The sequence below is a fragment of the Malus sylvestris genome, chromosome 10 (genome assembly GCF_916048215.2).
Source record: "Malus sylvestris chromosome 10, drMalSylv7.2, whole genome shotgun sequence".
NCBI lineage: Eukaryota > Viridiplantae > Streptophyta > Magnoliopsida > Rosales > Rosaceae > Malus > Malus sylvestris.
Genome location: NC_062269.1, coordinates 23,465,173 through 23,537,261, shown reverse-complemented (window position 1 = coordinate 23,537,261; position 72,089 = coordinate 23,465,173). Strand labels below are relative to the sequence as shown.

Here is a 72,089-nt window from a genome sequence, read left to right as displayed (position 1 = left end):
AGAATTATGGACGTTACCCATAACTGGGCTCCTCCTTCTCGCCCGAGCGCTGAGAGCTCGGACAACTCTGGTCCCATGATTCAATTAGAATATAACTCTGCGACTTTCAAGAGTTATGGGACTTCCTTCCCGAGTTTTATCCCATTCGCCAAAAAGGAATTTGACCTCTCTTCCTCCAACCTCAACAAAGATCAGGAGCATATGTATTTTCTCCTCTACTGGCTTAACAAACACGTCTTCCCCAATAAATTTAAAGAGTGAAAGTAGAATAGATTCCTCTAGTACAAGTTTTTCACAATTTTGATGATGTAGCCACATGCCCCTTCCTCTTTGCTTATCTTTATCATCTCATGTATGAGATTATAAAGGGTGAACCATTTGAAACCAACCTCAATGGTCCAACTTGGATGATCTAGCTTTGGATTTAATGGTATTTCCCCGAGCTTTGGGCTCCTAACCTAGAATTCCTAGAAGGAGAGCCCATGCCCAAATCCTTGTTGAAGCATCTTCCACCAATCACTCCATATTTGCTTGTCTCTATTTCTTCAAAGTTTGTAAGACTCAGGCAGATCTCGAATGGCGGGCCTCTGTCTTTAGGAGATACGCTTGGTTCTCTGATCAAGCTTTTCAAGATGCTTAAGGGGATGATGCCAGCCCCTTCTGTAGAGAGGGATTTATTAATTGTATTTAACCGAGAGACCTAGCTTAGGGAGTAAGGAGTGACTGCTATGAGTGCGAGATGATGGTTTACCACCCCAACTTATATGCTAGACAGTTGAGGTTCAGGCAAGCCATTCCAATCCCATTCTTTGACTCTGTTCAATGTGGCACCTCTTACCGTCTCCACTCTCCTCCAGAAGTCACTTTCCGAGCTGCCCGACGTAATCTTGAGGTCATGAGCAAGGTTTCCAGAAAACCTATGGCTCTCAATTTTGAATGTACTTCAAACTTCGCTTCTTGGTGGGAAGCAAGGTGGACTGAGAAGTATGGAGGAGACCTGAACGAAGCTCATAACTGCATCTTCCAGCAACTATCCATCAAGTCTTATCTAAAGCCAACTGAGCTTGAAGATTGGAAGGAAATGATTCATCAGAAGAATCAACTCCTTCTATTAGGTATTTCTTACTCCTTTAACTTGAAATTTTTATGAATTTTCCATCTCTAATCCTTTCCTTGGTTTCTTTGTATTTGCAGTCCAAGATAACCCTGCAGAGATTGATGTCGGGCAAGATAAAGAGGCTGGGGATGCCTTTGTACTTCAAGAAGCTACGGCTAAAGTAGAAAGACAAAGTGTTGGAGCAGGTGGGGATGTTTTCAAGTTACTTGGAAACTCTGAGGGCGTGGCAGAACCTGTAGTGGACCCTCGAGCAATGTATCAGACTCAAGCAACAGTAGTAAAGACTTCTGAGTCTAAGCTCGAAGAATGGCCGGTTTCAACAAAGAAAATGACAAGGGTAAAAACTTACAAAGCCTCTAAGTCTTTTACATCAGTAGTTCAGGCAGGCGTGCTTAAGAAGAAACAAAAAGCCTCCAATAAGTGAATTTTGTTTCAACCTTTCTTTCTCACTTTGTGCCTAAAAGCTAACAACTTCATCTCCCTCAAATATAGAGCCTCAAACAACCAAGAAGCTCACCATTGTTTCAGGGGATGATCCCCTGGGGGCCAAGATGTATCAAAAGGCCAAGGATCTACAAGATTTCACTCTTGTAGCTCCGAAGGTATATTGTGCATCTTAATTTTCACTCTTTTGAGTTTTTCCCTTTCTCTTTTCTACTCTCTTTTTGACCCTCTGCCCGATTTCTGAAACATGCCATAAGGAAATAAAGGATTTCTCCACCCGATGCCTATTCACTTTCAACCGGAATTGTACAAACTTCCCCTCCATAAGCTAAGTCTTCAAAGGTATATCTCTTTTTCATTCTTTTGACTTGTATCTTTACCAATCTTAGAGCTTAAACACTAGTCTTTTACTTTTATAGGTTAAGGTTAGGGGACTTGCCTCTCAAGTTGGGCACGGTTTTTCTTCTGTTCCTTCAACCTCTCATCTCTTGGTGGTGGCTCCTACCTCTCAAATTGATCCAAGCACCAGAGAGATACTCCACTTTGTAGAAGACGACAGTAACCCAGTGAGTACTTATCTTGCTCTTCTTATGTTCAGAGTTCTTTTCTTCTACTATACTTATATTCTTTTGTCATTTTTTTTCTTTTTTAGCCTTCCCCAGCACATAAATCCCATCAACCAGCATCATCTACCTTTGGGGAGCTCGTTGTCCCTGAGATCCCTATGGTCTCAGTGGCGACTAGCATGCGGGCTTTTCAAGCTGTAGATTGAGCTAGCTCGCCCACTTTCTTTCAGAATCCTGCTAAGGTATTGGGGTTTTCCCTCTTTTGTTTTTCTTTTCTGCACAAGTTAATCTGCTGACACTTTTCTTTCTTGATTTCATAGGCCTCTAATGAAGGCCTGAGCACCATATGTCCTCATTTAGTAAGCAAATGTGATCTTTCTCAGCAACCTAACGTCACAACTCTTCCTCCAACTTCTTCCAAGGCTTCAGGTCATTCTCAGGTAAAACAACCTTTCTAATTTCACCTCATTTTAAATTACATTCTTTCTTTCTTAACCTGTTTTCCTTGGTTTATACAGGGTCTTGAAGAAGGTTCAAGCCAATCTCATAGTTGCTGATGCCTCTATGCCTGCTCCCCTTTCTCCTATTACTGAAGAGATGCCTCCAACCCCATCAACAACATCATTGCCCGAACTTGTTAAGAAATTCGAGCAAATAAAAACCAATTTGCAATCTCCTCCACCTTCAACCAAGTCTCCCATTCTCCAAAATGCTCGTCAAATTTTCAAGGATTGGATGAAGAGGGATCTCACAGCTTTCTTCAGCCTTAAAGTTCTTCATAATGCTGAGAAGGCCTTTATTGAGCTCTTCAAAGCTCAATTATTATCAAAGGCTCAAGATGAGTACTTTGTCAGTTTCTTTGAGAATATGTGGCACTGAGGGACCAGCATAAAAAAGCGGAGCGGGCATCTAACATGGTGAAGTGCTTTCAAAGAAAATATGTGAAGACCTCAACTATTCTCCAACAGTTGGTGGAGGAAGGCTCAATTATTGAAGATAGGATTAGAGTGGTTAATGCCGAGATTCAAAGACTGGAAAAGAAACTTTCTTCTTTGTAGGTTGAGAATATGACCTTTGGTACTCACCTCTTCCAGAAAGTAGAAGAAATAGAGAAGATTTCTCGAGAAGTGGAGAATTCAAAGGCCTAACTCACCAATAGCAATATGTATCTATGAGAACTAGGCTGAATTTTCACTATCATGCAAACTTATTATTCCAGAATAGTTGCTTTAGCCGAGGATGCAAAGTTGTTAAGCTAGGATCTCTTGTAAACCTTTTTTCATGAAATGAAATATATTTTCTTCTTCACCTTTGCTTATCTTAATTCTTACCAATAACAATTTAACTTCAACCCCTCTCAACTTGCTTAAGCTTCCTCAATATCACAATCTCTCATATCTCATAAAGTTGGATGGTATTTCTTTTAAAAACTTCGCATTAACTGTATGCGTTTTGCAAGTTTCCCTCAAGATCTTTCAAGTAATATCCTCCTTTATCCAGTGCTTGGTGAATAATAAAAGGACCTTCCCAAGTAGGACTCCATTTCCCAAAGCCTCTTACTTGAGCCCCTAAGGGTAAAACTTTTGCCAAATTAATTCTCCTTCCTTGAAGTTTTTCATCCTCACCTTCTTATTGTATGCTCGGGCAATGTCTCTCTTCCTTTCTTGAATTTCTCCCTCTTCCATACACCAACAATCTTTTGATTAAGGACCTGGCTGCAACTACTTGGTCATTTCTTCTTTGTTATGACATTACTGGTGTTGGGGAGTTGGGACAATATGGGGCCTATCACATTCTTCCCTTGTGAGGAAGAATCCTTACTCCAAAAGCTTTTAGGTCGTCACCTTAGTCGGGCAGCCGTTTTTATCAGCTCCTAAACATTAGAGAATCCTAATACTATGATTATAAAGGCTGGCTTCTGCAACATTAGCTGTAGGGAGAAATAGTCGTGACTCAACCTCCACCATTTCCCAAAATCTTGGTCCTATGACTCTTTCCTCATGGTAAACCGTTACCTGTTGGTGTAGGGTGGAAGGCACAGAGAGAATCTGATGAATCTAATCTTGGCCTAGTAAAGCTCCATAAGTGGAAGTGTTGTCCACCACAAAAAAGGCTAGCATGATTTGCTTGAAACTCAAGTCAACCTCTAATAGCAGTATACTATGAGTTCTAGTGATGGCTCCTGAGAAACTGGAAACTGTTAAATCCGTGGGGATGAGATTATCCTCATTTCTGCACACCATTTTCATTTACTTATACGGCAACACATTAACTGCAGCTCCTCCATCAATCAAAACCTTTTTGCATGGTACTCCCTCCAGATGAACAGTTACATAAATAGGCTTGAGATAATTGGCTAGGGTCAAACTCAAGCAGCTAAAGACCATTTTGTTAGAATACACTCTCTCGGGGCTCTTTCTTTATGAGTTCGGGCAAACCTATTCTGCCCGACTCCTTTTTTCCCGCTTCTTCAACACTAACATGTGCCACCATAGGTTATATTGCCAAGTAATCACCCTCCATTATGGTAGGTTGATCATGTTTGGGACAAAACATAAAACAAATGTCATGTTTACGTGGAAATTGCTAGCTTTAGGTACATCATTTTTTTTGCCCCTAATGTGGTCCATGAATTCATCCAACCAAGCCCCTGCTTCTTTTGGCAACATTAGCTCGAGCAACCTTTCTTCTTGAGTTATGCCAGTTTGATATTTGTTCAGGGACATCGTAGAGAGTATCAACCAGCAAAGATGCAGGCAACCTTCTCTCAAGCAAGACAGTTCCAAAACAAATTGGCTCCGGGCTCCACCTTGGTGTTAGCATCATTACCATGTCTTCCTGAGCTCTCTTCAAGATTCTATACTTCCCTGGATATGGGTTTTATGGCATATGATCTCCCTCGCCTTCAGTTTTGCTATTAGCCTTCTCTACCTCTTTTTTGGTTTTCCAACAAAGTTGATTTCTTCCCCCATGAGGTACTTTATCAAACTTTACATTTTCAGAGGCTTCATAGGCCTCCCATCCTTTCCAACCATATACCATTTCCACCCGAGTCGAGTAGGATTCTTCTTCATGATTAGAAGACACTATCCTCTTCTTTATTTTGACATCTCCACTGACATAGCTAGGCTGGGGAGGCCTTACATTCACCCATTTTGGTATTTTAGCTTCTCTGTCTTCCCCCTCTTCAAAGGCTTCATAATTTTTGAATACCTCTGACAAGCCATTTGGTTGAGAATCTCTTCCCAACCTTTGGAAAACATTTCTGAATGTCTCTTTCTCTGTTGCCCACATGATGTTGTGCGGGCTTCTTGTTTTTTTTTTCTTTTCTTTTGATCAACTCCTGATCAATAATGGCTCATGTTACTAGCACTTACTACACAACACCAACCCTTTAACTATGGTTGCTTTAGGTTTATTGGGCAACTTGATAGTTCATTTTGTCAGTCTATCAACTTGCCTTCTTTCTACTTTCACTTCCCAGGTGGCTTTTCCTTTACCTTTCTCAGCCCAAGTTAAGCTGATCATGTTAATTGGGGCCTTAGGGAAAGAATCTGTGTCAATCATCATATTGGCTTGTGGTTTCTTCAACAATTTTCCCTTCATTATGAAGTATTGTAACCAATCCCTAAACTGGACACTGTTGGTTATTGAAGGTATAATGCAGCTTGCAAAACATTTTTCCTCTTAGCTCTTCTGGCTTAGACATATTTTTAGTACTGTCAAACACGATCATTATTGCTCGCACCAACTCTTCATAGATCTCTGAGGCCTTGGTTAGATCAAAAGAATAACTCTGGTATTTAAGGGGCTTCATAGGACAAATCTACCATAATTCATCACCACCTTTTGATCCTTGACTGGTTAGACTAACCCTTTCACTATTAAAGGTTTAAAGGGGGTAGTTATTTCTGCTGCACACATGTTCATCCCTTCTCTTCCATGACCATTATTTTGTTCTAGCTCAGCTCTTTCAAACTTCACTTGGTAAATTGCAACTTTACTTTTGTAGAAATTAGGCACCTTAGATGAGTGATTCACTTGTTGTTCTTCAAGCAACAACTTCTCATACTTTGTGGCAGCAATCACCAACTCTTGTAACTCATTAAACTGTACATCATAAAACTTCTTCCTCAAAGGTAGCCTCAAGGCATTTTGAGTAATGGATATGAGTGGGGCATGATTGATAGGGAATTGGCACCTCATTCTTGTCCTTCTAAACCTCATCATAAAGTCTTCTGTAAACTCATGTTCATATTGCTTCACCTCCACTAAATCATTAATAGATATCTCGGGCTCTATCCTATAGAACTACTTATGGAAAGCCATCTCTATTTGCCCCCAGTTAGCAATAAAATTGGAGGGCAACAGAGAATACCATTGAGATGCTAGGCCAACTAACGAGTTCCCAAACAATCTCAACTCATAGTTTGGATTATCCTCAAATGCCACACAATGGTTAGAAAACTTGAAGATGTGATCTCTAAAGGATACACTGTCATCCTCCTTACTAAAAGTGGAAAGCGCGAGTATCTTGAAGTTGAGTGGAAAAGGATTCTACTCATCAATATACTCCGAGTATGGCTTCTGGTAGATGATTCTACACAATGGGCAAGCTTGGGGTTAAGCATTATGAGCCACCATCATTCTTAACTCAGCTAACTTATCTTTGAGTTGCTGGTTAGCTATATTGTTGTATGGGATCTGTGGGATTCCCCATTTCGGGCTACGATCATTGCCCAAGAAGGTTTCCTTCTTTGAGTTGGGCTGTCTCCATTTAGCATCTCCTTCCTTACTGGCTAATGGTGGGGGCTTATAAGGAGAGGCTTGTCTGCCTTGGTAGGCTCGCCTTTTCTATTGGATTCTCCGGTTAACTGGGGCATCCCATACTTATTTCTTTCTTGTCCGTTCTGCCCCCTACTATCTAGTGAAAATAATAGGGGCTTGGACAACTCCGCTTCTAGGATCTCCTCTAACATTGGCTGACTATCTCCAGATCCTCCCTTGTTTTTTCCTTTATCCCTATTTTCCTCAAGCAAAGGAAATAGGAGGATAACTGGTTCTTTCTCAAGACTAGCCTCTCTCATCACTTCCCTGTCATAACCATTTTTTGGAATAGAATACTCCAGATCTAATCTTCTTTGCAAACTCCCTGTTAAAGAACAAAGTCTGCTTACTTCTCCTCTGGTTTCCAGAGTGATATTCTCTATACTTTTCAGCAATTGTACCATGGTGGCTTGCAAATCTTCATTGGTTACTTTTCCTCATGACTTCTTTAACGAAGTCAGGCTAGTCCTTGGAGGGAAGGAAAATCTTCTAGATGATTTGTCATGCTTGATCCTAGTAGACACTGGGGTTGCCCGTATTATGTGTTCCACCTAAAAGTTTTCTCCTTCCTTCTTCTTCTTGGCATACAAGACTAAATAGATCCCACCAGGCGTGCCAAAACTATATTCATGGTGAAGATTTCTCCGGAAAGGGATCCTCGAACCTCTCCAGAGCTCCCCAAGGGATTTGTACTTTGGATGTATAGTCGGGCTCTTGCTTGTCGATGTGCTGCAAGAAAAGGACAAAGTTAGTTCTGAAATGTGCCTTTGTAGGGCCTTAGGTGTAGGTCTTAAGGCTCGCAATCAAAACTAAGTGCTAGGCGTGCCACTACTATCTCAATATAGCAGATGTAGAACAAAAGTGTTTTTAGTTGATTACTTGCGCCCCAAGTTATTCGAACTTCTTGTTATCAAAGGATTGTCATGGATGGGTTAAGTCTGCTTAAGTTCTTTTTCTTGCTTTGTGACCAAGGACTTTTAGTTCATAGTCTTGTATGTTCGTATGAAGGGAGTTTAAAACGCTTTAAGCCATTTACTTGGTTCTTGGTTGGCTTTAACGATGACCTATCCATTAAACTAACCAGATCCAACTACAAATTGCATTCTCAAAGTAGGAAAACCGATGGAAATAACTTGAATACATACTGGAGAATGCATTAAGTAATAGATCTACAAATGTAAGTACAAACACAAGGAAGTCAAGCAAGATTTCACCTTGTCTATCAAGGTTAAACCTCGTGCAGCCATTTCTCTTTGAGTTAACAAGGGTTTATATGCTAAAAATGGATGGATGGTAAACAAGTTTACGCGAGGGAATCGATACTACACCACTGAGGGAGGTAGCAGAGCTTTTAAACTAGAGAAAGATAGGTTTTCTAAGGAGATCTAAACAAGAGATAGCTTGTTGCTAAAAAGATCTGAGATCTGGGCTGATTACAGCTTTTGGATGTAAATCTGGCTTGAAAGCAGAGTTTGTATGTTTGTTTGTTTGATTGGTTGAGTGTCCTTGTCTCTACGGCATCTTCTTCCTTTTATAGGCCAATTAGCCCAACTGCTGTGACTTTGCTCTTTCCCGAAAGCATCTGAAGGGTAGTAAGTCATCATCATTTTATTTGGAATGCCATTAGAAAGTGTTTTTTGGCTGGTATTAGGTTCATCTCCATCACTTGCTACTTCAATGGTAAGCACGTGGCTTTTATCTTGGCTGAGAAGCCTCCACTTTGCTCCTGGGCTTGGTGCTGGGTTTCGGGCAAGTCTCCTTTAATTAGGCACCCTTGGGTTTTTCTTCATCTAAGTCTAATGTTCAAATATTAACCCAAATAATATATATAGGCCCCTTATTCAAAGGATTTCTATTTTTTGAAAAAAAAAATAAGGGATTAGGTGTGGGCAGGGGCGGATATATTGAGGGACCCAGGTGGTCCCAAGACCACCCGGAAGTTTGAATAAGTGGTTGTGAGGGCCTATGAGGACCACCCAAGTCTAGGCATTTAGTGGAGGAGAATGAGCGTGGTTGCACAACGTTCTGGTATTCTACATTCTGGAAACCAGGAGGAAGAAGAAGACTAATTCTATTTCAAATGACTTGGCCAAAATGACGTCGTTTTAAGCCAAGTCATCTAAGTAAAATGGTGCGTTCGATTAAATGGTTTGAAAATACACCCTCCTTTGAGCCTATACTAAATCTCGTTTTTTGATAGGGTTAATTACACATACAACTCCTAAGGTTTTTGTGTTTTCACAAAACCCCCTCAGGTTCTCAACATATCACAAACACCCCCTAACGTTTTAAAATCATCTCACAAAATCCCTTGCGTTAGGTTATGTTAGTTTTATGCTGACATCAGCATAAAATAATTTTAATATGACAAAATTAACCTTGTATAGCTATTCCAGTTTGGAATATAATATATCACTTGTATCCAAACACTCAGAATTCACCAATCTCCTACGTTGAACAAACTATGCCTTCTCCGTTCGGTGTTCTCTTCTTCGACCTGTCTTTGGAGTCAGCCACCCATTATTGAATTTGAATGGTAAGCAAGCTTTAAGCATTAAAGCAAAATCGTCGTCAACCAACTCGCGTCCTCATCATCAGTAAATGGGAACACCTATTTTCTCCAACACCAACATCTACATTAGCTTCAATAATAATATCACCATTTCCACTCTCGTTCTCATCCTCATTAGCTTCAACCTTTTCACCATAAATGTTATCGTTAACCAAAAAAAGCACTATAAATGTTAGCGCATTAGAAGAATACAAATCAACCACAAACTTCCTGTGCAATTCCAAATACTGAAACATGCTTCTGTTATCATCATTTGATTTCATAGCTTCCAGCAAACTAGTATTTGGGTCCCTAATGAACTCAACGAAAACTTCCATAGGTTATTTGACATTAGCTTCAAATTTTTTGCAATTATCTGTGATGGTTTCAATTACAACACTATCATCAGGGGATTTTTTATTTTTTATTTTTTTATGATAGTCATCGTCTAACCAAAACTTGTAGGCAAACACAATTTTTTACTCCATAAGGATATTTTTGTATTTTCACAACTTATATCATGACTGTTAGGGCTTTTTTGGTCATGGAGAAAGGCTTGTGAAATAATTTTAAAACGTTTGGGGGTGTTTGTGATATGTTGAAAACCTAAGACGGTTTTGTGAAAACACAAAAAATCTCAGGGGTGTACATGTAATAAAAATGGTAAAAAAAGATTCAAACTTTCAAAGAGATCTGACTTTTCCAAGTCCAATACTAACAACCCTAATTGGCTATCCCATTCCCCAATTCCACCCCCTTCCTCCACGACCAGGTCCACGGACAACCAGTCAGCTGTTTTTTCTCCACCACCATTCAATCTCTTCATTTTTAAATTTAAGTAATTTTTTCATCTTAGTCTCAATTAATCACGTAGAATGTTAAATTATAGTTATTGTTAGTTTGTTATGATTTTTTGATACTGTTTGGATCATGTGTTGGTTAGTTCATTTATATTTTTTACTTCATCAATTGATATGGTTTTTTGTTTTGCTTAATTGATATGTGTTGAAATTAGGAGTATAAAACGATATTACAAGCGAAAATCATTAGAGTATAAAACCTCATCATAGACAAATTTAGTCTTTATAACTTGTAATGTGTGTGTGTGTGTGTTTTTTTTTTTGAGTGAAAAGATAGCGTCAGTAAGTTAAATGTTAGATTAGCCACTGACGGGGTTCGAACCCATGTTGTCATGCAAAGGCACAACACCTTTCCACCACTATGGTAAAGGGCCACTTGCAAATGAATGAACAATTGTAATTTATCGTTTAATTTTTCAAAGTTATATTTCGTCTAATATTTTTTGAAGCTTTTTTATGGAAAAGGGGATCGTAGGGATCTTGTGATCGTGACCGTTCATCGTATATTGTGCAATCAGAAATCATTTCAAATTTTAAAATTTAAAATTTAAATTAAATATAAATAGTACCTAACGAAAACTGATCGCATGATGTACGATAAACAATCACGATCACAGGATCCCAATGATCTCTAGGGAAAGGATCGCCGGATCTTTTTCCCATTTATATTAGGACCACTGAGTATTAAAATCCTGAATCCGCCACTGGGTGTGGGGTCCACTCCACATCGAATTTCAACTATCTAAACCGTATATTTTATAAGTCTTGATTCATAGATCATCCTTACAAAAATTTAATTCAATCCGAAACCATTTGTCCATTTAATTATAAAGATCAAATTTCATTGTTTCTTATATAACAAAGTATTCGTTCATTTCTTTGAACCCAATTAGATGTCTTAAATATTTTCGATTTGACTAATATTTTGCAAAGATGATTTATGAGATATAACTTAAAAAATAGACAGTTCGGATTGTTAAATTTTGATATGGTGTGGACCCCACAACTAATCCCCAGTTTTATAAAAAAAAATTGGAGATTCCTTCCCTTAAATGCTTCCACATGTGTATATATATAGTGAATAGGATACTCAATGTGGACCTTTTTGACATTACACGGTTTAGAGAGCACATGTATATATGGAAGTGAACATGTATGAAATAGTTGTCTTACTAATTCATTGCTTGGTTGAAATTCCAAATTATTGTATGTGAAATTTGGGTTCTTCCATGCTCAAATATTGAATAATATAAGAGTGTTTGAAATAAATTGGATTAAGAATTTGATTATTGTAAGTTGAAAACATGCGTATAAACTTTTGGGTATGTCCTGAATTGAGAAAAGAAAAGAAAAAATATGGAGAATTGGCCTTGGATGCACGATTTCTGCACTAATTACCAATATGCAATGAGATTTTATTTTATACGACATATGTTATGTGCATGCACGGTTTCGTTCCATAATTCATAATATATATATATATATATATATATATATATATTTGGCATTCGTGTTGTGTTTTTCGTATTCGTGTCGTTTTCATGACATACTCGATATCTTAACTGGTTGTGTTGTGTAATACCCGTTAAAGTAAACGGGTAATCCGTTAAAGTAAATGGGTAATCCGTTAATATTATCAGGTAACATGACCCGGCCCGTTATCCAGTAAAGAAAATATATTTTAAATTAATATATAATAAAAATGAAAAACATAATTTGACCCAAAAAAAAAAAAAAAAAAACATAAGACTAAATCGGGTGTGCTATCCACACACTCATTTTTACTTCTCACATACCCCCTGTTAATTTCTATCTTTTGATCTTCTTCAATTCATCCGATCCGACGGCCGTAAATTAAAAGGGTGCGTGAGAAGTAAAAAACGGTGTGTGGATAACACACCCCTACTAAATTAGTATTTGCATACGATATTATCACATAAATATTACTTCAAAACATAAACTAAATAAAATTAGAAAAAATATGTCTTTCAAGTTTATATACTCCAAATGCTTAAATTTTAAAATTGTCCCTGTATTTTAGTCATTGGCTTGATTTAGTCCCTGTCATTTTTAGTTTGGCGAATTTGGTCCTAGTGTTTATCTTCGTTAACCAATTATGGACATTTCCATCTAGTTTCTATAAAAAAAAATCATAAATTATTATAAACTTCTTTATTTAATTTAAAATATTTAAAATGAAATAAAAATTAAAAGAAAAATTATTCTCCTCCCATCTCTCCGACCTCCTCCTAACATTACCCCATCTATTTTCTATGTCACAACCTTAATATTTTTCAAATTGGAAGTTTTATTTCTTATATGTGTTATTTCTCAATGATTTGCATTTTTCTGTAAAGAGAAAGGGTAATTATTTCTCATATGATTTTTCTTATTAAAAGAGATTGAATGAAATGTCCTTACTTGGCTAACATAGACAAACATAAGGACTAAATTAGCCAAATCGAAAACATGTGGACTAAATTGGCTATAACAAAGGGACCATTTTGACATTTAAGCCTATTCCAAAATAAGAGCCTAATGAAAAAACATTAGTACATTACTACAAAAACTATGAAGGGAGTTGCGTTTCAAGGTTGAGGAACCTTGCACGTTTATATATGTGTTCACATTTTATAGACTTGTATAGTAATGATTATGAATTTTATTTATTTTGAACTCCGTTAAAAATACTATTCATGATTGTTGTATGGTTTTAAAAATTCAGACGGGATGTACCAATACTGAAAGCGTATAAAGAATGCGATCACTAGTGTTTACATTTTTTTTCACATTTTTTGCACTTGTAAATTAATTATTATAATTTTTAATGTGTTTGGTATTTTTAAATTACTTGATCTTTTTTATTTTTAATGTGTTCTATAATTTTTTTAGTCTCACTCTTTGCTTATAGTATACTATAAAAATAAATAAATAAATTTTTAATTTTTAATTTTATATAGAATAATAATACAATAATACATATTTAATATATAATATATACATATACACTGTGGCTATTGTATTTTATAATAAGTTTTTTTTAGTAGTTAAAAAATTAAAATCATCAAAATACCTCTTTTCTTAATGTGTTGAAAAGGGTTACCCGCATGTCACGTACCTTCGTGTAAACCTGTTAAGGACTTGTTATTAACGGGTTCTTACCGTATGATCAGATAACGACCTGATTAGTTATCATGTTGACTCGAAACCCGTTATTTTTGGGTCGTTTACATGTCATGTTAAGAGATCGTGTAAGAAATTGCCAGATCTACATGTATATATATGGGAGTGAACATGTATGGAACAATTGTCCTAATAATTCATTGCTCGGTGAAAATTTCAAATTATTGTATGTGGAATTTGGGTTCTTCCATGCTCCAATATTGAATTATATATGAATGTTCGAAATAAATTGTATTAAGAATTTGATTATTGTAAGTTGAAAACATGTGCATAAACTTTTGGTTATGTCTTGAATTGAGAAAAGAAAGGAAAAAAATATGGAGAATTGGCCTTGGATGCACGATTTCTGCACCAATAACCAATATGCAATGAGATTTTATTTTATACATATGTTATTGCATGCACGATTTCGTTCCATCATTTGTAAACTAGATGAAGCTTAATTACACACTATTTGTATGCAAATATAAAAGATTTAAAAAGAAAAAAAATATTTAGAAGAGAGAATTTGGAGAGAAATGTGAAAGAGAGAAGAAGAGAGGGAACGTGCAAGAATTTTTGTTTATATTTATTCGAAAAAAAAAATTATGCATGAATGATGCAATAGTATTTTTATTGATTTTTTGTTGTCAAATCCTGGTCAGTTGGTTGTTAAAAATAAATAAATAAATCATAGTCAATTGTCCATATGGTTTTTCTTTGAGTCAAAATGAGGATTTCACTAATTGACATTTAATCACTCTGTTAATTGGGCATAGCTATGAGTGTGGAGCAAAAAATAATCATAAAAATTATGGAGCTGACACGTGAATTATTTTCCAAAAAAGACAAGATTGTCCCTATTAAATGAGCAGGGAGTAGTCTCCTTCACCATGCGCAGCTAAGGTAGAGCAAGCAGAGATTAACGACTGCTCAAGGTATCCCTGCCCGTAGGAAAAGTCAAAGGTATTTATAATAGAATAATCCCTTTTTCTTATCATAAATACATTCCTAATCAGAGAAGATCTATTTCAAGTAAGTTATCCTAATTCCATTTATTTATGATATTTACTAAATTACTCCAAGATATTTATTTACACAAATATCTTGAAATATTCCCACTTAAGCACAAGCCTAAGGCCGGCCACCCCTAAACCCAGAAGGTTGGCCCATCTCCTCATTTTCTCCTATAAATACTTCATTTATCTCTAAAATTTAGAAAGCTTTAGCTACCTCTAAAGAGGCTTTTTGCTTCCTACAAACACTTAAACACATTCTTTACAGAATTCTAACTTTGGCATCAGAGATTCTTCGGCCAAAGCCCCCCATTCATTATGGACACGTGAGGCTTTTGGCCTTAATCTTAGGTGAATATTTTGTAGGTACAAATTTGTCAATCAAGAAAATGCGGAAATTTGCATCCACAATAAGCATTCTCTTATTCGCTAAACCCCCTAATTGATCAATGGATGTTGCTCATGGACATTTTTAATTGCACATATTGAAGCTGCCATCTCTAGAAAGGAAAGTGATTTACACTCTTATTCTCTGTCTACACGCCTTTATTGATTTTTTTTATAGGTGAAACGATAGCAGTTTTATTGATAACTAAGAAGTACAATCTTCAAAGAGAGCATCCTGGATAATATCCGGAGGATGATTGAACCAAACAAAATTAACTTCATGAATTAAAGACAACTTGGCTAGTCTGTGGGCCACAACATTAGCATTTCGACAAACATGAGTAATGCGAGAGCAAGGCAAAGAACTCAGAACACTTTTGATATCTTCAATCACTAGATTGCATGGAGAATTATGTACTGGAGGTTACCAATTGATTGGGATTTGGAGGGAAACACAATCCCAAATGATGTTGTGGAAAAGGTTAGCAGGTGCTAACCTGGCTCCCTCCTTAGCAACCATGATCTCTGCCAATAAAAGAGTGAATGTTGGGAAGTTTACAAATAAAAGCACCGACAAATCCCCAAAATGGTTGTGGAAAGCACCACCAATACCTCCCTCACAACCTGCTGCATTGAAAGCATCGTCGGTATTAAGTTTTAACCATGAGGTTTAGACCAAATTGCAGGAGAGGAGAGAGGCTTGGGCAAGGATTTTGGCTATGTATGCAAGAACTCCTAGAGGCAGGGTGAAGCCATTTGAGCAACTTGGCTCGGGTCAGTCCACTTACCCTCCCAAAGTAGACTACTACGAGCACGCCAAATACCCCCAAAAAGCATCATTAGGAGATCAAACTTCGCTTAGGACCAATCAGCCACCATACAACCAAGCCATTCACACAAGGATGTCGAAGACCTAGTAGACAACCTGAGTTTAAGAGTAGAGGAAAACAACACAGCTCTGGCAAATGAGGAGAAAATGATAAGCTAAAAGCATGGAGGTCTCAAGCCGCTTTATAAGCACTTTTTACTGAGAACACACCTTTGGAATCGAGGTGCCAAATGAGATGATCTAGTGGCAATCGAAAACTCAAAGGGATTGACAGAGTAAGTGCTACATCCTCCAACGGCCCAAACAAGGAGTGGATCAACTCGTAATTCCACCTTGCAGAGTCATGGTCAGTCAGGGAGGATACTATATTAGACTGAGCGAACTCTGGATGAGGGAGATATGGTCGGAAAGGTGAAGGTGAGGAAGCATCTGCTAGACCAAATTTGAATGGATGAACCATTACCGACAATCCATCAAATCCCTCGTCCAAGAATTGGGTGGGCAATAACTATACCTCTACAGCACGCTAAAAGCAATGATCCAAGTGGGGCATCCTAGAAGGAATTATGTGGAAAGTATTTCTCTTTTAAGAGCATGGACGATAGCGAGACAATATTTTGCCAAGACAATAATAGGGGAACATGATCTAAATGAAAACACAGAGACAAGCCAAAGAGAGCCTTCCATGCAAGAGTAGCAACACATTGGTCAAGACGACACTTAATGGTAGAATTGGTCCATGTAAAAGGTTCCCCTACAAAGCCTAAGTCCATATGATTGTAGACTGCCAGAGCATCATGGAATCCCTGCATTTAGGAAGTACCCAGTATTAGCCCTCCCTCTTTCTCATAAGACAATAGGATTTCATTAAAATCACCAATGACTGACCAAGGAAGGTCAATAGTTTGGGAAAGGTTTCTTAGTAATGACCAAGATTAATGCCTTTCAAATATAGCAGGGGCACCGTAGAAGCCCATAAATCACTAGTGGTCATCCATTACACCAATTTCCATATCAATATGAGAGTTAGAATAATTGAGAATGTGGACAGTAAAATCCTCTTGCCATAAGACGAATAAACCACCAGAAACCCCTTGACTTGGAACCAAGAAGGAGTTATCAAACCCCAATTGTTGCCTAACATGATCAACTCGCTCACAATTACATTTTGTTTCACAAAAGAACACCGGATTGAGAACTTGTTGAGACATTAAAATTCTCAGAGCTTGAACTTTCCGGAGGTTCCCATGCCCCAGTGTAAGATCAATATAAATAAAGTCAGCATAATAGAATAATCACAGTACCAAAGTAACCACTAACCTGAAGAAGACATCTTTTGGAAACCAGGGATCTTTTATCATTCACATTAAGTGTTTCAACACTATCGTGATTGTTTTAGCTGAAACCCCTATTATACAAATTCCTTATCAGCTTACAACCTTAGTCAATTCCAATTTCTTGTATCCTCACATCTCCAAACTAAAGATGATCAAGTGTTCAACTCTCATTAGAACTTACATTCTCCTACTAGAGCTAGCACTTGATTCAATAGTAGTTGGCCTTATGTGAAGCTATTCTTAAATGGCCACGAGATCAGCACCAACTTGAATCATGAATACAAGTTCAGGTCATTAATTAGTATTCATGAAGAACTAAAAGGTACCATGTTCAATTCGTCGAACAATATCCCCATAATTACATTCACAAAACTAACAAACACATTGAACTCCCACAAGATGCAAAATCTTTGTGTAAAATGTGTCTGTATATGTTTAGTTTCTCACATCCTGCACTTGGTCCCCTTAAGAATCGATAGATCAATTCATCTTAATGTTTCATATTGAAACACTTGGTTGTTGTCCTACTAACTATCATAATATTGTCAAAACCATTATGCATAATAAATATACACATACTGTCATAACTAAAGTTGTGCATCTAGAGGGAAAACTTTGAAGAAAACTGTTCAATGAAGAAAACTTTATTAATACTTATTCATAAACACCAGTCATGTGAACTAGTGACTGATAACAAAACACATTCGAAGATTTACTTGCTCCCATTAATTAACATCATCAAAAACTAGCTAACAGACCCATCTTTGCAACATGCTTCTTGAAAACCACAACTGAAACTTCTTTGTTTAAAGGATCTGCAACCATAGAATCAGTCTCCAAGTAATCAATCTTCACCAAACTAGCCATCACTTTCTCTCGAGCAATCAAATATTTGATATCTAAATTCATTGTTGCAGATGATCTTTTGTTGTTCTTGCTGAAGAAAATAGCTGCATTATTATCACAATAAATTTGAATTGGTCTCGAAATAGAGTCCACTACACTAAGTCCTGCAATGAAAAATTTCAACCATATAGCTTGATTGACAGTTCACAACATGAGAGATATTCAGCCACCATGGTAAAGGCTACCATTGTTGCCTGCTTCACACTTCTCCATGAAACTGCACCACATGCCATAGTGAAAATATAACCTGAAGTAAATTTAAGGTCATCTGGACATCCAGCAAAATCTGAATCACTATACCCTTCTAACACAAGCTCATCAGTTTTCCTGTAAATAAGCATATTTTCCTTGGTTCTTTGAATGTACCTTAATACCCTATTGGCTGCATTCCAGTGAACCTCCCCTACATCAGATTGAAACCTCCCAAGAACACCAATAGTGAAAGCAAAATCATGTATTGTGCATACATCAAGCTTCCAACAAGAAAGGCATATGTTTTGCCTTTCATGTTTCTTCTTTCCAACTCACTCTTGGGACACTGCTCTTTGCTTAATTTGTCACCCTTTGAAATTGGCATTTCAGTGGTGCCACAAGAAGCCATGTTGAATCTTTTTAAAACCTTGTCGATGTAACCCTTTTGCGATAACCCCAGCAATCCATTCTTCCTATCTCTTTTAATTTCAATACCAAGAACATACGAAACTTCTCAAAGGTCTTTCATTTCAAAGTTTTCTTGCAGTAATTTCTTGGTTTCATCCAATAAGCTAGCTGTGTTCGTTGCAAGTAGTATATCATCCGCATAAAGGACCAATATTATGAAGCTACTCCTACTGATCCTCAAGTATATGCAGTTATCATAAGGATTCTCAACAAAACCATTCTTTTTAACAACTCTATGAAACTTGAGATATCGTTGTCTCGATGCTTGTTTTAACCCATATATTGACTTTTTCAATCTACAAACTTAATTTTCATTCTCTTATTCTATAAATCCCTCTGGTTGCTTCATGTAGATGCATTCTTCCAAGTCACCATTTAAGAATGTCGTCTTGACGTCCATTTGCTGCAAGATTAGATCAAAATGTGCAACGATAGCCATAATAACTCTAAATGCATCTTTTGTTGAAACAGGATTGAAGGTCTCTTTATAATCCACTCCCTCTCTCTAAGTAAACCTATTTGCTAAAAGTCTCGCTTTGTGCCTCTCTATGTTTCCCTTCGAATCTCTTTTGGTCTTGAGTACCCATTTGCATCCTATTGGCTTCAAATGTGGCTCCCACATTATTTCCTTGCTCATAATTCACGTTCCCTTCAACTTCATTTGTGTCATCATGCATTTGCCTTGGAAATTCAATTACCACTGTTGGTGCCTTGAGAGAAGAAATCTTTGCATGTTCTATGGCAGTGCCAATGTCTCTTTCCTCTTCAAACACAAAATCATTATCATTTGTCCCAAACTCATCGTCTAGACTGTGCTCCATAAATATTGCTTTCTTTGTCTCAACAATTTTAGGACCTTGATTGCTAGAACAATAAAATCTAAACCCTTTTGATCTCTCGGCATAACCATAAAGTAACAGCTAATTGTCTTTGGATCAAGTTTAACACTACGGGGATTGTAAATTTTGTCTTCTGCTTTACATCCCCAGCCATGTAAATGATTGAAGCTTGGTCTCCTTCCAGTCCATAATACAAATGGAGTGTTTTCTACTGCTTTTGAAGGAACTCTATTCAACAAATAATTTGCAATTTTTACTGCTTCTCCCCATAAATATTTAGGCAAGTGAACCCTACAAATCATGCTTCTTACCATATCCATTAGGGTTCTATTCCTTCTCTCTGCGACCCCATTTTGCTTGGGTGTGCCTGGGGTTGTGTATTGAGCCACTATTCCATTGTCTTGTAAAAACAAGGCAAATGGTCCTAGATGCTTGCCATTTTGTGTATATCTGCCATAATATTCTCCACCTCTTTCAGACCTTACGATTCTAATTTTCTTTTCCAATTGATTTTCAACTTCATTTTTATAATTTTTAAACACTTCCAAGGCTTTTGATTTTTCTGGGATCAAATATATGTTGCAATATCTAGAATAATCGTCAATGAAGGTAATAAAATATGTATTTCCTTCGTTTGTTTGTGTAGGGAATGGACCACAAAAGTCTATATGGATTATTTCAAGGAGCTGCTTACTCCTAGTTGAACCCTTTTTACGTTTATTAACCATTTTCCCCTTAACACATTCAATGCAAAACTCAAAATTATTGAAATTCAATGGAGACAAGTTGTCATTTTTAACCAAAAGTTCCACTCTTTGTTTTCATATGTGGCCGAGTGTCCTATGCCAAAGATTTCAAGAATTTTTCAAATTTTTGACTTCTTTTCTAACATTAAAGACACTTTCAATCAAATTGGTTTTTGAATTTAAACATCCCATCACATAGAAATCTAGTGCCAATATGAGAAGATTTATAAAATAAAGCATTGAAGTCAATATTATTTAAAGTAAAATAAAATCCCAATAATACTAACCTAGAAACGGAAACCAATTTCCTTCTCACAAAAGGTACATAGACCACATTTTCTAGCTCCAAGCAAAAACCAAATCTAATTTTAATCTAACAGTCCCTAGTGCCTTGACTTCAACTCTTCTTCCATTGCCAATTGAAACCTTGACTTCATCCTTATTTGGTGTTCTCTTTGTTATGAAGTCTTGCAATGAATTTGTAACGCGAATAGAAGAGCCAGAGTCAAGCCACCAAGCATTGCTAGGTATATCAATCAAATTGGACTCAAAACAAGCAAAAACTTTGAAAAATTATTTTTACCTTTCTTTGCCTTTTGTTTGGCAAGCCATGACTTGTATTTAGGACATTTTCTCTTCATACGACCTATCTTTTTGCAAAAATAACACTTACAAATTGATGAGTTATTAACTTTGAAGGCCTTTTTAGAGGGAGGAATGTTTCTGGCAGAATTCCTTTTGGCAGTATCTGAGTTGTTATTGGCATTCTTTGCATAACCCTGAAAAATAATTCACCAACTCACCCTTCTCTTTTTCAACCCTTTCCTTCTTAATCCTCACTTCTTCACCCACACATATAGATATTAATTCATTAACATCCCACTTTACTTGCAATGCATTATAAGATACTTTCAACTGAGTATAAGAATTAGGCAAGGATTTCATGATGACATGGACCAAAAATGTTTCAGAAATGGGTACCTCAAGTGTTCTAAGCTTCCTAGCAATGTTGATAACCTTGAGAATGTATTCACAAACACTCCCTTCACCATCGTATCTAATGGTTGTTAGTGAGTTCATCCCAATTTTTGTCTTTTCAGATTCCTTGTACTTCTCTTCGATCGGTTTCATGAACTCTTTTGCATTAGTTGCTTATGGGAAGCCTAAACGAACTACATCAGTCATGGACCTTTTAATTACCATGAGGGATATTCTGTTTGATTTCTCTCATTTTTCATGCTTGGATCTTTGGCTAGAAGTGCTTCCTTCATTTGGCATTGGTGGTTCTTCAGTTCTTAGCGCCAAATCCATACCCATAACACCCAAAACTATCTCCAAATCCTGTTTCCACTTCTTATAGTTGACACCTGGGAGATGTTCAACTGTGTTGAGGTTCATGGAACTCGGGTTCATGGCTGTATTCATTTAGAATGAAAATATTAATCTTTAATCCCCATCTTTATTTCACAGACTCAACAATTTTATATTGACGAGTATGCAAGTAATTCTCTTAATCATACCACCTTCATATCCAATGCATGAGTTGTCTGTAGTCATGAAAAGAAACCTTTATGATTTATAAACTGACTTGATTCACATGTTGATATAGGAAGTGTTATGCCACTTCGAATCCAAGGCATAAAAAACTGAACTTCTTTAGATTATCAACGTCTATGTTTCAAACCCTAGTGCCACTACTGATGTATATATATTGGTATTGACAACACTTTTGTCAACACAAACAACCTCAGCTGTCATGTGTTCACAGACATCCTTCTATGTACAATATATATATATATATATCAGTTCTTTAATCTGCAACACAAAACAATTCTTGATGTTTTCTTCTTAGGGTTAATTGGTATGTGAAAGCTCTGATACTAAATGTAAGATCAATATAAATAAAGTCAGTGGAATAGAATAATCACAGTACCAAAGTAATCACTAACCTAAAGAAGACATCTCTTGGAAACTAGGGATCTTCTGCAACTCTCCTCAACTGGATGCAATTGCTCAATGAATGGAATCTGAGTATTCTTTTGTTTGCGTAATTGAGAGAGCGCAAGGACCCTTTGTTTTATACTGCATACGATGATGATTGATAAGGACTCTTCCCATTAAACAATCCTAATAAATCTAACCTTATCATTGAGAAAACCTATCATTCACATCCATTGTAAGTGTTTCAACACTATCGTGACTGTTTTAGCTAAAACCCCTATTATACAAATTCCTTATCAGCTTACAACCTTAGTTAATTCCAATCTCTTATATCCTCACGTTTCCAAACTAAAGATGATCAAGTGTTCAGCTCTTATTAGAAGTTACATCCAACAGTTCTAAAATAAGCAATTCACTGTGAGTGGCAGGGCTGGTCCTGGCCAACTGTTGTTGATGAGTTACAGGAAGAGAAAGATGACAAAACATGGTGAGGTCATTTCGAAATCAAACATGTCGTTACAAAGAACATTTCTAGTGTTGGAAGGCCCCCCAGGGCAACTGCCTAGTGAATCCCCTCTAGTGAATAGTAACTGTTTTTAATGAACAATAATTGCCTTTTGCATTTCCACCCCTAGCTAAATAGCCTAGGGATGGGCACTTGGAACCTAAAACCGAAACCGAAACCGAAACCAAAACACGAATCGAATCGGATCGCACCGAACGGTTTGGTTTTGCGGTTTTGAAACGGTTTCAGTTTTGAAACCGAACCGTGGCAAAGAAAACGGTTTGGTTTCGGTTTTGGGTTTTCAAAACCGCACCAAAACCGAAACCGAAACCACACCATATATTAAATAATAAATATTATGTTTTAAACTTTTAATTAATTAGTTCAACACTTCAACAAGTCAACTAGATAGTAGCCTTAGCCTATCATCCAATTTTGCACTTCGACTTCGAGTCCTGAAGAAAGAAACTCATCTTCATCTTTTCCTTAAAACTCATCTTCATCTTCCTCTCAAAAGTCAAAACTTATCTTCAATCTCTTCCATAGTCGACATCAGTGCCCTGAACTCACTGCTTGCATCTTTGCGTGCGACCTGCCTGGCTGCTTACATATCTGCAACCTCACTGCTTGCATCCCCAGATCCCCTTCATTCACCTGTTCTTCGTTCCAACTAATATGGTAAGAACTTAGAACTTGTATTAGTTAGTTTAGTTAATAATTTGTAATTAAATTAATTTTACAGTTAGGGTTCGTTTGAATCAAAGATTCAAAAGGGGAACTGGGTTAGGGTTTATAATTAATTTTAAGGATAGGGTATTAGGGTTTGTGAATCAAAAGGGGAACTAGATTAGGAGTATTGTTGTTGTGGTTGATTGTATTTGTATTGAAAGAAATTTGTTATTAGCAATTAAAAATTTGTTATTAGAACAATTAGAACAAGTTGAGGATTTCGGTATTTGTTTCCAGATAGAACAACTAGAACAATTCAAGAATCTATTTTGTTTGGAAATCTTGGAGGCCACTGTACCCTGCTCCAACGCAGTACCATATTGTGGACATGATAGCAACAACACATACCTGAATGGAATTTAGAACCTTAGAACTGTCCACGCCACCAATGAAGATTAACAAGTAGCATTAATCAATATGTAATTAACATGGAAAAAACATAAGGACAACATATATTGACCTCGTAACCGAGCAGAGCTAAGAAATTCTCACTTTTCGTGTTTCTTGAAATGTGCTCAGTTCTTAGCATATGGACACCAAAAAACACAGCATTTAAGAAGTTCAACAAATCTCCAACTGGAAAAGGCTTTGTTTGTTACAATTTGACTAAGTAAACAAGTGAGAGAGATAATCAGGCCATGGAGATAGGGGAGACTTGCATTGTTTCCACACGTATAACATGCAAAAATAAAGATCTATCATCTTGCGATTTTATTCTACCTGTTTTGGTCAAGAAAGGCTCCACCTACACAAGGTGACTTTTTTGTGTGCTAAAAGCTTGTTTAAGATCAAAATAATGTTGTCTCTCCGTTTTAAATTAGTTTATTGTATCATCTTAAGTGCTTGTGTTGGTGCTATTACAGTTAAGGTCCGTGCTTTAATTAATTTTTCCTCTCTTTCTTTCTTGTTTTACTATTACTGATTTTCTGTCATAGAGGCTTTCTTTAGTGCTTGTGTTGGTGCTACTGTTGCATTTAGTCAGAGAGGCTCATCTTTTAATTTGTTTTCTTCTACAACATATGAGCATTTGATTCATTTTAATTGATTTTCTTCAGCAATATTTGAGATTCTGTGCATTCCATTCATTTAAGATCATGAGCATTCTGTATTTTATTTTAGTCAAGATATGAAGAATCCAGCAAGCATAGTGGGATTGGTCACTCTTCTACGGGGGACTCTCTTGAGAAGCTGGAGGACGAGGCAATAGAAAGTGACTCAGAAAATGAAATAGACGTTGAAGGTGACCTTGAAAATGATAGCAAAGAATCTAAAGGCGAAGATGAAAAAGTAAGTAACTCTGATTCAAAAAAACATAGCTGGGTTTGGGATCATTTTACAACATATTATGTGACGAAAAAACAGTCAAAAATCAATGAAAATGGGAGAAATATTTGGCCGAAGTAAAACTTGGGAGAGCTAAATGTAATTATTGCCCAAAACAGAGCAATGTGGGTGACTATGCAACTGAACCAAGAGTTGATGGCACCACAAGCATGAGACACCACATTAAAAGATATTGTAAATTTTACCAAGGGAATAGAAGTAAAAAGCAAAAAGTTTTGGTTGGGGATAAAAGTAAAGGCAACAATTTGGTTGCTGTTGGATTTTCACAAGATAATGTGTTAGAAGCATGTGTCAAGATGGTAGTCATACATGAGATGCCATTTAGTACCGTTGATAGAATTTGTCTCACTACCGATACTTAGACAAGCACACAAAACACCAATTATATGGTTCTTACTGCACATTTTATTGATCATGAATGGAATATGCACAAGAGAATCATAAACTTTTGTGTTATTCCTAACCACTATGGAACCATAATTGCAAAGTTCAATGAAAGTTACTTGTTAGAATGGGGGATAGACACCATAATTGCAAAGTTCAATGAAAGTTACTTGTTAGAATGGGGGATAGACAAAGTTATGACAATCACAGTGGACAATGCTTCTGCAAATAAAGTTGCTTTGGATCAACTTATGACGAAAACGAATAGGTGGGAAAATTCACAAGCTATTCTAGGTGACAGGTATTTACATGTGAGATGCATCGCTCACATAACCAACATAATTGTGAGTCATAGGATGAAGAGGCTAAATAATGGTTTATTAGCTATAAGAAATTGTGCGAGATTTGTGAGGAGCTTTCCACAAAGATTGGAGCTTTTTAGGCAAGCCGTGAATAAGGTGAAATTGACGTGCAAAGCAACGGTTTGCCTTGATTGCCCTACTCGGTGGAATTCTACATTTGTTATGTTGGATGTAGCCTTGAAATTTAAGAAGGTTTTTTCTACAATGGCGGAGGATGAAGAAAATCCTTTATTGGCTTACTTTAAGGAAGTTGAAGATGAAAAAGATGAAGATGGTGTGATTATTGTTTGCCAAACCAAGGGGAGGAAAAGAGTTGGACCACCAACGGAAGAAGATTGGTCCAAGGCGAAGGTTTTTGTCAAGTTTTTACGGGTGTTCTATGATATGACTTTGAGGGTGAGTGCTTTTACACATCCCACGATTCATACCGGGCCTCCATGATGTCATAAAAGTGGAGACCGCCATCAATAACTTGGAATCCCGAGCCAACATGCAAGTGGGTTTACCGTCGGAGCAATTATTGAAGGCAATGGCATCCGATACAAGAACAAAATATAAAAAATATTTTGACTCATACCATGAATTGAACCCTCTTATTATGATTGGACTTGTTTTATATCCGAGGTTCAAGTTGAGGCATGTCACACAACTGTTTAGAAAGAAACTTTCCGACATTGAGGCACAATTGAAAACTGAAGAAATAAAAAATATATTGCGTGCTCTTTATGATGAATATGCTCCCAATGTTGAAGGTGGAAAATATATGAAGAAATTGGAAAATTTACAATCACAACCTTCTTCTACCTCATCTAATGTGGCTATGACGGAAAATGATCTAATTGATGAATAAATGCATTTTGTTGAAGATAGTGATGAGAAGGTGGTGGGAGATGAGGTGGATTCTTATTTGTTTGATCCCTTGGTACAAATTACAAAAGAAGAGTCCACAAAGTATTTTAACATTCTCCTATGGTGGAAGGTGAATGGTAACAAATATCCTATCTTGGCCACAATTGCAAAAGATAGTCTTGCAATTCAAGTTTTGACAGTGGCATCAGAAAGTGCTTTTAGCATCGGTGGTCGAGTGATTTCGGATTTTAGGAGTTCTTTAACTCCTAAATCGGTGGAGGTCTTGAGAGCAAGTCCACCCCTAAAGACTTTGTGCCAGCACCCAGCCCATTTATCCACTCTAGTGAACAGTAATAGACTCCAATGAACAGTAATAGGCCAATGCATCTCCACCCCTAAAAAAATGCGCTGGCACCCAGTGAAAAAATGCGTTGGCACAAACGATTTCCACCCCTACAAAATGCACTGGCACCCAGCCCATTTAAAATATTTTTAAATTTTTTCTAAAAGAATAAAAAAATAAAATAGTTTTATTTTCGATAAGATTTTCAACCAATCACGTCATGCCACATGTCATTATCCGAACGTACTATTTTGTGGATAGATTTTCAATAAGATCTTCAATGAGCTTCCACGAAGACATTTTTGTCTCTTACACTATGTTTGGATGAAGAAATTTAAGATTACTAAGGAATTTTAAAATGACGGAAATTGAAATGACAAGATTTTATTTTCAAGCATTTGTAAATTTTCTTGTTTGGTTAATCTAAAAGAACAATGAAATTGAATACTAAATTTGTTATTTTTAAACTCTAAATCATAGAAATTGGGAAATGACACCTATTTACATGGAATTTGAACTTGGGAATTGAAGGTCCCAAATTCCAAGTTTTTTTTCCATGCGGAAATTCTAAATTTCTATGTTTATGAATCCAAACAAAGGAATTGGTACATGTTAATTTATAAATTCTGACTTTTACCAAAATTCCAAGTTTATTTCCCTCATCCAAGTTAAAGTGTAGAAAATATTGAAATGTGGTGTAAGGTGGAAGATGAGGGTTAGGTATTTATAGCAAAAAAAAATTAACTTTTTAAAAATTTTACTGTATTTTTTTTATAATTTTTAATTAATTTTAATGTAGTTAATTAATTTGGACCGTTGGATTTGAAAATTATTCAAATCCAAGAGCCAAGGATTTGCCACGTGGCCAACGGTCATAAATCTGATTGTTGGGCCCTTATTATATATATTTTTTTTGGGGGGAAACTTGGACTGTTGATCTGTGATCGGACGGTCTAGTTTAAAAATAAAATTTAAATTTTTGTTACCGTAGGAAATCCAACGGTCTAGAAAAACTAGCCGTTGGAAATCCAACAGCTCTGAGCAAGCCAAGTCACTGCAGCACAAGTGGGCTAACAGCGCCTGCCCCCTTGTCCCCTACTCGTTGCCAAGCGCGAGCCCAGTCCACGCACCAACCAAATAGGCCGGCTCTTGGGTCTGTCAAAAATGGGCTGGAGTGAATTCCCTGACCCTCAGCTTGATATTTGGACTGGGTGCTGGGCAAAGTTCACTTCAGTGGACTTGCTCTGATAGGCATGCAAAATTGGATGAGGGGCGATAATATTATTACTTTGGAGGATGATGCACCTTCACTTGACCACATTGAATTCTATGAAAGTATTGAATCGGGTAAGTATATCATTTGAAGTAAAAGAACTTTCTTTGTTTTCTTTTTTCAACTAAACAACAATTATATTTTTAATGTTTTGTATTGTGTAGAGTTGGCCAAATCGGTTTCAAGCATTGCCTTTCTTACCATTGATCCACAACCACAACAAGCTCCAAAGCAATCTCAAGGTTCTAATTCACAAAAACTAAGCAATCTCAAGGTTCTAATTCACAAAAACCTCGCCTTTTGCGTTTACAAGGTGCAAGGCCTTCACAAGCTCAAAGGCCTCCTAAACCTTCAAAGAATAAGTGTCCAAAAGGAAAAGGAAAGGCAAAGGTTTGAAACTTGAATGATGCAAAGTAAGTTGAAAACCAAGACTTTGTTGAATTCCATGAACCATTTATTTTTTTTTGTTGTACTAATGCCATAAGGCATTTTGACATTTAACTTTGTTTGAAACTTTGAAGTTTGAACTTTAGTTGTATTATATTATTATGGAAAACTTAACTTTTCAATTGAGTTGTAGTAAAGTATTGTGATTGGTGATCAAGTTGAATTTTAGTAGATGTGATGCGTAAGGATTTAAAGTTTAAACCCACATTGATGCATTGAATGTTGTCTCAATTTTAGTAGTTGTCATTTGCTGCAATTTTGTTACATGTTAGCTACTGTTTTTTGGTGCAGTTTTCGTTGCAGTTTTGGTGCTGTTTTTTGCTGCTATTTTTCCGTTGTTTTGCTGCGTTTTTTATGCAGCTTTGTTGCATTTTTTAATGCAGTTTTGCCGCTGTTTTTGCTGCAGTTTTGCTGCATGTTCATTAATTCATATATGAGGAAAATAAGACTGTCTTATGCATAAATAGGTGTACATTTTAAATTGTACATTTTTTTCTCAAAAACCAAACCGAAACCGTTTGAAACCGCACCGAACAGAACCAAACGGTTTGGTTTCATTTCGGTTTTGGCTTCAAAACCACACCGCACCGTAAAAAGTTTCGGTTTCGGTTGCGGTTTCACTCGAAACTGCACCGAACCGCACCGCGCCCACCCCTAGAATAGCCATGGCTATAGACAATAAAATATTAGTATTTTTTATTTTATGAAATAATTAAAAAAAAATTGTAATTTCGGGTAGGATTTTTAATCGGTCTCGTTGTACCATGTGTCATTAAATAAGAAATTACAACCCAAAGTATTTAAGAAAATATAAATTGTGGTGTAAGTTGAAAGATAATGATAAGATATTTATAGAAATTTTTTTTTTTTTTTAATTTTTAAAATTTTTTCAGATTTTTATTTATTTTATTTATTTATTATTTATTACATTTTCATTGATTTTTTACATTTTTTTTTTAATTTTATAACGTGGCTGATGTCAATCTTGCATCAGCAGGCCTCAATCGCTCAAGCCGTGGGTTCCTGCGTCCCCTCTCTCACGGGCCCGTCCCTTAGCCCAATTGCCAGCATGGGCTGGAGCAAGGCAGGCTGGCGATTTGGGTTGCTGAGCAGCCGGTCCCCATGGCGTTTGACAACGCTGGACCTGCTGTAAGGCCTTGTACCCAGGGCTTTTGATGCCACTTGCCAGCTGACTTGCACTCACAGGAGGCCCACGCCAATGGTTAATGAGAGCTTGTTTTTCCTGAGCTTGCTGGATAATGGGAAGCAAATTAAAAGGATCTGAGCTTGTGGTTTGTGCTTTTGCTGCAAGAAGGAATAAATTGGTTTTGGTGCAGCCCACTTGGTTGATTAAACAACTCATTAAGGTTTGGGGGTTGATCTGGCACAACCATGGTTGGTATAGGCCCACTAGTAGGAACACGTGCCGCATGAAGTGGGTTAGAGGTATTTAGGTTCAAACTGCTGCGACCCAAGTCCACAGGCCCAACTTCCCCAGGTAAGTCAAATTCATTTGCCACTAAAGGGGCACAAGTCACTCCAAAAATCACCCTTCTCCACCATATTTGGCTCCAAATTCAAATATGGAATTAAAGTTTCCAGGGGCGCAACGGGATCCTCCATATTAGGGCATGCCTGAATCTCAGAGGGCGGGGATTGGGAACAACGACGAGAACTGTGCCTGAACATGCGGTTTCCTTAAATTGTCTCTCGCCAGAGTTGTTACCCGGACAGTTCGGGGTTGTCGCCGCAAAGGGTTGTTGAGCATTTGAATCATCCTCGGAGAGATTTAACTATTCGTCAGCGTTAAACCCAAACCTGCGACGTTTGGCTTTCTTTCTAGCATCATGACAAGTCTCAACCTGTAGCCACGACCCATATGGGACACGAGCACCATCAATTGATCCGTTGGAATAAAGATGGCAAACCTTCCTGGCATGAGCCACACAAGAAGCAATTGGCTGGGAGATTTTCATAAAATAGCTCAACGTCAAATCTCTTCCCATTTGGTAAACGCACTTTGAGAACACGACGGAGAGGTTGGTGGACATTGATCGAGAACCGCCCAAGCAGTCACCATTGCGGTTTCTTTCGACAGTCACTACTTCCCCTAGAATCATTGCAATGACTAAACCCATCTCCTGTTTCATGTAATAAAATAGAATGCCTAAAATCTGAATCCAAAACTTTTGATGAGTGATCTGACGTGGGACATCACCCTCGTTCACTGGTGTTAGAAGCACAAATATTTTTTTGAAGTTCCACGGCCCCCATCCACGATGCAATAGCGATCCTTCGTAGACGGGGAGACAAAGAGTAAACGATCACCACAGAGGAGTTGAATTGAGACCTGTACTTTAGGGCTCGAGAGGTCGATCATGCGAGCATGGATGCCTCTGTTCGGGCGAAAATTGATAACTCATATATTTCATAGATTTATATCATCCATTCCTAGTCTCTTTGTGATATTTTTGAGTTAAACTGGTTGCATTTTACTTTCTTTTGTGTTAATGTGCAGATAATTGCATTTTAGAGTCATTTGAGGGTAAATAAGGCAAAATGGTTTTGAAAAAGGAGAATTGAATAAGGATTCTGATGTAGAGAGAGATTCAAAGTGTACAATTGAATATGGTGATAAATATGACCATTTTAAGAGACCAATAAAAGCAAAAAACATCAAAAATAAATGCTCCATTACTGGGATGTCTTGGCATTCTATAACAGCCTATTTAACCTTATAAAACAAAGAGTTTCAGCCACTTTTACATAAGCTTCCCCTTGGGATCACCCAGAGCTCTCTCTCTCTTCTCTTTCTTTAGCCTTTCTTCCAGAAACAAAATCCTTTCTCCATTCACCATCCGCTGCCACCGAAGAAACCACGCAACCACGCTGTTCTTGGAGAAGTTCAACATCAAAATTGCTTCAAGGGGGTTTCTTCTATGAACTTTAATTACACTCATATTGTTCTTGATATTTATATATTCTGTAATCATGTTGTGTAATTAAGTTCATAGCTGGGAATTTCGATGTAGCCTTACAAAACTACTCTATGTTATTAAGTTAAAGTATTCAAACCACCAATCTGTATTCTTGTTTCATTCACTAATTTTATAGTATAATTTGTTCGTTAATCTTAATGTTTGATCACCATTAGGGCTGCTTATGAATTATTTGATCAAGGTTATAGTACACATCATGCTTAATCTTGGTGGACATGTGAATGAATGAAGAAACTGCTATGCATACATCCTGTCTTGTGATTTCTTTGGTTCTTTGAAGTTTTCCTGTTCTTAATGGATTCTTATTTGGTAATCTAAGAACATCATAACTAGGTTGCAGATTAGGAGTACTTGATCACAACCACACATCAAATGGATGATCATAAATAAGTAAAATGAACCCTAGTTGCAGATTGGAGAGTTGAATACGTTTTGACTTAATTTTCATTGAATTGGCTTGTAATGGTGAAATTGATATTCCTAGTTCCATTCCCATCGTTTCTGAATCAATCTATCAGTCATATTTATCTCGTCTTGCATTTTAAGTTACTTTAGCTTTCAAAACAAAAATCTAAAATCAATTTTCATTTGCATTTTCTTTAGGGTTCACATAAAACTAGTAATTGTAGAGGTCTAATTGGTCCATGTGGTTCACCACCCTTACATGTGCCATTATACTATCCTTATATTTGCACTTGAAAGGAACACTACAAAATTTTGGCGCCGTTGCCGGGGACTAATTTCAGTCCTCTCTAATTGCTTGCTTTATAAACCCTATCTATTTTTGTTTTCTTATTTTAGAGTTTTCATTTACAATTTAGTTTGTTTTGATTTTCAGTTTGTAACCAAGATGTATGGTGAATGTCCGTTATGTGCTAAAATTGGCCATCCCCTTCAATTCTGCCCAAGGAGAGATGAGTTTCCTACATTTGTTAGAGAGCACTCACACCGCATGTGTTTCTCTAACCTAGGGCCATTGCAACCATTGCCAAATACATACAGCCCTGCTTAGAGAAACTCTCATCATGACTCTTAGAACAACATACAAGCTCCAAATCAAACATTTGCACCTCCCCCACAACAGACCCCTTTGACACTTCATTGGAAGACACTTTGGAGCTACTTGCTCAAATCACTTCACAATTTCAACAATCAACGAGTAGCATGATTCAAGAACACTCAGTTGCACTTACCAAGTTGGAAATTCAATTGGGGCAAATTGTTCAAGCATTAAATGAACAACCATATGGTGATGGTCAAGATGTGAACGATGAACAATCATTGGAATCTAGTTGTGCCAATATACATAGAGAAGTTCTTGAATTTGAAGCTCTTTCCCAATCTTCTAATTCGCTTGAATTTTTCTCGAAAGTTATGTTGGATTCTCCCTGTTGTTTTACATCTTTACATGTGCCATCTTTGGAGTCTTTTGGAGATGATTTTCTACCATATCAAGAGAAAAACAAATTGAAGTCAGATGATGAATCATTGCTGCCCATTCACCATAAGAAAGAAGATTCGAAGCTAGACGATGAGATTGCTGCCTTGAATGAATTTCAGTCATCCATTAAAATCATTGCTCCAGCCACATCTTCAACAATTTTCGAGGATATCCTTCTTCGCAAGGAGAGACAAAAACACCATCACAATGAAGTCCTTGTGGAAATTCAACGCACTATATTGAAAGTCCCTTGAAAGAAACCACTTCTTCTGACCAAGGTTCGGAGGTACCTTGACTTCTTGCCACCTTAGGCATTCAACTATCATGGTACCATGTCTCGCCTTGACATTAAATAAAGCGCTTGCTAGGAGGCAACCTAGCTGGGTTTGTGTTCTTTCCTTTTATTTTGTGTCTTTTAGTTTTTGTTTTATTTCATTTCATGCTTACTCTGCCTTCCTGCATTGCTGCATTCCATTCATTTTTTTTACTCATCAAGGACAATGCTTAGTTTAGGTTTGGGGGTGTTGGATTGAAATTTTTTGTTTGTTTTTAGTTTTGGTTAAGTTTGCTTTTGCTTACTAATGTGAATGTATATGAGGGCTATGTTTACAAACAAACCTACAAAGTTGTCATGAAAAAGTTTCAAAGTTGTAACTCTTGAACTATGATAGTAAAAGTATCATGCTCAAATTATAAAAGAAGAATAGTGGAGAGTACCCTAGTGAGCTATTTGAGCCTATTTGCTTCTTTGAGAGGGTTTAAAATGTTTCTGCTCCTATCTTTTTCTTTCAAATTCACTTTAAATGATCTCATTATTTCTTGTTGATTGAATGCTAAGAATAATTCTCTGTTGCAGATACCATGTACTTGTTATCACTTATGAATGAACCCATTAAGACAATGTTAGGCTATGCATGTTTTAACCACCAAATGGCTTTATTCCCAACCCTTTATGTGTTCCATTCACCCTTGTTGCAGCCAAACACTTTTAACATGATTCTTTTATCACCTACAACAAACTCTACCCATCTTAGCCCATTACAGCCATACCTTATAGTTTGGAGAATACCAAAGTGATGAAGACAAAGATAGATTGAGCTCTAGATTAAGAATGTGGCATGTAGCGAGGTAACATGTGCTGGAATTGCAAACCAAGAAAAAAAAATGTTTCAAAAAAAAAAGAAAGGAAAAAAAAATGAATAAAGAAGATGCAATTTCCAAATCCTTCATTATCGCACGTGTGTCCTGGATGCCAAGAACAAACAACGAAGATCAATTCAAGAAGAGAGCTTGCTGGTTTCACAACACAGACACTTTGGTATGTCCCAGGCTCTAGTATTTCCTATCCATTCTTTCGTAGCCCCTAGCCTAAACCTTACATTACAACCTTTTGAAAGACCTGGCTGATCTTTGGGTATATATTCATGAGTGCTGGTAAGTATGTGCACTAACAATATTCTTAGTGTTTGATTCCCTTCATGATATATATTCAAAAATTGTGCTTTTATTTGATATTTCATATGTGAGAATTTTGATTCCCTTTTACATAACTTCACTAACATATATTTGATGAGAGACAAAACCTTAGGATCTAAGTGAAAATTTGAGTGACAATCTATGCGAATTAAAGTTGAGGTGAATTCTATCTTCAATCTTTGAGTATGGTGCTTTTGAAGTCATGAGTCATGGAGCAATATTTTTACACTACATACATGATATCATTCTTTGAAGTGGCAAACTTTTGGTTTGAATGTATGACTAAGCTTTCATTGGTTCTTATTAGTTTGTTTCAAGTATACTTTAACTAATTTATTTGTCGAGTTTGTAGATGTTTGCGGGCGTCATTGCTTTAAACCCTCAGGAGACAACTCCTCCTACTAAGGACACCTAGAGGTTTAAAGGCTTGTTGCACATGCTCAGTGCAATCGTTTAGCCAACGAAAGTGGTCTAGTTAGATTTTTCTTTGTTTTGTTTGCTTTAGCTTTAATTTTGCTCGAGGACTAGCAAAAACCAGGTTTGGGGGTATTTGATAACTCATATATTTCATAGATTTATACCATCCATTCCTAGTCCCTTTGTGATATTTTTGAGTTAAACTGGTTGCATTTTACTTTCTTTTGTGTTAATGTGCAGTTAATTGTATTTTAAAGCTGTTTGTACCATACTTGACCAATCCCGAAACTACCGAGCACCGGCCAACGCTATACTGTCAAGGACCCAGAAGAGTTCCCCTCCGACCAGGAGGCCAATCACTACTCGATACGTGTCAAGATTAGAAGCCAATCAGAGCGCAGCACGTGTCAACATCAAGAACCAATCATAACATGACACATGTCAATGTGACAAAGCTACAAGTTTTTCTATAAATAGGGGTCATTCCCCCACAATATTGCCTAATGCCATTTGTGTTAAATCATTCACAAGAACTCACTAAATTGAGAGCTTGATCCTTTGTACTTGTGTAAGCCTTTCACTACTAATAAGAACTCATCTACTCCGTGGACGTAGCCAATCTGGGTGAACCACGTACATCCTGTGTTTGCTTCTCTGTCTCTATTCATTTACGTACTTATCCTCACTAGTGACCGAAGCAACCAAGCGAAGGTCATAAAACCTGACACTTTCTGTTGTACCAAAGTCTTCGCTGATTTTGTGCATCAACATTTGGCGCCGTCTGTGGGAAACGACACTTATTCCTACTCTCTTCAGCTGTGTCAAGCTGGTTTCTATCATTCGTACACTTTCTTTTGATCAGGCATCCCTCTCCAACATGGGAAGCGAAGGAAGCCACAGCACACAGAATGACACCCCCCTTGCACATAGTGCGAAACAACGAAAGAAGGAAGGAAAACGAGTTCTTCTTCAAGCTAAAGTCGATGAGTTGGAAGCTCAGAACAACAAGATAGCAATGAGGAATGAGGTCCTCCAGGAGCAATATGAGAAGCTCTTCGAGACACTCCACGAAGCTAGGCAAGCTCAGACACGCGAGCTTGTTGCCCCCGTGGAAGTCAACCATCAACTGGGTGCCCTCCAACATGGAGGGTCACATGCATTCGACATAGATATCCCTGATAGGGAACAGATTACCCCTCGACTTGATAATCAACATGAGGCTTCTCTTAACCCAGTTGCTTCGACCCGAACCATGAGAAGTGGAGGGAGACACCTCTTTGCTGAAGGGGCAGAAGGATCGAAAGCCGTCTTTCGCGATTGTCGGGATTTCCTGAAGCAACGTCAAGAGAATTCCATCCATATAAGCTCAAAGATTAATGACCCAAGGATTTCTGAGAGACTCGGTCCCCTGCCACGGCCCAAGCCGGCCACCAATTTGGGGAAGGGGCAACAAGTCCTAGAGAGACATGAGGGTACAGGGGACTCAGAGGTGTTCCGACAGACATACCCTGGAAGCCAGTACAGCGAGTCCAGGGAAAAATCACATGCCCTTGATCAAACCTTCCTAATTCCAATAGGAGATGGAGATTTACGAAAGAAAGCTCCAGTGACACATAACTCCGCTCAGGACCCCCTTGTCCTACAACTTCTTGAGGAAGTAAACAAGTTGAAGGCTGAACGTCAGGCTGAAATACCTGACTGGAACCAACCCAGGCCTGGCCCTCTTACAAGGAGGATCCTCAACACCCCCCTTCAAGCAAAGACAAAGCAAAAGCTTGGCTTGCAACTTTATACTGGAAAAGAGGACCCGATTGAGCACCTTAACCTCTTTGAGTCCACCATGGCATACCGGATGCACACCGACGAAGAGCGATGTCTTCTCTTCCCCTCCACCCTCTCTGGCGGAGCTCTAAATTGGTATTGTCGTCTTACACCTGAGACGGTAGACTCATTTGAGGAATTGAGGAAACTATTTGTTTCCCAACACATTTTCCAAACCGATCGCTTGCACTCTGCAGATGACCTGTACACTATCCGCCAGAAGCCAGACGAGTCATTACGTATGTATGCTGGCCGCTTCAGCCATGAATACTCCCGGTGTGCCGAGGCAGACGACAAGACTGCCCTCAAAGCCTTCACGGCAGGCCTACGTGATTGTTTCTTTAAATACATGATCAATGCCAATACTTGGAAGACTTACTCTGAGGTGATGGCGCAGGCTTATAACCATGCCTCCGCCGAGGCAAAGACATATCAGGAGAAACCCCCTACAACCATCCTTTATCAACAAGTGGGAGGTGGAAGCCAGACTCACCTAAATGAGAAGACCTCGACTTTCCAAACAGCAGTGGCACCTCCCCATGCCTTGCATAATGCTTCGCCGAATCAACAGACATATCAATTTCAAGGCAAGAGGAAGGATTTCCATCCTCACCACTCTCATTTCAGTAAAAAGAGTAAGGGACACTATCCCGATAACCAAGGGTATCGCCACAATAACGCTCGCCCCCAGGCAGTCAATGCAGTGGGTCAAACCCGCGTCAAGATACCCCCTACCCCAAGGTATGAGACATACACGCCCTTGAATGCCACATGCGCGGCCATTTACCCCAGCATAGCTCACCTGATACCAAAGCCAAAGCCGAGGCACCCAGATTACACGCCCCCGAATAACGCGGGCATGTTTTGTTGCTACCATGAGCATAACGGCCATGATAGCGAGAAATGTATCATCCTCCGTGATCGTATTGAAGCTTTGGCACGAGAAGGAAAAATTGATCAATTCCTCCTTCACCCTCAAAGGGATAACCGTAACCAACGCCAGGTGAATGTCATATATTCCATAAGCGGCAGCACACCCATATCTGAATCTTCCAATAGGGCCATGAAAAACAGTGAACGAATTCTGAGGCCTGGTCACCAAGTGTTTCACGTGGAAGACATCAGGGGAGGGAAGTATCAAAAGCCTAACTGGGATCCGATATGTTTCTACCCTGAGGAAGAAAGAGGCATCATCTACCCTCATAACGACCCATTGATCGTGGAGGCTCACATAGCCAACTTTGATGTTCGACGAATCCTCGTAGACACAGGGGCTTCGGTCAATATCATGTTTGCCGAAGCTTTCAGGGCACTCAGTGTAGCTGAACACTTGCTCGATCGCTCGATTTCTCCTCTGATAAGCTTCTCCGGTGATATCGTGCAACCCTTAGGGAGCATACATTTACCCTTTACTATTGGTACAGGCCCTTACACGGCTACCATTACCACTAACTTCCTAGTGGTTGACTGCCCAACGGCATACAATGTCATCTTTGGGCGCACAGGCATCAATGATCTCAAGGCTATGGTATCCATGCATATGCTGTTGATGAAATTTCCAACCCCCCATGGCAACGGCTACATCAGAGGAGATCAGCTTAGTGCACGATCATCTTACAACACTTCAGTTAAGCAACAACATTTGCCCGGACCCAAGGAAACCCTGTCTGTACATGACCAAGTCACAAAGACCAGCCTAGATGAAGCGACCTTGGATCTTCCTGATAGCAACAATCAACCCGATGATCCTCGAGATGACTCTTTCACCCAGCAAGCCCAACCTGCTGAAGAGTTGGAGAAGGTACCTATCTCAAGAGATCATCCAGACCGCATGGTGAATATTGGCACCACATTGTCACCACCCCTTCGGTTAACATTGATATCTTTTTTGAAAGAGAACACTGAAGTCTTCGCCTGGTCATACGAGGAAATGCCAGGCATCTCTCCCGATGTCATCTGTCATCGTTTGAGTATTGACCCCAAGATCAAGCCGGTGAGACAGAAGCGAAGATCTTATGACGCTGAACGATACGAGGCAATGAAAGCAGAAGTTGAAAAACTCAAAGGCATAGGCTTTGTCCGCGAAGTCAATTACCCGACATGGGTAGCAAATGTGGTCCTTGTTAGGAAAAATCCGACCAAAGAAAGTCTTTCGCTTCAAAAGGTCTTGTGGAGGATGTGTGTTGACTACACCGACCTAAACAAAGGGTGTCCGAAAGATAGTTTCCCTCTTCCTCTTATTGACAGGCTTATAGACTCTACGGCAGGGTGTGAGCTCTTGAGCTTTATGGACGCTTATTCAGGATACAACCAAATCCTCATGAACCCCTCAGACCAAGAACACACGGCCTTCACTACTGACAGGGGACTATATTGCTATAAAGTCATGCCTTTCGGCCTAAAGAATGCAGGAGCAACTTATCAGAGATTGGTCAATTCAATGTTCGCCGAACAAATTGGGAAGAACATGGAAGTTTACGTTGATGATATGCTAGTCAAAAGCAAACATGCTGACCAACACATCACCAACCTATCTGAAACTTTCACCATTCTAAAGAGGTATCGAATGAGGTTGAACCCCAACAAATGTGCCTTCGGCGTGGGCTCTGGCAAATTCTTAGGCTTCATGATTAGCTAACGAGGCATTGAAGCTAACCCTGAAAAGATCAAAGCAATCCTCGACATGAAAGAGCCAATAACTTCAAAAGACATCCAAAGCCTTACTGGCAAGGTGGCAGCCTTAACCAGATTCATCTCTAAGGCCACAGACAGATGTGCTCCTTTCTTCAAAGCACTCAAGGGAAATAAGAAGTACATTACATGGACGGAGGAATGTGCCAAGGCATTCAGGAACCTTAAAGAGTACATGAGTAAAGCCCATCTGCTCTCCAAACCAGAAGTTGGTGACACTCTCATCATCTATCTATCGGTTTCGGCTTCAGCAGTCAGTTCTGTTCTTATTCGAATGGACAGTGGTGTCGAACTGCCCGTCTACTACGCTAGCAAGGCCCTACAAGATGCGGAGACACGATACTCCAACATTGAGAAATTAGCTCTAGCATTGGTCATGTCTGCTCGGAAACTTCGCCCTTATTTCCAAGCACACGCCATCATCGTGCTTACCAATCACCCTCTTCGACAGATACTCCAGAGTCCTGACACGTCTGGGCGAATGATCAAATGGGCGATAGCATTGGGTGAGTTTGACATCTCATACCAACCAAAACCAGCCGAAAAAGGTCAAGTAGTAGCAGATTTCATCGCCAACTTCACATATCCTGTTGACATTGCTTCTACACCTGAAGCAGTAGCTTCATTACCATCGGAAGCTCAGAAAGTAGAATCAACGACCTCAACATGGAGTCTGTATGTTGATGGCTCATCTAACCAACAGGGCTGTGGAGCGGGACTAGTCTTGACTACGCCCGACAAAGTAGCAATGGAGTATGCTCTTCGTTTCAAATTCAAGGCATCAAACAATGAGGCCGAGTATGAAGCCCTTCTAGCAGGATTACGCTTGGCCAAACACCTCGGGGTTAAACAAATTGATATTTTCAGTGACTCCCAATTAGTGGTCAACCAGGTTACCAACAACTTTGATGCTAAGGACAGCTCCATGGCAGCATATCTTGCGCAAACACAACTTTTGCTCAAGCACTTCCACTACCAGATCACCCAAGTTCCTCGAGCGGCAAACAGTCATGCAGACGCCCTGGCTCGCCTCGCCTCAGCTGTGGAAGACAAGATTGGAAGAAAAATTCATGTCGAACTGTTGGCAACACCAAGCACCATGGCCGTAGAAGTATGCAACTTACAACAGGGGGATAGTTGGATCACCCCGATCTATAATTTCCTTGCTCATGGCACCCTCCCAAATGATAAAGTCCAGGCTAAGCAAATTCGATACAAGTCTACCCGCTACCTGATCATCAATGATCAACTCTATAAGCGAGGTTTTAGCCTGCCATACTTAAGGTGTCTTACGCCTGCCGAGGCGGAAATCGTCATTCGGGAAATACATGAGGGAGTCTGTGGAGATCATGCTGGATCTCGGTCCCTAGCACACAAGACTTTTCGCCAAGGATATTACTGGCCAACACTCCACCAGGATGCCATCAAAGTATCCCGCTCATGTGACAAATGTCAACGATATGCAACTATTCCTCATTCCCCTCCAGAGCCTCTTACTCCTATGATCAGCCCTTGGCCCTTCGCCCAGTGGGGACTTGATTTGATCGGCCCAATGCCGGCAGGGAAGGGCAAAGTCTGTTACGCAGTCGTTGTAGTGGACTACTTCACAAAGTGGGCCGAAGTAGAACCCTTGGCAACCATTACTGAGGCAAAGATAGAAGACTTCGTGTGGAAGAACATCCTTTGTAGATTCGGCATTCCCAATGCGATAGTCACTGACAATGGGTGACAGTTCGACAACAAGAAGTTCAGGTTGTTTTGCTCTAAGTTCAACATCAACTTATGCTTTGCCTCTCAGCTCATCCCCAGTCTAATGGACAAGTTGAGGCCATCAACAAAATAATCAAGCGCACTTTGAAAACCAGCTTGGACAAAGCTAAAGGCTGTTGGCCAGAATTTGTACCCCAAGTTCTTTGGTCATATCGCACTTCATATCGGACTTCAACAGGAGAAACTCCATTCTCACTTGCCTTTGGCACAGAGGCGGTTGTCCCTGTTGAGCTCCAGCAAGCAACATTCCGAGTCCAGAACTACATTCAAAGTGAAAATGACAAACAACTCACCCTCAACTTGGATTTAGTCGAGGAACACAGAAACCAAGCTCACTTGAGGAATGTCGCCTACAAGCAGCGCATCTCCAACTATTATGACTCTAGGGTCAAGCCTCGTTCTTTCAAAATAGGAGACTGGGTCTTAAAGAAAAGATTACTCTGCGACAGAGTCCCGAGTGAAGGCACACTTAGTCCAAACTGGGATGGACCGTATGAAGTCATTGGCATCAGTCGCCCTGGCTCTTACACACTTAGAAGCTCCGATGGCAAGACCTTTGGCCATCCATGGAACGCTGATCACTTGAAGTACTACTACAAATAGACTCACGATGTACAAGTGTTGAGCTATAGCCGTTCGGCATCCTATGTAATGAAGGCCATTTGGCAATGAATTCAATAAAGAGGTAATTTAGCCAACTCAGCCCTCACTCTTTTACATTCATAGCAAGCGATGCCGGAACCCTTCTCAATCAGAAAGCAATCCGTCTTCCACAGTCACTACAAAACAAGCAAATGAAGACCGTGTCAAGCGCCAAAAAAAAAAAAAAAAAAACAGCTTCATCCAAAAAGCTTCACCCGAAAAGCTTCACCTCCAAAGCTTCACCCACAAAGCTTCACCTAAAAAGCTTCACCCAAAAAGCTTCACCCGAAAAGCTTCACCCACAAAGCTTCACCTAAAAAGCTTCACCCGAAAAGCTTCACCTCCAAAGCTTCACCCACAAAGCTTCACCTAAAAAGCTTCACCCACAAAGCTTCACCCAAAAAAAAAAACTTCACCCGAAAAGCTTCACTTAAAAAAGCTTCACCTACAAAGCTTCACCTAAAAAAATCTTCACCTAGAAAGCTCCCTCTACATACTTTCACCATCAAAGCTTCACCATCAAAGCTTCACCTAGAAAGCTTCATCTACAAAGCTTCATCTACAAAGCTTCACCATCAAAGCTTCACCTAGAAAGCTTCATCTACAAAGCTTCACCATCAAAGCTTCACCTAGAAAGCTTCATCTACAAAGCTTCACCATCAAAGTTTCACCTAGAAAGCTTCAACACCAAAGCTTCACCTACAAAGCTTCAACACAAAACCTTGCTCCAAATAAACAAATTTTGTTCACAAAACCCAAGATGCCCTTGAACTTGTACAAAAACACTTGGGTAAACATAAACATTTTTTGTTTTACACCCACAAGGGCCCAAAATTTTCCTTCTTATTTATTCACTTATATATGTTCCCAAACATATTATAATAGATCCAACAACAAGCCAAAGTCCCAAGTTTCATAATGGACAAAAGTACAAGCAATTCATCAATAATGAAGGTGCTACAAAAATTGGAATCTGCCCCAAAATAGAAATCCAACCCAAGAGACTTTTTCTCTCTCTCCCTCTTCCGCCTCCTTTCATCTATCAAATTTCTGCAACCTCTGATCTTCTCCAATGGAGCTGAAATTTGGACACCCTATAGTTCTTGAGCATATGAACAACTTTCAAGAAGGAACCATTTCTGTTTGAGCGACGGAAATTAAAGTGTTGAAGCTCCAAACATGATAGTCGGCTTCTTGCAGATTTCGAAGCTGTTGTGATGTTTCGAAGATCTGGCAATATTTAACCGTTAGTTCATCCTGAATTTTTGATATGTTATGAAAGAGTCGATGAGGAACAACTTCAATGAAGAAAGCATACCGATCTGAACAAGAGAAAATGGAGTTTCGAAGCTCACAACAAATCTGACGGGTTGACAGAAAAATAATAACCAGTCATTCATCATACCTGGATTTCTGGAGTTATACTGCTCCGAGGGATCTCAAATTTGGATATGTTGTAGTTAACGAGCTGAGGAACAACTTCAATGAAGAAAGCATACCGATCTGAACAAGAGAAAATGGAGTTTCGAAGCTCACAACAAATCTGACGGGTTGACAGAAAAATAATAACCAGTCATTCATCATACCTGGATTTCTGGAGTTATACTGCTCCGAGGGATCTCAAATTTGGATATGTTGTAGTTCATAAGCTGAGGAACAACTTCAATGAAGAAAGCATGCTGATCTGAGCAAGAGAAAATGGAGTTTCAAAGCTCACAACAAATCTGACGGGTTGACAAACAAATGATAAACAGTCACTCATCATACCTGGATTTCTGGAGTTATACTGCTTCGAGGGACCTCAAATTTGGATATGTTGTAGTTCACAAGTTAAGGAACAACTTCGATGAAGAAAGTATGTTGATCTGAACAAGAGAAAATGGAGTTTCGAAGCTCACAACAAGTCTGACGGATTAACAGAACATTGATGAACAGTTACTCATCATACTTGAATTTCTGAAGTTGTACTACTCCGATGGATCTAAAATTTGGATATGTTGTAGTTCACAAGATAAGGAAAAACTTTCATGAAGACAACTTTGCAATCTAAGCTATAGAGAAAGGTGTTATCTTGCATCCACTCAGGCTGATTAGTGGAACCGAAAAGCAATTCCACCAAAGAAAAGATGAAAAAGAGAGAAAAGCTACTAATTGCACTTGATCTTGTCTAGTCAATAGCATGCAGCATCAAACACACAAAAGTTGGAAATATTTTTAGATAAAGCATATACGAATGTGTGACATCGAAACAAGAATTCGTTACTTTGACAAATTAGTAACACGCGAGACACCTCATTCGGCAACTCTCTTCGCCTGAAGACTTGGGGGACTCCCACCATATGCTACTGCACCTTGATACTCGGCAGTCTCACAACCACTCAGTGACTTGGATTTTTCAAGTCTCCAACCGAGAAGTTTTCCTCACTCGGGAAATTAAGGGAACACTACCTCAAACTACATGCTTCACTCACAAAGCTTCAACAATTCAGGTTTCAACAAAAGCAAAAATTCAAAGAACTTTATGAAGAAGGCTTTGGTGTATTTAACACAATATGTTGAAATGAAGCAAAGCTTATTTATTAATATTTTCGATAAGCCACAAATATGTACATATACATGAGTCAAAATAAACAAACAAAAGGGAGCCTTCACAAAGGTTGCTTAGGGGAAGTCTCAGCAGTCGGTAGAGCCCCAGAAAGAGAAAGCACCGGAGGGTGGTTATCCGGAGCCTCAGTACTTGACAAAACCCCAGAAGGAGGAGGCATTGGAGGTTCATCATTTGAAGCTTCATTACCAGGTACAGCCCCAGAGGACGAAGGCAATAAATGCCTTTGGAACAAACCCACAAACCGCTGATGATCAAGTAAAACCTTACCATCAGATTCCTTCATCTGGTCAAGCTTCCTCTTCATGTTTGTAGCATAGTCATGGGCGAGCCGGTGCAACTGCTTATTCTCATGCTTGAGCCCTCTAATCTCCTGTTTGAGACTCATCACTTCAGCAGCCAATGATTCAACTTGGCGGGTTCTAGCAAATAGGCGTTGGGCCATATTAGACACAGAACCTGCACACTGAACAATAAGAGCCAAAGAGTCCTTAACAGCCAACTCATCAGACCGTTTGGAAAGTAGTCTGTTATCTTTGGGAGTGAGAAGGTTCCTGGCCACCACTGCAGCGGTCATATCATTCTTCATCACAGAATCCCCAACGGTAAGAGGACCAGTAGGGGATATGAAGGATGGGCGCCATATGTTGTCTGGAGAATGCGTGGCTGTCTCTTCTCCAAGGTTCAAGTCAAAACGACGGTCGGAGGGTCCAGACATTTTCAAATGTGTTGAAGAGGGAAGAGGTCAGACAAATCAAGATCTTAGAAGTGCAAGAAATGAGCTTCTACTGGTAGAGATTCAAGTGTGCTGTGGAACTTAATGCCAGCCTCTATAAAAATCTGCACTCGACGGAGCTTCAGAAATCGAAGAGGCGTTTGCTTTCTCAAAAGCTGGGCTGCTCAGAGACCACGAGGGCCGATCTCAGAAATTGAAGAAGCACCTGCTTTTTCAGCCTCGTCAGCACCTGTCACATGCACACTCAGCTTTGCGGAAATTACGGGCAATCTGTCGAAGATTTCTGGTGAAGTAGAAAGCACGTGAATCTTACTGTTCAATCACCGCTCTCCATATGCACCATCAACTCCTCGGGTACCACATATAATTTTGTCAAAGATCTCTGACAAAGTTTAGGCACGAGAATTTCGAAGTTCCAGCCACCCTACTATTACCCATAAGGGTAAAGGAACAGCACCACTGCTTGACAACTGGAAAGTCCCTATGTGTGTCGACCTCCGTGTTTTGCGGCAAGACAGGTTGGCAAGAACGTCCAACCTTTACTCACATTCGAGAAAAGACTCCCAACATAATTACTTTCTCAAAAACCGGAGTAGCACCGCTTTCCGAATCTCGAGAGTCAGATCCTCGACGGGATTGCTTGTTCGAAAACCGAAGAGGCACAACTCTCAGAACTTCGAGAGCCAGATTTCCTTAGATAAAGCTTGTCTGTAATCTTCACACGTAACATCAGCTTTCCAGATACCACATACCACTTTTTCAAAGTGCTCTGACAAAATTAAAACACGTGAAGCTGGCAGCTCCCACTACATTGCTGTGACCAAGAAGGGTAAAGGAATAGCATTACTACTTGTTATTGGGAAATCCCTATATACATTGACCTCCCTCCTCAACGGACAGGCAAACCTGCAAAAATGCTCAACCCTTTCTCGCATTCGAAAAGGCACCCTCAACATAACCTCTCGAAATACTCAGCTTTATTTCCCCCCGATAATACCTCAGCAAATAAGCCACACCAAGAACAAGAGTATCTCATATCATCAGGGTCGAAAGCAAGAGTATCCCATATCATGCTTTCTCCCTGTCTTTGTCTTTGTCCTTGTCCACACCTGCAGGACAAGGAGAAAGAGAGCAGTCAGTCGGAACCTGAAATCAAACCTCTAATTTGGAACTGACTGCCTGGAGCCTTTGCCTGGTTTCTTACTTAGCATTGCTCTCGAGTACTCATCCTCAACTGCTGTCAAGGTCACGAATTCCACCGGCAAATACCTCATGACAGTTGATCAGATATTGGCTCTTTACACTGAAGCTGCCAAGCGTGGATGAGTCACTATGAAGGAATGTTCTGAAGGACCATTTAAATGCAAAGGTTGCACACCACTTCTGCCATGCAAAAGATTGAAGCAGAAGGTTCAACGGTGAGCTGAAACAGATCACTACAACACGACACCTTTCCATACCACATTCATTATTCCGTCAACAGCAAAAGTATCCCATATCATCAAGGTCGAACGTACTCTAGATTTGATGGACTTGTTTTGACCCTCAAATTTTTGAGTCGGCCTTATACTCTGAAGGGCACCAGAAAACCCTCTAGCACAGTTCAAGAATAAGCCTGTGGAAAGTTACTTCTTCAAAAGCAAAAGTATCTCATATCATCTCTTATCCATTTGCTTCTCCTTATCCTGGCAGTTGAATGAGAGACAAGGAGAATGAGAACAATCAACCGGAAGCCGAAGTCAAACCTCTGATCCTGGGTTGCTTACTTGGAAGTTTGACTGCTTACCTTGTTTGTCACCTCTTTCGGCAGATCTCCTAGCTCGGCGACTTGGGGGACTCCTACTATAGGGTTTGTATGACACTTACTAAGCCCGAAACTACAACTAAGCTTCAAGTGAAATTGATACATTACCTTGTGCGTCAACATCAGCTAAATACACCATTCTCGGATGGAGGAAAGGTACTTCCAGAGAAGGGCAGATGAAGATCAGACCACACTTCGGTACTTAGAAGTTTCGTGATTACTCAAGGGATTGGATCTTGCAAGTCCCCAACCGAGGAGTTTCCCTCACTCGGGAACTTAGGGGAGCACTGTTTGTACCATACTTGACCAATCCCGAAACTACCGAGCACCGGCCAACGCTATACTGTCAAGGACCCAGAAGAGTTCCCCTCCGACCAGGAGGCCAATCACTACTCGACACGTGTCAAGATTAGAAGCCAATCAGAGCGCAGCACGTGTCAACATCAAGAACCAATCATAACATGACACATGTCAATGTGACAAAGCTACAAGTTTTTCTATAAATAGGGGTCATTCCCCCACAATATTGCCTAATGCCATTTGTGTTAAATCATTCACAAGAACTCACTAAATTGAGAGCTTGATCCTTTGTACTTGTGTAAGCCTTTCACTACTAATAAGAACTCATCTACTCCGTGGACGTAGCCAATCTGGGTGAACCACGTACATCCTGTGTTTGCTTCTCTGTCTCTATTCATTTACGTACTTATCCTCACTAGTGACCGAAGCAACCAAGCGAAGGTCATAAAACCTGACACTTTCTGTTGTACCAAAGTCTTCGCTGATTTTGTGCATCAACAAAAGCCATTTGAGGGTAAATAAGGCAAAATGGTGCTAAAAGAGGAGAATTGAATAAGGATTCTAATGTAGAGAGAGATTCAAATGTACAATTGAATATGGTGATGAATATGGCCCTTTTAAGAGACCAATAACAGCAAAAAAAAGTCAGAAATAAATGCTCCATTACAGGGATGTCTTGGCATTCTATAACATCCTCTTTAACCTTATAAAACAAAGAGTTTCAGCCACTTTTATATAAGCTTCCCATTGGGGTCACCCAGAGCTCTCTCTCTTCTCTTTCTTTAGCCTTTCTTCCATAAACAAAATTCTTTCTCCATTCACCATCCGCTGCCACCGAAGAAACCACGCAACCGCGCTGTATTTGGAAGAGTTCAACATCATAATTGCTTCAAGGGGGTTTCTTCTATGAACTTTAATAACAATCATGTTGTTCTTGATATTTATATATTATGTAATCATGTTGTGTAATTAAGTTCATGGATGGGAATTTCGATGTAGCCTTGCAAAACTACTTTATGCTATTAAGTTAAAGTATTCAAACTACCAATCTGTGTTCTTGTTTCATTCACTAATTTTATAGTATAATTTGTTTGTTAATCTTAATGTTTCATCACCATTAGGGCTGCTTATGAATTATTTGATCAAGGTTATAGTACACATCATGCTTAATCTTGGTTGACATGTGAATGAATGAAGAAACTGCTATGCATACATCCTGCCATGTGATTTCTTTGGTTATTTGAAGTTTTTTTGTTCTTAATGGATTCTTGTTTGGTAATCTAAGTTAAATATCACAACTAGGTTGTAGATTAGGAGTACTTGATCACAACCACACATCAAATGGATGATCATAAATAAGTAAAATGAACCCTAGTTGCAAATTGGATAGTCGAATAGGTTTTGACTTAATTTTCATTGAATTGGCTTGTAATGGTGAAATCGATATTCCTAGTTCCATCCCATCATTTCTGAATCAATTTATCATTCATATTTATCTTGTCTTGCATTTTAAGTTACTTTAGCTTTCAAAACAAAAATCTAAATTCAGTTTTCATTTGCATTTTCTCTAGGGTCCACATAAAGCTAGTAATTGTAGAGGTCTAATTAGTCCATGTGGTTCGACACCCTTACTTGTGCCATTATACTATCCTTATATTTGCATTTGAAATGAACATAACAAAGATATCTCGGGAGAGGGCTCCTTGGCTCTCAACACAGCTCCCCAAAGGATTAGCATTTTGGACATGTAGTCGGGCTCTTACCTGCTGATATGTTGCAAGAAGAGGATAGAGTTAGTTTTGAAATGTGCCTTGTGGGTCCTTAGGTGTAGACCTTAAGGCTCACAATCAAAACTAACCAAGTGCTTGGCATGCCACTGCTATCTCAGTATAGCAGATGTAGAACAAGATTGTGTTTAGTCGATTACTTGCGCCCCAAGTTACTCGGACTTCTTGTTATTAAAGGACTATCGTGGATGGGTTAAGTCCACATTAAGTTCTTTTTCTTACCTTGCAAACAAGGACTTTCAGTTCATAGTCTTGTATGTTCGAATGGAGGGAATCCAAATCCCCTTAAGTCATTTACTTGGTACTTGATTGATTTTAATGATAGCATGTCCATTAAACTAATCAGATCTAGATGCAAATAGAACTCTTATAATGGGAAAACTAATGGAAATGACTTGAATACATGCTGGAGAAGACATTAAGCAGTAGATATATTAACTTATAAAACAAAAAAAAAGCTTTGAGCAAGATTTCACCTTGTTGGGCAAGGTTGAACTTCTTTCAATCACTTCTCTTTTAAGTTTACAGGGTTTATTCACTAAAAATGGATGGATGGTAAACAAGTTTACATAAGGTAATCAATGATACGCCACTAGGGGTGATAGAAAAGCTTTAAACTAGACAAAAGATGGCTTTTGTAGGGAATGGTCCTAAAAAGAACTGAGATATGGGCTGATTACAGCTTTTAGATGCAAATCTGGCTTGAGAGTAGAGTTTGTATGTTTGTTTGTTTGATTGGTTGAGTGTCCTTGTCTCGATGGCTCTTCCTCCTTTTATAGGCAAATTAGCCTGACTGCAATGACTTTGCTCTTGCCTGAAATCACTTGGAGGGTAGTGAGTCATCAGCTTTTTATTTGTATTGCCACTGAAAAGTACTTTTTGGCTGATTGTAAGTTAGTCCCCATCACTTGACATTTTAAATCATAGGCACATGACCTTTGCATTAATGGGAAGGCGCTAACTTGTCTTTAGGCTTGATGGTGGGCTTCGGGCAAGTTTTCTTTTAATCGGCATCTTTGGGCTTCCACATACTTGCAGCCCAAGATTCAAATATTAACCCAAATAGCCTCACTATAATCTTTGTGCATCATCACCTTGCCTACCAAAAGGAAATCAGAGATATGAAGGTGAGATGATTCATGAACCACCACCTTGCAATCCTTTGCCTCAGTAAGATAGAATTGGGACATAAATCGCTAAGTGACTTCATCCATAACTCACACAGCAGCAATCACACTTTGTCAACAGAGAGAAACAAATTGCACAACTCGATACCACCAAGCAAACTTCATACACACAGGAAGCTTAAAGAAACCCAAGCACCCATTGAGACACGGGGGACTCAAAAACCTCACTAAGAGCGAACTTGCCTTACATCAATTATATATTAGACCTACTTTTGATATATTTAGGATCAAGATCCTTTCCTGAGCTTAGGAAACTAAGCCTCCTAAGCAAACCCATCGGACCGTTGAAATTTGATCAAACAGCTACAATTATTATAACTTTTAGAGATGTCCTCTGTTTGTAGCCGTTGGATCAAATTTCAACGGTTCGATGGGTTTGCTTAGGAGGCTCAACCTCCTAAGCTTAAGAGATGATCCTGATCCATATCTTTTATCGCTTTTAATCATTGACTAATATAAATTAAAAGAATCAAAGAATAAGAATAAGCAAGGGTGTGTAGAAGGCTAAAAATAGCGTATTAAAAGCATTTCTCCATATGAATGAGCATAAATTGACATACCCTTACCCGAAATGTCCATTAGGACTCCGAATCAAGTTGTACTGGCCGACACCTGGAAGGTGACGAAGCCATAAAGTGTAGTGATGTGGAAAATGGGAATAAATTTAAACCTAAAAGTGCCTAAATATAAGAGTACGCTATGAACGGGAATGAACCCATTTCACACGTGATATCAGAGCATAAGCAAAGTACAGTAGAGTAGATTAAGTATTATACCATTGATGGTAATCATCAATGTCCAGATTGCCAAGAATCCTTCTCGATATGAAAGCCCAGCTACTAAAATCTAAAGGGGCGAAAAATAAGGGAGAGTGGGCCTGAAAATAAAGTTTTAATAAAAACCTTTAAAAACGTTATAACCCCTCGCCGTAAAACATGTATAGTTTTCAAAATATACATACTACGTATAGTATGAAAATACTTACTGTAGCCTGCAAAACTTAAATAAGGCATGACATCCCAAAATCTCAACAGTAATATAAGTAAAATTAGGTGATCAACAACCTATGTTAGCACACCAATCGAAGTCACCTAATGCGACCTGTACGACTGTACCTATTGCTCATCAATCTAAACTAGCACACAAGTCAAAGTCGCCTAATGTGACCTGTACGATAAAACTAGGTGTAATAACATACGCTCTAGTGCTACAATCACGTGAAGACTAGCACTATTCGCTGTCACATACAAGTCGAAATTGCTTATTGCAATCTGTACAACAGGACTAGCACCTACTTGGATCCAAGGTGAGCGTGCGGTGCTGATGTGAACAACACGTGAAAGACTAGCCTGGTCCTGGGCTGAGCACTAACACCTGGGTGTAGCAATGATGAGCAAACTATATGAATGTAAGCATGCCATAATGATTCAACAATTCTAATCAACATAATAACCTTACCTATCAATAAACTTACCTGCACATCCCGTAGGATTATTGAGCATTTCACCATAGTACAACATTTCTAATAACAATATTTAATCATGGCATGATATGTATAAATCAATTCAAAAGCATTTGGGGAAACTATCAATTATATATATACACACACACTGTAAACTATAAAAAGGAAAAGACCCACTCACCTGAAGTCTGCACTACAACTTCCTAGCACGAATATCGAAGCGTCACGAATGATCATCGTCTAGAACCAATATCAAATCACGTCTCAGAATTCTTATAAATAGAACACGTAGTATTCCATACTAGGTTCAATCTACTCTACTGTACTTTGCTTATGCTCTGCAATCACGTGTGAAATGGGTTCATTCCCGCTCACAACGCACTCTTATGTTTAGGCATTTTAGGCTTAAATTTATTCGCATTTTCCACATCACTACACTTTATGGCTTCGTCACCTTCCAGGTGTTGGCCATCATAGCTTGATTCGGAGTCCTAATAGACATTCCGGGTTGGAGTCTGTCATAAATTATCTTATATAAATATCAAGGTTAATTTCAGTTTAATACTCTAAACTTTTTTTTATAGAGTTGTAGTCTGAACCTTACCTGTGTTTTCTGCATTTTGAACTTTAACAGTTTATTGCCCATACGTTGCAAAATTTTAACGCATTAGTTATGTCATTAAATTGACCATAAAAATTTATGTTAAGTGATAGACATGTCAATCGGTTTGTCAAAACTGTTTAATTGATTTGTTCTTCCAATTAGATTACTATAGAAACCTAATTCATGTAACATTGTCAACATATAAGGGAAGTGATGGTGAGTACATAGAATACTCGCTAGTGAGTACCTAAGTACTTGTTAGTGAATACCCTTTCAACAATCCGTACTTTTGTGGTATTTTTTTCCCTTTAAATGTTAGATAAAAATAAGGCTTTTTAGCCAAAATGGACCCACTCCTCACTTTTGTCATTGAGATTTGAAATCCATAGAAGTGGTCATTGAGATTGTCCACCATCAATCATTTTGGTCCTTGGGTGAAAAATTATGTTAAATAATGATCAAAATGACAAAATTACCCTCAATTTAATAAAAATAGATCAAAATGATTTGACCAAAATTGAGGGTATTTTTGTCATTTTATCCTTATTTTACGCAGATATTTCATGAAATGACCAAAATGATTAATTGTGGACAAACTCAAGAACCAATTCTCTTGATTTCAAATCTCATGGACCAAAATGAAGAGTTATGCAAATCTCAAATAACATTTTGGCTAAAAAGCCTAAAATAAAATGCGACTCAAAATGTATGTGGAAAATTAGTATGATACTATAAATTATTCCCCACGTTGCTGCGGGTTAGAAATTGTATAGATAAATATGTTTGTAAAGATTACAATGCATTCAATCACACTCACAACCACAATGCACTAATTGATGAATTAAAATCTCTAAATAAATGTAAGTTCTCATATTTAAATTATGTCTCCAAGATAAAAACAAGACCACTTTAACAAACCAAATACAATATACAAACACAGCCATTCAATTTACCTTGATTTACATCATAAAAAGTTCATTCAAACAACTAAAAAGGTACAAGTAAAAAAATTGAAAAATCAACCTTTTTCAAACACCACTGGTTTCACTCTTTTAACATTCGAATTGTTTAACAGAAGCCAAATTAATCTGAAATTAAAACAATCTCATTAACTAAATCAACCTAGAATAAAAATATACTGAGAATGTGACTTTACCCCTTCAAACTCAATTTTTTTTTACATAAAACCCATAATAATATATTTTTCTAACAAAAACCCGATGACTAGGCTCCACTTAAGCAAGTTACATAATCAAGATTGTGCGTCATTTAATATTATTCTAATTCCCCAAATTACCCTCAATTTAGTCATTATAGCATTTTATATTGATATCAAAATTAAAATGGAAAGCTTTTTTATTTTATTGTCTCCAACTTTGAAATTTTAATTGACGTAGGAATAAAAATTCAAAACGTTTTGAATTCAACAATAAATTTTCAGATTAATGTACCCTATTGATTTAATAAAAACCATGCTTTTGTTTTCTTTAAAACAAAAAGCGTGAAAAATGATGTGTCTAGTATGTTTTGTTTTATTTTTCAAATATCAATGTACCTTTTTTTTTTTTTTTTTACTTAGTACTAATAGTTTTGGTCATTTTGAAAAATAATGCACCTGTTATCAAATTTTTGAATCTGGAAAATATAGGTAAATTAGTATAAAATTTCATACATGTTTATCATGGACCATGAGCCTCTATTAGGTGGCATATTGTTAATATTTCTCATATAAAATATATTTATCATTTAAATTAGTGAATCTACAAAATATAAGTAAATTAATTTGTATAGGTAAATTAGTATAATATTTCATACATGTTTATCATGCACCGAGAGCCTCTATTAGTAGGCATATTATTGATATTTCTAATATAAATATACTTATTAGGCATACTATTGATGTTTCTCATAGAAAATATATTTTATTATTTACATTAGTGAATCTACATAATATAGGTAAATTAGTATAATATTTCATACATGTTTATCATGCATTCCGAGCCTCTATTAGTAGGCATATTATCAATATTTCTCATATAAATATACTTATTAGGCATACTATTGATATTTCTCAGATGAATATACTTATTATTGAATCTACAAAATATAGGTAAATTTGTTGGTATAATATATTAATAGTATAGGGGCTTGTTGCTCATCATAATTAGGGTGAGTTATGATCAATGACTAAAATATCAATAATTTTGCCGATATTATCGTTTTTCAGAGAAACCGATATTTTCCCACATATCCCCCTAATTATCGTCAAAATATCGCGATATTATTGATAATATCAATAATATCTCAATATATTCGATATTATCGAAACAATCGGCGTGGCTCCGTAGTCGTAGCTGCCCAGATTTCTTTCTGCAATCCAGGCTCAGACGCAAGATATACGCCTCAACGACACCGATTTTGCCGCCGTTGTCGAAGTTGCGGCGAAAGTGCTCGCGGAACGGATCGCAGTTGTAGATCCGGAACCCCGTGGTCTTGGTTGAAGCAGACGTGGAACAGAGACGGAGGCGAGCGCGGCGCCGACGGGGCAGGCTCCGGGGGGAGGAGGTGAATAGGTGGTTATTGTGGAGGTTGAGGTTGGGGTTTGGGGGCGATTGGGGGTCGTGGTGGTCGTCGCTGGAGTCAACGACAGATGTGGGGTTGTCATCGGTGGGATTGTTGAGGAAGGCGGAGGCGAGAAGGCGGAGTGGGTGGCCATCGGAGGAGGGAGGTGAAAAGATGAAGAAGAAGATGGAGCGGAGAGATAAAAGAGAAACGTTTGAAAAGATGAAGAATAAGATGTAGAAGAAGAAAAGTCTGAAAAGATGAAAAGATGTGAACGGGAACTTGGGAAAGTGAAAAAGTCTCTGCCTTATCACAAAATAAAGGGATACACAATAATTACCCACTATCCCTTAATAAATAAATTATATAAAATATTTAGATAATATTTTATTATTTGTTTTTTTTAAACAACACCATATTACACTCTTGTATTATATTATTATATTATTTTTATTTTTATGATTAGAATAAGATAATCTTATATTATACTCTTATGTTTAGATATGTATATTTTTTTTAAATAACGTATTTCTCAATATTTAATCATCTACTATAAAATAAATTTAACTAATTTATATAATATATTTATTCCAAGATATACAAAAAAATAATAATTTGTAAATGTTAGTATGCACTTATTTACAAAATATACAAGAAATTTACCTAAATCCGTCTAGGCACTAGCCCACCGCCCGACATTACATATTCAGCCTGTAATATTTATATGGTCGTTAAGATGTCTGCAAGGCTTGCAAGCTAATATTTATTATCTAGAATAAATTTCTATATTTAAAAAAAACACCAAGGGGATTCGAACCCCTCCCATTTTACTCCTTCAACACCTTGACCACCATATCACTTATGTTTTTGTTAAAATATGCTAAAATATTTATATATATGGTTTTATTTTGAAGTCTTTTTGCAAGAAACAAATTTGCACATGACAATGAATCTTTGACAATTTCTTTTCAAGTATCTACTTTTGAACTACTCACCACGTTCACTCTATGTGGTACTAAGTCACTCATGTATCTTACCATATAATGTATAAAATGTAAAATATTGTACTAATTCATTATATATAAATGATTATGGTATGTTTGAACTTTTTTCATTAATTACTACATATTTTCTACACTCACAATGTTTGCCAGCTCGCTATATAATCAACTTAAATCAGTTAAATCCATCATGCAATGCATTTCCTTCCAATTTTTTATGATAAACTAATAGATAATTGACTAAATAAACATCCTACAAAGTTTCAATAAAAATTTCCAAGTTTTTCTTACAATTTCCATGGTTTTTATTCAATTTTTATCGATATCGATAATATCCCGATATTTCCATCGAAATTTCCGTGTTTTTGAACTACCGATATTTCCGATATCATCGATATTTTATACCTTGGTTATGATAACCTTTATTGACTTAATTAGGGAGTTGTGGCATAAGTTGTAAATATATTGTAATAATAGGTCATTTATTTGCCTACATGTCAGTTTATTTGAAAATTGGATTTTATTTAGAGATTCAAATTTATGTGGGTTTTTGTTTATGAAATGCAACTTGTCCAGGCTTATATCTAAAGAACCCTAAAATATATTAACACTCACACATGTATAATGCAATACACACATGTACAATATATACTTAAATGACATACCTTGATGCCTTGTTGATCTGCAACCATGCTTCGAAAAGAACAGCAAAAAAATGATTTTAATGATGAGGAAGTGTCTGGATCCAAATGAGAGCTAAAATTAGAAAAACTAAATTTCAATTTGTGTACAAATCTCAAATCACAAAAGCCACAAATTTGACGAAAACAAAACCATCTAGATACAATATTTACATCAATAAAATTCCATAAAAAATTTCAATATCTTGGGCCAAAAGAAAAAACAATGTGACCTATGAATACTGTCACAGCCTGTCCTGGGATAATTTTATAGATGGTGTGAAAGGACGGTTTTACCCTTAAACGTGGGTAGTGGTGTGCGTACATGACTTAGGTTTAGGTCCAAGTTATTTTCCTAAGTATTTGGAACTAATTGGAATTAAGTTGTTTTGGTTAGTTGGAGTGGACAATTTTGGACCACACACACACTCCAACTCCCTCTCTCTCTCCTTCCCGTGCACTCTCTCTCTCCTCCCTCTCGATTTTCTTCTGTTTCTGTCACTTTGTATGGACGAACGCCAAACTCACATTTCACGCATGGATCAACGTCAAGAAGGGGATTTTAAGCTCATAGGAAGCTTGAGGACGTTCCTCCGAAGCTCGGAGGACAAAAACCAAGTAAATTGGACGTCGGGAACTTGAGATTGGTGAGTTTTAAGTTTGGCCGGATTATCGTGGATTTTTTCGGCGAGATCCCGTGAATTTTAGGTCCTAAAACTGTTGTTTCGCATATAGGGAAGACTTATCCCGAGGACGAGCGCAGTCAAGGGCGACTCGGGGGCTACAACCCTTCGACATACCAGTAAGTGGGCTATTGATTTTAAGTATATACGTATATGCTTGATATTTTCCCAGAAAATGCATTTAAATGAATTATGCTTTAAAAATGTCATGCCTATTGATTTATGCTTAAACCAGGAGTTAGAATTGTAAGCATAAATGTGATTTGGTGTTGTGGGTGCTCAGGTAAGTTCCAGGTGAGTTTATGAATTGTGAATGTGTATTGAATGGTTGTGATTAATTGAGAAACATTGAGCTCATAAACCTGCACCCCAGTGTTAGTGATTAGCCAGAGATATGACACAGACCTGTATGTAATGTCACCTCCTGCACCACATGCTCACATTGGATCTAATTTAGGTGCACAATCTTGTCGTACAGACCATCATAGGTGGTTCCGACTCGTAGGTGACTAGCGATTTATCGCCCAGCTATCATGAGAGCGTAGTATTAAGCATAATTATATTACACCCAGTCTTGTCATACAGACTCTTTTAGTGGTTCCGACTTGTGTGCAGTGTAATGCCGTATAGGTCATTTGTAGTGACTCCGGCTAGATGGACTAATGAGTTATGATTTCAGCCGTACAGATTTCTGCAGGGGTTCCGGCTAATATGTTATTTTCCATGAATTTATTCTCACCTGGGTTACTTATTCTATTTTATGTTTTGGCATGGCATACTTATGAATATGGTTATGTGAAGCATGATTTGAATTGAGATATTTATATATATATATATATATATATATATATTTATGCATATGTTTATATTCTATTTCTGGGAAAATTATCATATTTTACGGCGAGGGGTTAGAGTGTTTGATAAATGAAATGATTTTGAAAAACTTTGTTTTTGCACACTCACATTTTCTGTTTTGCGCCCCTCCAGGTTTTAGGTAGACTTGCTGTTGGTGGCGTACGAGGATCTTGGCGATTCTAACAGAATAAAATATTTGTAGGACATCTTCTGGTACTGTATAACTAGTACTTGTCCTACTAGACTGCACTTAGACTTTCTATGCTCTGATTAGGAGTATTTACACTTGTATCTCACTCCTAGCACTTCCTGTTTATTAGTGCACATTAGTAGCTTTCGGTTTTTATTTATTCGTATATTTCTTATCTTTATTATTTCCGCACTGTGCACATGGCTACGTCACCCTCACGTGACGGCCAGTATGCCTCGATCTCGGTCGGGGTGTGTCAAATACTATGCATCCAAGAAAAAGGATAATAGGAGTGAATGTGGGTGCAAAGTTGTGCGAATGTGGCACGAATGAGGTAGGTTTATGGGCTTCCAATCAGAACTGCAACATTGAGAATGAGAAACATCTATAACATAGTCTACATTAACTGAACATTTAGCTTAAAACAATGAGGTCGAGAAAAATTATCGGAAGTGCAAACTTACATGTACCAAATATAGAAAACTAATTACAAATTACTTATAGGATTCAACATAGAAAGAATAAGAGTGTCTAAGATGCAGGATGATAAAGGAAGTGTATTCTACTCCAACTTCATGTGGTATACATAAGCTTATCACAACTCTATGTTCTAGTTCTAAATGGATTTTTCAATAGCCAGAAATTCTAGAGAAAATTAGTAGACATACCGAGGTGGTAATGCCACATAGGCACATAAATAGGAAGATTTGTAGTAGCCCTCCTCGAATAGCAACCGCTTGAACAACTCGAAGCTACAATAATGAAAGGGTGAATTTGACTATTTTTACTCAGTTATAAGCATATCAAAATTACACAGGGAGGGAGGGAGGGAGGGAGGGAGGGAGGGAGAGAGAGTAACTTTGTTGTGGAGAACAAAGAAGAAAGATTACCCCAAACTGAGCCACAGTTTCAACCTGCACCCGTAAACCAGTGCGAAAACAGATATGAGACATAAAACTATGTTTCCATACACATGTTAAAGAAATCAAGAAAAATAAAACCAAAATCAATGCATTTTCACTTAATTCTTTTCTATCCAAAGCGAAACGGAGAATCGTCATTTAGCAACTACTTCCTAATTCTTAGAACAAAATGCTTTCATCTTTTGAACCACACAACTTTCATACAATCAGAAATCATCAAACCCTTTCATACCATCAAGTTTGTACAAAAATATAAATATTAAAAACCAAATCCCAAACTTAAAAGCCAAAATTAAAATTAGTAAATAAATTGGAAATGCTTTGACAATAGATGATTACGTTATTAGGAGCGTTGTAATTAGGTGAAATATGTGTGGTTTGCTCTAATTGACTGAAAAAAATGAGAATACCATTGGGGATGGAGGGAGGGGCACACTGACTGGACCCAAAGAATTGCAAAACAGTATTGACAATTCGCAAAAGAAAGAACTCACTTGCTTAATAGGCTCAAGCACACAAAAATTGCCTGCAACTCTTTTGCCTGAAAAATTAAGAACTCAAATCATGAGTATGCTGGAATACATAAAAACACAGCTAATTCAAGCATAAACTATCTCTGAAAAATTAACACCTTAAGTTTGTTTTCCCAATCTACACCATAAATATTACTCAAAATTGAACCAGCCTTGATAACAAACTGAGAAAACTCCTTAAAAATCTACAATACTGTAAAACACCCTAATAAGAAGAAGAAAATAAGATGCCAAGAATTCATGAGCAGATAATTATAAGCTAAAGGAAAGAAAGGAGATTGGGAAACATACTTCAGTTTTGCAGCTTTCAAATTTGGAAGAGGGAAAATCCATTATCATCAGAACTCTTCTGTGAATTATCTGAATTCTTGTCACTCAAAGTTTTTACAGAGTACAAAACAAAAGCAAACCAGAATCATTTTTCTTTTTCAAGCAGTACATAGAAATGCATTTAAGTTAGACCAAATCCAGATTAAAGCAAGTGTTCTAGCAAAAGGATTCTAAAAGATCACCTTAAGCCTAATTTAATCATAACATTATTAATATGACTATGGAATGGAGAAATAACAATACATAATATTCTATTGCCAATGGCTGACGCATTTGATATTAACAGATCTTGGTTTCCTTGAACAGATTTGCAGGTTGCTTGTAAGAGTTCTCGTCCAATGACAATACTTTCTGTAATAAAAAACCATATAAATCCACAGAAACTAAAATCAAGAAACGACAACATAAACAAAAAAGAAATTCAAAAAGTACATAGAAGTACAGTTTATAAACTAAACTTTACAAACAAAATGACATTTACAATAAGAATGAACAAAACAATAAATTCAATCACAATCGAAAGGGGGTAAAGAGTGGTAACCTTGCACAAATCATTTTTTGACAAAACCAACACCAAACAACAACCAAAATTACAAATTTCCATTGGCGAATACATACACACACATATACTGGATTCCGAAAGCGATGAGATAAATATACCTTTGGGGCGTCAATGTCAGAAGAGTAAGTGAGGCCGAGATTAGCCCGAGAGACAGCGTGAGCCATGAGCTTCCCTCTATGAGAGCACTTGGGTGTAACTACAAAAGAAAGTTAGAGACAAAGGGCAGATTGTAATTTCGTCAAAAAAGAGGAAGAGTACAAAGGAGAAGTGACAGCAATAAGCGTAGACGCCAAGGATAAAGTAAATATGTATTTGTGAATGGGGTTAGGCTGCTGCTAGCTTTGTATAGTGTAATAATGCAACTGCAAATAGACCAAGCTTATGCTACTAAAAGCTTTTACAAAATCATAGAACTCTTAACAGTTTGAACCCTACCGAAAAGTTTATATGAGATAAAGAACGACCGTACTTAAGTGCAACAAGATCATAAGCTCTTGCAGCTTCTCCTCCATAGCAGAACCACCTGCAGTCCAAATTAACCAAGATCCAATCCAAATCAAGAACAAATTAGTGAAAATTTAAACTAAAGTCCCTAATATTGTTGTAGAGAGAATTCAGATCAAGATTAACTACATTATTTGATTCGAATGGAATCCAAAAGCAGCATAAACATGAAAGGTAAAAAATTAATAGCAAAAGTCACATTTCAGCAGCAACTAATAGCAGAAATCAGATTTTAGTGGTAGACCAAAATAATTCAGTAAAAAAGAAACAATCCCAAACAAATAGAAAGAACTGGAGAAACAATTCCAAACAAATCTTAGGAAAGCAACCACATCCCTCCCTCACCCTCTCTCTCTCTCTCTCTCTCTCTCTCCAATTCCAACTTCTCCCTACGTCTATCTCTCTCTATAATAGACGTGCAGTTTTATTAATCCTTGTTGCCGAAGCATGCAAGATAGTGAAAAGGTTGTTTATCTAAGAAAAATAGGGCATATTGTCCTTCATATAAAGCAAGAGTGGAAGGAGAAGAAAAATTAATCATATTCCAAAAACCAAATATTCACATAACCTTAGAAACAGCCACAACAGTCGACCCCATAAAAAGTTGCTCTTCTAAAATTTACAATCAAAGAAACAAACCATCATCAGTTGTACCGTAACAAGCAGGAGCATAAAATGAAGTGATTGAGTTTAATAAACCTTAGTTCATTTACACAAAAGCACGAAACATAAACAAATCTGAAACTATAGATTGCCAAAAACATCTCAATAAAAAATTTACAGAAAACCAATCTCCCTATAGACACCACAAAAAATGAATACTAAGTTTACCCAAATGAAAACGGTTTCACGAATCTCACTGTTGAGCTATATATTTTCACAAACAAAATATATTAGCAAGTCTTATTAAAAACCGGGAGACTTAAAAAAAATTAAAAAATTAAAAAAAAAAAACCTCTACACCTGCACACTCGTGGACCTCAATGTATGACAAGTTTGATGGAGTTTGTCATCTACATGGCAACCAAATATAGAGGTCATGTGTGTCTAGAACTCTCCAAAACTCCCTTGTTCTCCTCTCAAGTGATGGCTTTCTCTCAGCAACTCCACACCGCAGGAAAATAGCATCCCACTAACTTCAACTGCCATGTCCACCATTCGCCTATAAAAGGGCATCAAACCAAAGGAAACGGGATAGAGAGAAAAAAGAAGAGAGACTCTGCAGAAATTGAGAGAGAAAAGAAGCAACGAAGTACTGATCTCATTGCCGACGATTTCGAATTGAGTCCTGCAGGGAAGGGGAAAAAACCACAAGCAACAATCAGAAGGTATAATACCTACGTTTCTTTTCTCTTCAATTTCTTTCCAGTAATTTTGTTTTGCAGGCGGGTGTTTTCTTGGGTAAACTTTGGTCAGCAAAGAACCTATACATTGCAGGCCTTCCTTCCTCGCATAGTGCTGCAACAACCGCCGACATCATACGAAAGTCCAACGGAGGCAACAGCCGCACCATGTTTCCAGTCGTGGTCTCCGGTTGTCTTCTAGAAGGAGCCCATGCACTCTGTGACTTGAATGAGATGGATTTGCTGATGCAGTGTCGCACAAAGCTAGAAGAGACCGAAAAGGTCACGACAACAGAGGAGAGAAACAACAACCTCTGCCCGACGACAGAGGAAGCTACAACAAGTAATGATCTTGTCGAGCCATTACTAGCCCAGCACGGAAGCCATTGAAGACCCGGTCCCTATAGAAAGGCTACCGGGAAGAAGATCGTCGAATCGTTGTCCACGTTGCCCAATAGTGCATGTCGTATCCTGTAAAAAGTAACCAATGAACAACCTCAAAATATTGTGCACCAAGTTGTAAAAGATGGTTCTCTACAAGCAATAAGGCAATGGTGCAGAAATGGTGTTTCCATCGTTTCGTTACTCCCACAAACATGTTGAAATGTAATCTTGTCTTGGCCCAAGACAATTGATCCGGCTCATACACAAAGAAAGATCCATGCACATGCTAGAGAATTCTAGCAAAGTTCAAGTTGATGTAAGAGTCTAGAAGAATGGTGAGGATTCCACCAACATACAAGATTAATGTAGATAATTCCAGCTTAGGAAGGTAGTGGAATTATCTAGATATCTCTAGCATGATGCTTCCATGCTTCTCCAAGGTTTCATCCATGCCTATAAAAGGAGAAGGCATCCACACCATTTGAAACAACCAAGAGAGCAAGAAGTGAGAAAAGAGTGAAGAAGTGTAAGAGTGTTTGAGTGTTTCCTCTTGTAATAGTTTGTGAGTGAATAAAAATTTTGTGTAAAAACTTTGAGTGTTCTTTCTTTCTCTTGCCTATCAATTTCACTGCATTATATTCTTCTTTGTGAGATAAACATCTCCAAAAAGAAACTCATCCCCGTTGTCCGTACTCGCACACGCAGCAGCCCCTCAACTGATGCTCTCCAAAATCAGATCGTCACGGTCTCTCCCGGTGATTGCAGCAGCCTGGAGTGGAAGAACAAGAAAGTGGTCCCTGCCTATTAAGGACATACCAAAGATGTTTGGAGAGTTTGCATCAAAATAAACGAAGGAAGATGGTGCAGCAGAAGCAAAATCGAACACCTACAAAGCAAGGACTTGAACCAAACCACAAAGACTTCCACTTGTAAGCCATTCACCTTTCGTCAAAGTAACTATAAGCTTCAAGTATGGAGGAATAAGGTTGCAAAGAATAAAGACAACAACCAACCCATCTCCGTTGTTTGTGTTGCTCAATTCACTTGCCACTAAAACTCTACAAAGAAGCAACCCGACCGCCGCCATCGTTGTCTTGAAGTCAAAAAGAAAAAGCTACCTTAGAAGTGTAAGTTGTGCTGCCCGCATAAAGCACCCAAAATGGTGCTGGCTGCTGTCTAAGTTGCTAGGGAAAAAAGACGGTGCATGTGCTATCTGTGGTCGTGCTATAAAAGTATGAGTTACTAAAAAGAAGAAAAGTCAAAGTAGAACGTCAAAAACTTTTGCAACATCAAGAAGGCCCTTTGGATTACCCCTTCGCCTTTTTCCTAACGAGCTACTGCTGATTCTGGTCATGGGGTTGCTGTTTTCTTTTAAGTGGTTATATTGTAACTCCTAGTTGAATTCATAGAAGACAAAGCATCCAACAAAGAAAAGAAAGGATGGAGTTCTGCTACAGATAAAATACTCCCCAGATAAAATGGGAATGTTGCTCCACATGGAGATTAAATAAAAAAGAAGAAAATCAATAGCTTTTCCATTTTTTATTCATATAGGAGTTTATCGATTTTGGCTCTGAGAACAAGAAGTATGGAGACCATGTCCTTGGAAAACTGTCCTTCATTAAATCACCAACTATGCATAAATTTGTTGGCAAAAGTTGAACATGACTCAAAGAATTTAGCACGTTGTTGCTGCTCCATTCTTCGAATGATGTTCCAGGAAAAAGAGGAAGAAATAGTCTTGCTCATCACATGGGTTATCACAGAGCGTGGCCCCCAGTAAGAAGTATTTAGGCCAAAGTACAGAGCACGTCAAAATGGCTTGTTCCATGAAAGTCTGCACCTTACGTGGGAATGTTTCTCACGTGGAGAACAAAGGGAACCCACGGCTCCCCATCTAAATTCATATGGGCTTTGTAAATTTAGAAATCAAAAGCATGGAGACAAAAGCTACAAGCCAAAAACAGAGGAAGGGGAAGCAAAGTCCTATTTGAAATTGGAAAGCTTAAATTCACAAAGAAAATGAGAAAATAAAGTTTGGTGACAACTTCCCTTAGGAAAGGCACTCACGTGAAAATCAAAAGGGAAAAGCCATCTCAAGAATTTTTATTTTTTTTACAAGTTGTTGTGCGCTCTATTACACTATTACACTAGGAACTCAACAATGTCATATTATTTCACAAAGAAATAATGTGGAGGGAGGATGCATCACGTCATTGGTATGTGAAGAGGAGATTATGATAATCTCACAAGAAGACAAACATAAGCAACATCCCTCATTGACCACAAAGAAGAATAATTAGGAGGAAACTATTTCCTATAAAGACAAGTTATTTTCCAAACTTGTTGAAAGAAGAAATGTGCAACTCAATGATGACACTTTATCTTTGGTTGATGCTCCATTCTTCAAGTAATGCTAAAGAAAATGAGGAAGAAGAAAGGTCTTTTGAAGAAAAAATGACATGAGAGCCTGCGATCTCTATCCTGTCGAATATTGAGTTTTGGTGCACAAATGAAGCTAAGGATTTATTGTAATCCGATGAAGCTCATCACAACTTATCTCTAAACAAGTAGAATGCGAGTTTGCCAGACGTTTCTGCAAATATAAAAGGAGAAAGAGAAGTGTTCGGTAAAGCAAACAAATGAGTTTTAAAGCAAGGGACACCAACATGAAGTTAAGCTTGGATCTTGTTGTCAAGGCATGCTCGAGATCGTTTGCATGAAATGAAGCAATCACATGATGATTCAAAAATGAAAAATCCCACCAATTAATAGGGTGCCATCTGCCTAAAAAAAAAAAAAAAAAACCAAAAGACCAAAGTGGGCAAGAACTTAATGGCATGGGGGAGGCATACGGAATCCAAATGGTTTAAGACAAAAGGGGTGGGGACAATGTCAACATCAAACTCGTGGATGCAAAATACCGTGAACATGAACCACCTCAAAGCACCAAGCTCAATAGATTTATGCTATGTCAACTTTAATTTCAAATTCTCGAAGTGGTCAAATGGCACGAAGCCAGGACAAGTCTTAAATGGCACAAAGCCATTCCAAATTCAAATGGCACAAAGCCGCTCCAAATCTCAAATGGCATGAAGCCGTATCAATGCTCCAATGGCTTAAAGTCCTGCCTGCAAGAGCCTAAACTACATAAGGCATCAAATGCTCCTCGCCTGTACGAATTGAAGCTACACAAGGCATCAAATCTCAACAAATTTGCGAATTATGCCATTTTAATTCCGCAATGATACGTAGGCAGTCTAGTACCATATTCTAGACGCAACTGCAAAACCCAAACATTAAACAGAATCCCTAGTTCATTTTCAACCAAATTCACATCAAATAAAAAGCCAAATTCCTGGTTCATTCAAACCAAATTCACCCAAATAAACCAAACACCAATTCCTTTAGTGGGTCATTCACTCACTAAAAATCTAAATATCAAAATCAAAAGAACTACAAGTGACTTGATCCCTTAAAAGGGTACGTAGGCAATCTAGGGCTCGACCTAGGTGCAATCGCAAAATCAAATAAACACCCAAATTACAATTTATTCAAATTGGAATCAAAGGGTATTCCTTTCCCGAAAGAAGGGTTGTAATTAATAGGCGCATAGCCTAGAATGGGTCGAACTCGAATTAATAAAAACCCTCTTCGAAAAAATGAATAAGGGTGAAATTGTGCCGAGTGAATTATTTGTTTACATATTGTGTACTATTTTTGCTCAACACTCACATCTCACCTTTTTTCCAGATGAGATACACACTTAATGCAAAACCATGGCAGAACCCATACTCGAATCAAATATATAGACAATCAAATAAACCTCTGGATTTCAACGCAACTTAAAAAATTAGACAAACATAGATTCCAATTTCATCTTTCCTCTGTTGGGTACCAAACACCACCAAAACTGAAGTCATTGACACACCAATAAGCACAGTGACAATGTGTGGGACATATATAGAGCTCCAGAAATTGATTCAATCTGCTACTCTTAAGGACACTCAAACAACCGAATTCAATATATCTCAACAAATTAAACGCAAATAAAATACAAAAAATTATAAAAATCAAATGAAAATAATAAAGCTGCAAAATTGAGCATAAGAAGTTCAAGATCCGATTGAAAAAAAGTAGCAAGAGTATTGATGCCAAAATTAACTTAACACACAAATTTAACCCTCTTTTGACAGTTGTAGTATAAGTATAAGTAGGGATCGTTCTGGACCGGGGATTAGGAGGGCTTGCTAATAACCTCTAAACTGACTCAAAAACATAAAACTAAACTTAAAAATACTTAACAAGACTCACAAGACTCAAAGCAAACTTAAAATACTCAAAACAGCTTAAAACAACTAAATAAACTTAAACTAGACACTAGGAATGACTTTGGACGAAAATTGACTTTTACTTGAATCAAAACATTTAAAAACACAAATTAAAACAGATTCTAACTAATTAGACACACTAAAGTAAAGGGGGATTGAGTTTTGGACGAAGTTAAAACAAACAAACAAGTATGAAAAACTAGACAGATTGTAAAACAAATTGAGAAATAAGATGATGGATGGGATAGCTAGAGGCTTTTTCTTCACACATGATATGTATGCAAACAACTCGATTTCCAGTTACTACTTCATTGAATTATGAACGACAATGCTCCAAATTAACCGTGACATCACTAGTTAACTCTCAGATTTTCCTTGTTTTATTGAATTGGATGACATCATTCGACAACCCAAAACATTCTTCAAAAGTTCCCTACATGACATCATAATAGAGATACAATCAAAGATCATTACGTTTAATGAAAATCATAAGCATTGATAAAGCACTTGCAACTATGACATCATGTCGCTTATGCTAGGAATTAAACTTAACGCGATCGTTTATAAGCGACCTTCACTACATGTGAATATAAGTTTGTAACGATTATGTCAAACTTTCTTATATTCTAGTAACGGATTTATGCATGCCAATTAAGTGTTGACCCTTAATTAACAAATACAAATAAGTTATCAATCAAATAGTTAAGCCAATTACATTCATGATTCAAGAGTTCATAACTGGAATTTATCAAATTATATTGCACACATAATCATGGCTTTGAAATCACCCCTAGCCAAGAGGGGTTTAGCCACTCATATTGACAACAAAATGAAAGGAAATGAATTTAAACATTAGAAACAAAAGAAAGAAAACACCTAAACGCTCCAACGATCCAAGTTGGACAGCAAGCACGTCCAAGCACTTTCCTTCCCTTCCTTTGCTATGGCACAAGGTGTTGGTGAGTGTTTGAATGTTTGTTTGTATGGAGGAATGGATGTGAAGATGAATGGATATGTTTGGATGAAGGTTGTGTTGAAATGGGAGTGAATGATCTAACAAAGTATGAACTAAATTTATGTTACACACACTTCCTTTTATAGAGGAAGTGCATGGCAATATGGAGTGGTGTAGCAATTGAGTGCAATGATGCATGAAATCTGAAATTGTGGAGGGAACAAGGAATGGTGTAGCAATTGAGTGCAATGATTCAATGTAATAATGCATGAAATTTGAAATGATGGAGGGAACAAGGAATGGTGTAGCAATTGAGTGCAATGAGTGGTGTTTGAAATGATTCAAAGGTGAAAGTGAAGTGATGATGCAAAGCATGAGGGTAAAATGGAGTGATGTTGCAGCTAGGGAACATGAATGATTGTGGACATGGTAGAGAAAGGAAATGGAGGTGGAATGATGCAACAAATGAGTCAATGGAGGGAACATGGATGATGATGCACGGCATAGGAATCCAAAGGGAGTGCAATGGTGATGCACGGCAATGATGGAAAGGTGAATGGTGGAGTGACACCCTTTTGTGGCTGAGCTCTTTGTCATTTTTACATTAATTCTTCTTTCTCTTTAACACATTCCTAGCCTCTTTAGTCTTCAATTTCATCCATCCACCTTGCTCCATGCATGTGCTATTCATTCCAAGCCCAAAACTGCTCCAAAATGCATCTTATTGCTTCATAAGGCCTATGGACCTACAAACACACGAAAATAGCTTAAAATACATAATTAAATAAGAAATAACAACATAAATGCATGAGAACAAGCTAACTCAGTCGCATAAATATGCTCTTATCAAATTCCCCCACACTTAGCTTTTGCTAGTCCTCGAGCAAAACAAAACAAACGAAACAAACAAAACACAACCTAGACCTTCCAACATTTACCGAAGGGATTTTTAATGAAACATGACATGTTAAAAATCATCATTCCCACATATTTTTGTCATCTTTACAATTGAGCACATACTTAATCACAGTCACCACTTACTAGTTCACAATTAACCAATTAAAACGATGTTTTGAATGTAGTAACATGCCTTGGAGAATTTGCTCAATTTCTTACAAGATACTCTCTATTTTCACACACATTTTTTTACTACACACCCTACACTAGTATATGTGAGAAGATTAATGTAAACACGTAAGACTAGGACTCACATATGTTATAACAAAGAAAGCAATTTTCTGGAGTTATTAAGCATGTTTAGATATGATCTCATGAATGGAATGCTACGACTTAGATGCGAGAACCAGTGACACCATATGCTCATACCAATTTTGAACTCCACAAATTGAAACACACAACACTCAAGATTGAAGTTAAGGGTTGTAACAGGGCTTAGGGGTAATGGCTAATAAAGAAATGATAGGAATAACAAACGTTCTTAAAGCGATAGCAAGCAAAGCAATGAAATAGACACTTGGAATTCACTTTAGAATACAAAATCAACTTTTAAATACAAAGGGAAGATTCATGCAACACTTATGGCCGAATTCAATGTTTTGGACCCTTTTTTAACAAACTTTTTTCTTTTCACTCTTTTTTTTTTCTTTTCTACCCGTGCCTTATTAAGGACTTTGGCACACACACACACAAGAATCACTTCCCCCACACTTGCTTTCTGCAATACATTGATCAAAAAGGAGTTCATTTTAAGTCATGCTTTACTATGCTTCAAGAACAAGGGTATCGATGGTCCTAAAACTAGGCTAGGTAAGGATAGTGTGGATTAACAAAGAACATAGGCTTAACAAGGCTCAACGGGGTTAAACTTAAACACATAATGAAATAGGGGCACGGCAATTTGGCTTTGGTGGTCACTACACAACTTTATCTTGAATATGTGTTATGCAAATCAATAGCATGCTTTGAATGAAATAGGCATGAGTTCTAGCATTTGGAACTAAATGATAAAACGTCTTCTAAGTAGCAACCAAGCAAAGAATAATGAGATCATGCAACGACTTTAGAAAACAATGATGCACGGATTATTAACTCTCCAAATAAACGTTTAGGCTCAAGTCTCACAAGGTTGTAGTGTTCATTTGAGTTCCTTCCTTCAAGCATGTTACAAAAAACTGATTTTTCCTTTATGATTGCATGTGAATTCATAAATTATAACCACAACCAAGCATACACCAAAGAGTAAATCAAATTTTCATCCATGTTTATAACTCTCTTTAACAATCATGTAATTAAAAACCAAATCCTCATTATTGTGTTGGAAGGTACCCTAAGACACAAATAAACACACAAAAACAACTCTTTTTGGGTTTTTCAAAACAATTTTTCAAATTTTTATGAGATTTTCTGATTTTTATGTCAAAACACACTAAAACATTCCAAAACAGCTTAAAAATACTTACAACCAGCAAGGAACAACACTAGAAGTAATGGGTGATAAACTCCTACGACTTTTATGCAAAACAACTTGGTTACCCCTCCCCCCCCCCTAACACACACTTAAATCAAACATTGTCCTCAATGTTTCAAGCATAAACTCACACAAAAACAAGCAAACAAACAAACAACGAATAAACATGACAAGTATAGTAAAGTAAAAACCAGACAAAGTAGAGTTTAAGAACGCAAATCTGGTTTTGGAGATAAATGATCTTGTTGACTTTCCACAGCTTTGATCTCGAACTGGTTTGGAATTCTGAGTGAGGAATATTAGAGTTCCTTGGTTGTGCAGTCTGCATTCTTCTCTGCTTGTTTCTTCTGCACGGCAGGCAGGCATGAGGTAGAGGTGATGGTCTGTTTCTTTCTTCAATCTTTCCAAGTGTCGACCATTTGTTTTCTTTCTACTTGTCCCTAGCTGAGGATGAATTAGCACATTGTCTTCACATGCTTCGATGTATCATTTTCACTTCCCTTATCTGTTCCCCAAGCAGATGTGGTAGCTTGAGGAAGCATAAGATGTTGAAAATGAGTACTCGAGAGCAAGGCTAGGTAAGCAATCAGGAAGGGGTTCCAGGCAGTCGATTCCAAATCAGAAGATTGATACCAAGTGCTGGCTGATTGCTCTCTTTCTCCTTGTCCCGCAGGTGAAAAACAACGGCAAGGAGAATGACAAGGAGAAAGCATGATATGAGATACTCTTGCTTTCAACCTTCATGATATGAAATACTTTTGCTTTTGATGGGTCGTTTGCAGAGGTATCCCAAGGAATAAGGAACACTGAGTGACTCGAGAGGCTTTGTTGGGAAGGCATTCTCGGAGATGAAGAAGGGTTATGTATGTCTGCCTTGCAATGGAAGGTGAAGGTCGACATTTATATGAATTAATAACCGGTACTATTCTTTCACTCTTGTTGGCAATTGCTGGATGATTGAATAGTAATCTTCACGTGCTTTCTACGTCACCAGAAATCTTCAACAGATTGCCCGTAATTTTCGCAAGGCTAAGTGTGCATGTGACAAATGCTGACACGTCTGGAAAAGCAAATGCCTCTTCGATATCTGAAATCGACGCTTCGAAAAATTGCCCGTGATTTCCGCAAGCTAAGTGTGCGTGTGACAGATGCTAACACGTCTGGAAAAGCAAATGCCTCTTCGATTTCTGAGCTTGCCCCTTCGATTTCTGAGCTCCGTCGAGTGCAGAGGTTGCATGTGACAAGTGCGGAAAAATCTGGAATAGAGGATGGCCCGTGGTTTCTGAGCAAGCCTAGCTTTTGAGAAAGCTAGCGCCTCTTCGATTTTTGAATTGGCCTCTTCGATTTCTGAGCTCGCATCTTCGATATCTGAAATCCCGCCGAGTGCTGATTTTTATAGCGGATAAGCAGTTCGTTTCTAAGCACACTTGAATTTCTGCCCGTAGAAGCTCCCTTCATTGCACTTCTAAGATCTCGATTTGTCCAACCTCTTCTTTCTTCAACACCTTTGAAAATGTCTGGCCCCTCCGACCGTCGTTTTGACTTGAACCTTGGTGAAGAGGCATTCATGCCTTCTCCAGACAACATATGGCGCCCATCCTTCATATCCCATACTGGTCCTCTTACCGTTGGGGATTCGGTGATGAAAAATGATATGAC

General features: G+C 38.0%; 1 protein-coding gene and 1 long non-coding RNA gene across 2 annotated transcripts; both read left to right on the top strand.

Moving 5' to 3' along the window:
• The first annotated feature begins 25,152 nt into the window (after positions 1–25,152).
• On the top strand, positions 25,153–25,953 carry LOC126584333 (zinc finger BED domain-containing protein RICESLEEPER 2-like). The gene has a single exon (XM_050248744.1). It carries the CDS (start codon positions 25,153–25,155, stop codon positions 25,951–25,953), a length of 801 nt encoding a protein of 266 aa, XP_050104701.1.
• Positions 25,954–62,082: 36,129 nt separating this feature from the next.
• LOC126587284 (uncharacterized) lies at positions 62,083–63,319 on the top strand. The gene is made up of 2 exons (XR_007611019.1): positions 62,083–62,317; positions 62,427–63,319. It is a non-coding gene; the product is annotated as an uncharacterized LOC126587284 (long non-coding RNA).
• The last annotated feature ends 8,770 nt before the right edge of the window (positions 63,320–72,089 follow it).

What these genes read in the sequence shown, in the direction of transcription:
- LOC126584333 (XM_050248744.1), top strand. Translation starts at nt 25,153, where the DNA reads ATGGTTCTTACTGCACATTTTATTGATCATGAATGGAATATGCACAAG.